This window comes from Myotis myotis, unplaced genomic scaffold (genome assembly GCF_014108235.1).
Source record: "Myotis myotis isolate mMyoMyo1 unplaced genomic scaffold, mMyoMyo1.p scaffold_m19_p_16, whole genome shotgun sequence".
Taxonomy (NCBI): Eukaryota; Metazoa; Chordata; class Mammalia; order Chiroptera; family Vespertilionidae; genus Myotis; species Myotis myotis.
Window position 1 is genome coordinate 29,080,401 of NW_023416320.1, and position 72,089 is coordinate 29,152,489.

Here is a 72,089-nt window from a genome sequence, read left to right on the forward strand (position 1 = left end):
TCCTGCCTCTCCTGTTTCCAATCTATTCTGTCACACACTCATCCAGTTTCACAAGGAGAAGATCCTTGTGACTCACAGGTCCTGTCTTTGGTCTCAGTTCCACAGACAGGGCTCTATTCACAAAAGAGCTCAGTAGCAGGCAGTCTCCGTGAAAACTAAGACTCAAAGGATGGCAGGAAGGCCCATGTGACCATTCGCCAGTTGTCCATGGGACCCAGGACAGCCAGGGGAGCTGAGGCTCAGACATGAGCATTTGTTTCTGCCCTGTCGTGGGTGTGCTCTTTGTCCTGGATGGGTGAGTCCATTTGAATAAAGAGGCTGGAGGCGGAAGGCAATGTGCTTGGAAAAAAGGGGAGAAATAAAGCCGATTGCTGGTGGATGGTGTAATTTGGTACTGCAGGTGCTATTGTTTTCCCCCTTTCAGTCAAGGTGTTCAAACTCAGTAAAGAGACACTAGGAGGAAAGCAAAGTGAAAACTAGAAACTGCTGAAGGAAGAGACCAGAATAAAGTGAGTTTCCAAAAAGCAGAGAATACTTACAGAAAGTGGTGTTAATAACACGTGAGGGAAACAGGGTTATGTGGAGAGCAGCCACAGCTTTTGGACAGGTTCAAGCCTCAGACAAATGAGAGGGCACAGTCCTCTCGTGGCAAAGGCACGTGCACGTCGTAGCTTGGAGTGCAAAGCCCTCCCAGCACAATTATAGCCAGAGGCTATGGTTGTAAGCTTGAACCTATGGTCTGAACCTGTGGTCCACGTGTCTGAGTGATGTGGGCTTGACAGAGTTCAGGTGCATGTAATTGAGTAGATTTAGGACATTGTAAACATCTTGACCACGCCCTTACTTTGCCTCGTGGAATCTGGCTATAAAATAAAGACATGGCTTTCAGGCCGTGGCACTGTCGCTAGCTCTCCATCAGAGAGGACAGCGTCCCACCCAGACCCAGCTTTCTTCTCATCTGTCTTTTCTCAATCCTTCACCCCCTCCTCTCAGGCTGACCGAACCTGGCTGAGCTGGCTGGACACAGGTTACAGAGAGATGTCAGGGAGAAAAAGACTGAGGAATGCCGAGCTTCAGTCTTCTTCAAAGACTTGAATAAAGCATTGGAAAACTCTAGAAAATAATTATCATTATTGACATGAAAAACTATTTCAAGTGATCTCCGGGAAGACAACATTTTCAAAGGAAATCAAATAAATAACCATAATAATCAGTTAACCTATTATGTCCTTAGATATGTTGGTGCTCTCTCCTAATGAGCATTCTTCTCATGTTCCATATTTTCTATCCCGGGAAAATGTGTGTCAGTATACTAACATCAAGGGGAAACCCTGAACAGTGCTTTCCTTTGTGCTAGCTGAAATGGCTCTCAGCCTGCTTTTTTTTCTCTTCTCTGATTTATCTCAGACAATGGGGGTTGTTTCACTGTAACATTGGGAAGCATTCATTATGGTTATCTTTTGGGATCACCTGACAGTAGACGAAACGTGATGAAATGTGGTTTGACAGAGCACCTGAGCATACACGGGGCCCCTAGCCACAGACGGCAGAGGCGACCACATGGTTAGCACGTAGTTTGTCCTGAGCACTCTGAAGAGGGGCGGTATTTGTGAATCATTTTCCAAAGTTACCAATGAATCTATTCCAGGATTCTCAGGAAAGAAGTATCCTGTTTCTTTTTTTAAAATCATCTCTTTATATCTCATCTGTGAAATGAAATCAATAATAGTATTCACCTCTTAAATTTGATGTGAACGGTATATATTTTTTTCAGGAAAAATGGGAACAGACATGAAGTAACAGGGGACCTCCTATTTGTGCCCCAACTGGGAATTGAACCCACAACCTAGATATGTGCCTTGACCAGGAATTGAACCCACAACCTTTTGGTGTGTGGAACGATGCTTAAGCTAACTTGTGGGGAGAGCTGCTACAGTGTTTTGGACAGGTTCAAGTCTTGGACTAATGAGAAGGCACAGTCCTCTCATGGCCACATGCAAGTCCCAGCTTGGAGGGCAGAGCCCTTCCAGCACAATTATAGCCAACAGCTATAGTTGTAAGCTTGAACTTATGGTCCAAACAGGTGGCCCCACGTGCCTGAGTGATGTGGGCTTGATAGAGTTCAGGTGCATGTAGTTGAGTAGGATTGAAACCCATGAGAATGTTGTAAACATCTTGACCACACCCTTACTTTGCCTTGTGGCATCTGGCTATAAAATAAAGACAGGGCTTGTGGGTGTCGGCGCTGTCTCTCCATCAGAGAAGCAGCGTCCCACCGAGACCGGGCTTTCATTCTCTTGTCTGTCTTTTCTAAGCCTTTCAGCCGCCCCCTCTCAGGTTCACCCTTGGCCTTGCCAGTGCAGCACACTAACTGAGCCACACAGCCAGGGCTTTACTACCTATATTTTTTAAGTGCTCTGTCTTCTATACTGGTCATGATCCTGCAAGGGGGGGGTCCTGTGATGCAAATAACACCCCAAGGGCATCTAGACCTCAGGCAAAAAATGAGAGAGGCTCAGCTACATATTATACCACTCTATACTCCATGTCTGTAATGGTATACTCACATTATAGGCAGCTCCAGCAGGGTGGGAAGCATGGGAGTGGATATATTAGTATCCAAGTCTCTCATAACCTTCTCTAAACAGTATAGAAACCACCAGCCACATGTGGCTGTTGAATACTCAAAATGCTGATCGTCCAAAGATGTGCTGTAAGAGTAAAATACATAATGGACTTCAAAAATAATATGAAAAAATATTCATTAACATTTTTATGTTGATTATATGTTTAAATGATAAAAAAAAACAAATATAAGGTGGAATGACTCCATAAAAGAAGCCATAGGCCTGAGTCTACAGTAGCTGAGCAAGACTGTTGAAGAAAGGACATTGTGGATATTACTCATTCATAGAGTCCGCAAGAACTGGAGCCGACTGGACAGCACAGAACACATGCATTTTGGATATATCTGGTTTAAATATGCTGTTAAAGTTCATTCTACTTATTTAAATGTTTTATATGTAGCTATTAGAAAACGTAAGCTATATGCTGTATGTACTAGTAATTGGGTGGCAAAGTTCTAGATCATCCTCACCATCAACTGAAAACCACTGAGTGACCCCAGTCAAAGTCACATGAAGCAGAAGAGCCACTCAGCTAAGGTATTCCTGAATTCTTTTTTAAAAATATATATTTTATTGATTTTTGACAGAGAGGAAGGGAGAGGGATAGAGAGTCAGAAACATCGATGAGAAGGAAACATCGATCAGCTGCCTCCTGCACACTCCCCACTGGGAATGTGCCCGCAAGCAAGGTTCCCTTGACCGGAATTGAACCTGGGACCCTTCAGTCCGCAGGCCAACACCCTATCCACTGAGCCAAACCGGTAGGGCTATTCCTGAATTCTTACCCCACAAAAGTAGTTTGTTGTATTAAGCACTATATTTTGGAGGAGTTTGTTATATAGCAATGGGTAACTGAAGAAGTTACACATAAATATATTAAATACTTGGTAGCAATTATGCTTAATCTTTTATAACCTATAAGAAAGAAATGTGGTTGGTCCAAGTATCATTTTCACAATTATGGTCAATACATTTTAACCTAATGCCTTCCTTTTCTCTAAATTAATTTTTGTAGCAATTATGGAGCCTCAGATTTATTGAGTGTTTTAAAAATTTATCCTTGCAAAAGACAGCTCACAACTACTTTTGTTACAATTGAAGAGCACACATAGGTAGAGAAATAAAGTGCAAAACATTAAAACCAATACTTTAATTAAATAGCATCAAATGAACAAAGTAGAAAATCTCCCTGCTTTCTTTATTAGTTTTATTACTTGCATTAATATTTGCAATAATTAGCTGAAATGTAAAAACAAAAATCTTTGTCCAGGATTCTTAAGTCAGAACGACTCAGATTTAAATATCAGTTAACTGTTTTCCAGCTAGTGAATACGAAATCATGTAGCTTCTATGAACCTAATGATAACATTAATTATCTGTGGGGATTATTGTGAAGATTAAATGAGCTAATCTACATAAAGCACTTATATCAGGGCCAGGGACAGTGACATTCCTAAAGTGGGATGTCTAATAATGATACACATAGAAATTATGTATAAGATATGAAAATACTACATAATTGTGATGGTACAATCATAATTCCAGTTATTATGAAGCTGTCATAAATTTGATGACCACTTATTTATCTCTGATTTAAACAAGGGAGGTATCATGCATGATTCCTATAGTGCTCCACAGATGTCTGGCAAGTAGATAGTCATCAGACCTCTGAGGCCACACGATGTAGAGCATCCCAAAGGACATGTAAAGATTAAATTACTTAACCATAGAGATTCCTCTCTCTCTCTCTCTTTCACTCTCTTTCACAACCCAGATGTTTGGCATCTCGCCAACATCATCCAAGACCTTCTGGACTGGGAACAAAATGAATGTAGAAAAAGAGGAAGCAGTTTTAGTGAAAGCACCATAGGGAACAAACCAATAAAAAAAGCAGGGAACTCAGCACAAGCCTGATTTATGTAACTGCATTTCCCTGGCTCTCAGCCTCCTTCTCCCACCCCCCAAATACACACACACATACACACACACACATACACATACATACACACACACACACACACACACTCCCATTAGTGCGCTCTCATGCTCTCTTACTTTCAAAGTCAAGCGTTTTATAAAACTCCCTTTTTATTTCACTCTCCTGGTTTGTCTTCAGAAAGGGAATTCTGAACAAGCATCAGAGGGCTCATGGATCTGGGATTATGAAGATTTTTCACCTCATCATTTCCCTGATGGCCCCTTTCTCTTCTTATTTGTCAAGAAAACATTAATCTAACTGCTATTTTAGGTTCTGTTTCCAGAGAAAGAAAGGAGAGGGAGAGAGAGAGAGAGAGAGAGGGAGAGGGGGAGGGAGAGGGAGAGGGAGAGGGAGAGGGAGAGGGAGAGGGAGAGAAGGAAGGAAGGAAGGAAGGAAGGAAGGCCTAAAAAACACAAACAGTACAGCCTTCACTTTTTTGACAGCTTGGGCAATCATAGTGGTTTTGTTTGTTTTGTTCTTTTGGGAGGTAGAGCCAAGTAGAAGTGCCCGTCCTCTTGGTGGGAACACAGGAGAAGAAGCTGAGAATGAGGGCTTTGGGACTTAAAAGGACAGGCAGGCCTGGTAGCCAAAAGTAGCTTTTGACTAGAAATAGAGGAATTCCTTCGAAGAAATCACTCCCTCATTGTATTTTCATGGCAATCCAAAAGTAAACCAAAGAATGTGCTGGAAAACCGCCCTTTGAAAAGAAAGAACAGATCATTCCAGTCAAATGTTTTTCTGAAGCAGATTGTTGAAGGCTGCAAGTCCACCCTCAGTGATACCCACCCCCTTCCCCGCCCCCAACCCTTCTGGGGATGAGGGGCACATTCATTCAGCAGGCCCAGTGGGTGCCTGCCCTAAGGCTGCATGTCCTAGAGTTAGGTGATGACAGCTGAGGTCAGCAGCATCTGTCCTAAAAGGGCTTCTAACTGGGGCAGCAGCGAGCACTCACACACAGGAAAGTTAAGCCATCAATGCAAGAGTTAATTCATGTTAGCGATGTCGCCAATTCATATATGCAAAGTGGGTACCAAAAGAATCACACGAACAAGCTCTCACAGTAGATACTATGGCCAAGGAGGATTTCATGGAAAAGGAGGAGCTTTTTCAAGCCAAGAAAAAAAATACTGAAAAAGTAAATTTTGTATGCATCTGTTCCGCTCAACAGAGCTGAAATCTGGGTTTTATAAAGTGTACTTTATGAAGGAGGGGACCAAATCTGAGGGCCACCGTTAGTTTTGCGTTGTATTTTTGCTTGCCCTTTAATATGTTAGCTGTGTCACCACAAAAGAACATAGTAAATTATCTTCAAATTTACTATTGTTCAATTATTTTTAAAATAAGGTATTTCTGGTTTGAGATGTACAGTGCCCAAGAGTTCTTGCAACAGCGTTTCAGAAGCAGCACTTTGCACTTTATGCAAAATTAATAAATCAATTAGTTATCTGCCCAACTGCGCTATGAGGAAATAATTGATTCTTAACAACAGGTTATTGAATCAATGAGCAACTCGAATGCATTTATGCTCCAGCAGCTCCTGTACTACACAACAGACAGGCAGCATTTTCTCTGGAAGGTATAATTTCTCTTTCAATGAGAAATGCTCTATTTTCATGTTCTGTGGGAATAAGTGGCACCAGTTAGGTATCTGCTACATGCCTGCAAGGTTGTTTTCTGAGATGCACTCTACAAACCATGCAAGGTAGTGGAAAAAAATGCCACAGCGACTTGAAGAGGAAGACTGGTCATTGTATAATATGAGTTTCACATATATGTTGTGGAGAGTGGCTACAGTGTTTGGACAGGTTCAAGCCTTAGACTAATGAGAGGGCACAGTCCTCTCATGGCCACGTGCAAGTCCCAGCTTGGAGGGCAGAGCCCTCCCAGCACAATTATAGTCAACAGCTATAGTTGTGAGCTTGAACCTGTGGTCCGAACACATGGCCCACGTGTCTGAATGATGTGGGCTTGATAGAGTTCAGGTGCATGTAATTGAGTGGGAGCAAAACCAGCGAGAATGTTGTAAACATCTTGATCACACCCTTACTTTGCCTCGTGGAATCTGGCTATAAAATAAAGACACGGCTTGTAGTCCGTGGCGCTGTCACTAGCTCTCCATTCGAGAGGGCAGCGTCCCACCGAGACCCAGCTTTCTTCTCTTGTCTGTCTTTTCTAATCCCTCACTGCCCCCACTCGGGATCACTGAACCTGGCTGAGGTGGCGCGGCACATAAGGCGCCCAATGTGGGGCTGAGTATGCCATGGCCGTGCCATCCCCCCACAATTTGTTTTACTGTATAAAAGTCAGAAAGGTCTGAAATGCACTTGCCTAACTGATAGTCTGAACATACTTAAACCTAATGTCATCATTTGGATGGTTGAGAGGGGTTAGCTGGAAATGCAGCTCTGGGAAGAAGATTCATATGAGCAAACCTTGTTGGGGCTCAGGGTCAAGGCTCTGACCTAAGGATTTGATCTCTCTACTCTAAGAAGCAGATTTATCCAGAGAGTAGCAATTACTTTGTAATAACCTGGTGCCAAGTAATATTCAAATCTAATGATCCCTCCCTCTCTGTACTGATCCAGGCCCACTAAGCACACATCAGGCTAGATTTTGCTGTCTGTCCCCTAGAGTCTATATATAGCTTGAGAAGATGCAGGGCAGAGAACTTGACTATCCAATCTCTTATGTAATGGACTTGACCATTTCATGTGACTCTGTCTGTGCCAACAAAAATCACTCAGCAAAACTAAAAGCAAGACCATGGAGCAAGGTGGGTTCCCCAGGCAGACAGCATCTTACATGGCTATTGGTGGGTAGGCAATGTCCTCTTGAATTCAAACAGGTCTACAATTACAAGCCAAATTAAAACTAAGTATTAAAACATTAACCAGCTAAGCATTTAAAAATCATTGATTTAGCACTACTGGAACAAACACAGCATAAAAGTTAAAAGCAAAACTGGTAGCTCTAGATTGCCTAAAAACTGTGCCTCAGTTTTTTTTTAATCTCTAAAATGGGTTATTGAAAGTGATGAGCTAATTGAGTTGTGGGGATTACATGATTTAATTTCTGTAAAACACCTAGTACCTGGTCCACAATAACCTTATGTAAATGTTTGCTATTATTGTCATTTTTTTTATTTAGTCAATTTTAGAAAAGAAAGTATCCAATAAATAAATAAATAAACAAACAGACAAACAAAAGGTTTAAAAATTTTTATGAGATATATGACTTAGAGACAGTGTTATTTTAAATTTCTGAAGAAATAGAATAAATAAAATAAAAAACTTGAAGAATTAAATTGCTGAAGTTTTCTACTCTCTTCAGGATTCTAAAATCAACTTCAAAAATAATTTACTAAGGAGATAATTGGGGGGAGGGGGGTGACATCTGTAATACTTTCAACCATAAAGATAAATTTGAAAAATAAGTAAATAAAATAATTTACCAAATTATGTGACAGGTGAAGTATCATCCACTTAATTATATGTTTGCGAAAATATCAGTTTCTTAAGTTAGTCCTTTAATTATATAATAATTTCAAATCTATTAGTTTCAAATACATTTAAGATTTAAGGCATTAAAAAAAGATTTAAGGAATTAGTGCCTTTTTATACCAATAAGATGTATTTATTGAGTAGGAAAATATCTCTTATCTCGAATCTCTTTTCTAATGTAGATTTAAAAACAAATTTTAAACCCTGAATTGCAAGTTGGGCTGCTTTGCTCTTCTTCCATTTGAATGGTATAGAAAGATCTGGTGCTGACAGTGAAATCAAAACAACCTAAAGAGAATGATACTAACTAGATTACTTCCTACTTTGAAAATACAATGAAGACATTTCATTTAGAGTTGAGTAGTTCATTAATAGAGTTTATGTGTACTAGAGAAAAAAACAGATGGAAGTGAAATGAAAGGAACTGAAGTTTGGGTACACAGTTGACTCTTGAACAACCTGGAGGTTAGAGGTGATGACCTGTGCAGTTGAAAACCACCTGCAATTTTTGACTCCCTAAAAACAACTCCTGATAATACTGTTAACCAAAAGGCTTACCAACAGCATCAACAGTCAATTAATACATATTTTGTGTTATATGTTTTCTATACTGTATCTTATAATAAAGTAAGCTAGGGGAAAGAAAAGAATATTAAGGGAATCATAAGTAAGAGAAAATACATTTATAGTGCTGTATTATATTTATTCATACTGTAAGTTTATGTTGTCTGTTTAAGGCTATATAGTTTGCAAGTTGTTCAAGTATTCTGTTGGGGAAAAAATCACCCACATATAAGTGGACCCAGGCAATTCAAACCCATTTTGTTCAAGAGTCAACTGTAGTTCTTTCTGATGAGTATCTAGTTGGTGGCTTAGTGGACCGATGCAGGGTTGGTAGAAGCTTTACAGCAGCAACAGCAAAAAATAATAAATGACTGACTGACTGAATGAATGCAAACACTCACAAAACTGGGTCAATCACATTTTAAGTGGAGAAAATCCCAAGGTATCCTAGAATGGAGACCTCAAATGCTGTGCACCATCCTCCCATCACACCTATTGTCTGTGTTTGTGCTTGTTGGATAATTAGGGTGTAGGTCTAGGCAACTGTAAAATCAATAGGTGGAAGAAAATCTATCTTATTTGAAACTGTTACCCATTCTTCATTTCTGCCGAACATATTTTATAGCAAAGAACTCTGGGTTCTTCCACAGAGTCAACATAAATAATGATACAGATCTTAAGTCTAAACAGAATCTTCATTCAGTACTGGAAGATTAGAGGAGTTTTTCAATTTAAGATTTTTTTGTTTGTGAACTTTTCATTAATTTAGGGCACAGGGCAATATAGTCAATAGCTGCTTTTATATTCCTATAAACTGTGGCAGTCAGCTCTGTAATATATTGTAAATACCCAAGCATCATTGAGTAGGTGGGGGAAAATGCTTTTTTACCAAACCCCATAAGTCATATTATGTCTCCTGGAAACCACACACAAAAAAAATCTAGCTACTAAAAGCTGTTTGTGGCAACGAGGCTTAGCAATCAGAGCAGCTCCACTGCATCTTCCCTGGAGGTGGGTGGACCTGTTCTTAGCTTCTATCTGGGGAGATCTCCTTGTGAGCGGGAATGAAGTTGTTCCCTTCACATGTCAATCTCTCTCTAACCCTCATTTCTCTGGTGCAGCCAGAATTGTCCTGGGACGGCTCTGACAAACCACTCATCTGCTGCTCATGGATTTCCCCACCACATAGACTCAGAAAGAGAGGCCACAGCGCAGCCCCAGGCACCCAGTCCTGAACACAGGTGAGTTAGCGAGCGCTCCCGGGAGAGTACTTGACAAGCTATTGAAACCAGGGAAGTGCTGCTGAGCTTCAGCACAGCTCCAGATAATCAGAAAAGACTGAGAAGACATGACACAAAATAGGCATAAGGCCATCTTCAAAGTTTTTACTTCTAAAAGGGGCTGTGCCTCTTTTCTTTAAACTCAATGTGCACAAAGCACTAGTATCAGAAGTGCTGTAGCTTTTAACCGCACATACACAGACACACATACACACACAGTATTTCTCACATCCAAACATACATCCTGTCCAAACACAAGACATTGAGCTAAAAGGTCTTTTTAGCAAATTGCAGGCTCTGGCTTTCTATGACTAAGTCTGGGGAGATCATATTGCCATCTCCTGAGGCAGCTTTTTGCCCTTGGCATGCCAGCATACAGGGTGATGTGGGCTGTGTGTGCAGAAGGCACTCCTTTGATGCCATGAATATAAATCTCCGTGCTCTGGCATTAATGTGGCTCCTCTGGCCTTGGTAGGACTCCGTGCCATATGGTGTGCTGCTCCCCTGGGCTCTGAGCATGGGGTTATGGTTATGAAAAGGGAAATGAAACAGGCATTGCAGGATGGCGACAAGGTTACGGAGGCATAGGGTTTTGAATGTGGTTCTGACAGGTGGTTGTCTAACTCTAAAGGACCCTGAAGGAAAGAAAGGATTTCCATATCCCCCTGACTCCCTAAAAGTCTTCCCCCAAGGGTCATTGAAAATATCTGTTTTTCTCACTCCTTCATGACTCACTTTTAAATTGACATTTTTTTTGCCAGTTCCCTTTTCTAGTGTTGCACTGTTCAACCTAGTAGCCTCGAGCTACATGTGGCTATTTCAATTTCAACTTAAATCAATTAATATCAAATAAAATTTAACTTCAGCTCAATCACAGTAACCATATTTCTAGTGTTTCATAACCATGTGTGGTTAGTAATACTGTATGGAGGAGGAGAAATTAGTACTGTTCTAGAAAATGAATCTCCATTCCCACAACTTCAATTGTAATTCACACCACAAAGTATCAAGGCCTAATGTCTTACAATGGCATTCTTGCTCTTCAATCTATAACCTCTGTCATTCTTCATTTCCACCCACACCCTCCTTCGAACCCTCCATTGACTAACTCAGTCCACATGCATTTTCCTCAAGTTCTGAATTGCTACTATTCAAAGCATTTCCTTTTCAACACACTGCAGTATCACCCAAAACCAAGTTCTTGGGCAACTGTTCAAAAAAATCTCAGCTACTGCTTCAAAGACTATGATACTGAGCCAGACAGCTCAAGAATTTAAGACGTGCTCTACGGCAAAAACGAGTGATCATACTCATTCAGTATTTAATAAAGGACCTACTATATTTACATTCTGCAGCATTAAATCACCAGAGGTCAATGTCCCTTTAATTTCTTTTGAGAAGTAATTATAGCTATTGGAAGACAGCCATTCCAGGAAGGAGCAAAAGTATATGCTAATAATAGCCAATGGTTATTGAACACATAATAGATGTTAGGCTTTGGGTGACCAATGAGTGTTTCAACAGGTTATCTCAATTAAATCCACACAGGAAGCAATCACGAAAATTGACTGTGCACTAAACTATAGAGAAAACCTTAATAAACAAAAAGGGGTAAATATCATATAGACTATGTTTTTTTATAATTTGGCAATAAAGTGATAAAAACCATTAATAATGACTAGCTAAATAACATATGTACCTGAAATGTAAAAATAAACAAAAATATATAATTAAAATAACTATTGAGTAGCCCCAGCCAGATGATTCAATTAGTTGGAGTTTTGTCCCATACATGGAAGGGTTGTGTTTTGATTCCAGGTCAGGGGCACATACCTGGATTTCGGGTTTGAACCATCCCAGGTCGGGGCACATGCAAGAGGCAACTAAGCAATGTTTCTTTCTCACATTGATGTGGTGGTGGTTTTTTTTCTCTCTCTCTCCTTTATTTTTCTCTCCCTTCCTTTCTAAAAGAATTTTTAAGAAAACATATCCTTGGGTGAGGATTAATAATAATAAACTATTGAGTAAATGAAATATGAAGGAAAATTATAAAAATATTAATCACTGCGTGGTCATGAAAATACTATATGCCTATTTGTGAAAAATAGTTTAAAGGTAGTTAGGAGGAAACATACCTTAAATTGGAATACAAGAAAGGATGGTTGGAAAGAAACAAGGTAGAAAAGACCAACTGAATAGCAAATTGGGAAAGAAGGGAAAGAATAAAAATGAGGGTAAATATTGAAATAGAGAACAAAAATACAAATAGAAATAATTAACAAAACACAAATTGTACTCTTTTAAGAGACTAATAATTTACATACACTTTTGTCTGGACATGATCAAGAAAAAAAGGAGAAGATATGCATAAGCAAAATAATCATGAAAAGAGGTATTTACCTAGGTTTGTTTAGTAATGTTAAAAGTATAAAGAAATATAAATGGACCAATAACCATTAAAGAACTTGAAATGTTGGTCAAAACTGTGTTCACCACACTCCCATTCCCTTTTCTACCTTCAAAATCACTGCCACCAGGAGCTGATTTTACAGCTGAGTTGCACCAAACTTTCCAGAAACAGATTATTTTATACTAGTTCCATAAAATTAAAAAAGAGAGAGCTTCCAAACTAATTTTATGATGCTACTGTAAGAACAGGAAGATATTATAAGACAATTTCACATAAATGCAAACATTTAAATAATATATTAAATTATATAATCTAATGGTTTATGGAAAAATGCATCATACCAATTCAAGAATGTTTTGACATTAAAAAATAAAAGCCTCTACAGGAGAAAAAAAATCCCAATAGATGTAAAAAATAAACAAACAAAAGAACCTTACAAAATGTAACATCTATTTCAGTTAAAAACTCTTAACTAAACTAGTAATATAACAAGTAAAATCTATACCAAACTTCATTTTTAGTAAATAAACTTTAGAAGCATTTCTTATAAGTTTCAATGTAGTACTAATGGCAAAAGAAAAACAGTTGTAAATAAGTGTTATAAGGATTGGAAGAGAATAATAGTTAAATAATTAAAGATTATCATGGATGCTGCATAGTATTTTTGTATAATTAGTAATAGTCCACTAGAAAACATAAATAAAAATTTTCAAAATAATATTGAATGTAAACTGTAATTGAAAACAAATTTTTAAAGAAAATAAAGTGCTACTCACAATATAACATATACTATGAAGAACAAGAATACTTTAACAATTTTCACAATCTGTATGAACAAAAGTATTCAAATTCTATTAAAGAATATAAAGAAAACCTAAACAAACAGAATATATGCTTGGTTTGTAGATATGATACCTGAAATTATAAGATTTGTCAATCTCCATAAATTATTCAATCCGGTTAAAGCAATTAGAATAAATATCTCAGCAGAGTTTTGGAGGGAACTTTTCTATTGATTGTAAAAATTATATTTAACAGTAAATTTCCACAAATAATTAAGATACATTTTCAATAGTGAGAGTAATAAAGTTGGTCTTCCACAAAAACATATAGAACCATGGGACAGAATAAGGATCACAGAAACAGATTTAGAAATATGGTATATGACAGATGTGTCATTGAAAATCATTAGGGAAAATATGGCTGATTAAGCAGTTGGTGTTGGCGACATTAGCTGATCTATAGAATTAAAATAAAGCAAGATTCCCATCACAAAAATCATCTCAAAACAAACTTCAAATTCATAAAATACGTAAATGTGACATTTCTAAAGCTAGACAGTAAAAGAATAGAAAAGAGGTATTTAAATTATTTTTGAATATATAAATTTTTATAACCTCTAATTAAAGAAATATTTTAAATGAGTGTTAAAAATATATTTATGAACCAGTACAATTATGTGACACTTTCTTAGTGTCAAATTTTTAAATAATACATTGAATTTCTTCCCTCAGAGCATCTACCATGTCACATCTTCAGCCATGCTGTCCCCGTGCTGGTCCAAAGGAACCACAGGGGAACAGAGGGTGAACCAGTGTTCCCCACCCTCCTCTCTGCCTTTGTGCAGTCCAAGTGCTGCCCACGGCTAGCACCCCACCAACTTGCTCTTGAGAAAATAATGGTGGAAATGTGTGGAGTGAGAGTTCTTGCTTTGATTCTTAGTGACTTGGGCATCTTATTATAAACACTAGAGGCCCAATGCGCGAGAGTAGGCCTTCCTTCCCCCAGCTGCCAGCACCGGCTTCCCTCCAGTGCCCAGGACCCAGGCTGCTTCCCTCTGGCCCTGGCTTTGTCTGGAAGAACGTCTGGAAGGACGTTTGGTCTAATTAGCATATTACCTTTTTATTATTATAGATACTAGAGGCCCAATGCACAAAATCCGTGTGAGAGTAGACTTTCCTTCCCCCAGCTGCCCACACCGGCTTCCCTCTGGCACCTGGGACCCGGCCTTCCCTCACAGGCCAGACTTTTGTCCGGAAGGTCGTCTGGAAGGACGTCTGGTCTAATTAGCATATTATGCTTTTATTATTATAGATTGGCCTTTGCATCTATCGCACTGGCACAGTTAGACATTTGAATAACAGGAAGAGTTGGTCAGAATGTGGGGAAAGGAAATAGTATGAATTACAAACTAGTAGGGAGTACAAACTTGTATAGCTCAGCTAACGAGAGATCTAAAAATAATTAAAGAAATTAAATATGAATGGAATATAGCAAATTCCATCCCCAGGTTCATCCTAGAGAGATCTCTGTTCAAATCCATCACGGTACATGTAGAAGAATGTTCATCATAGTATTGGTTATGGTCACAAGGTGTTGGAAGCAACATAGGAGTTCCTCAGGGGAGGAAAGGTAATCAGGGTTAGGTATATTCAGCAGCATACTTTGGAAGAGTCAGAAATCATGAACTCCTTTTCCTTAGATAACATGGCTAAATCAGAAGGACTTGACATGGGAAAAAAAGGAAATAAAGCAGGAGATCTACGACACGGTACAATGTATCTAATTTTTAAAACACGCACACACACAAATATCCTGACAGTTTTCAAAGACAGAGTTACATGCATTTACATAAACACAGGAAGGAGGAATTGGAGAGCTGCATGTTAAAAACATTAGGGTGGGGATGGCAAAGAGAAAAACAAAACATGATCAAACAAAAGAAGTGCTTACTGAAACATATGACAAAAATCTGCCATATAGTTAACTCAATTCTGTGCCCTGAGGTCCAAAAATAAATAAATAAAGTCAGATCAGAGGAATTGGGGTTCAAATGCAGAGAGGTATCTATCTTTAAGATGGAGCCAAGTTAAAAAATAGTCATGGGGACGTAAAGCACAGCATAGGGAATATAGTCAATAACACTGCCACGACTATGTATGGTGCCAGAGGGGTACTGGAAATATTGGGGGAGACACTGCGTAAAGTACATGCGTGTCTAACCACTATGCTGTACACCTGAAACTAACACAAAGTTATACTGAAAGTAAACTGCAATTGAAAAATAAAAATAAAGCATTTACTTCATTTTTCAAAACAAACAATGATGGAGCCAAGTCACCACCAAATAGCAGCTCGGGGCAGGGAGTCCCAGACTCTTGGGTTGAAGTCCCGCTCTGCAAGAGAGAGTTAGTTGCAGCTTCAGGCCTCCATGGCCTCATCTGAGAAAGACAGATGGTAATAGTACCTACACCACAGGACTGTCGTGAAGACCAAATGAGTTCATATATGTAAGAAGGGTCCTCGAGTAGAGTAAGTGTTTGATTAAAAAATGCATAGTAACTTTTATGGCCTTTCATAATAGAGCTGCTGGGAGTGCTTCCCAGTGTTTTAAAGCAGATATGCAAAGAGCTTACTGAAAACTGACTACGTTTCAGAGGAACAAAAGCACACATATTGAAACGATAATTTACATGATACCCTTCTGAACCTTCAGGATTAAGGGAGCTCATTTTAAGAAAGGAAATGACAATATGTTTCAGTGAGTCATCATGCTAAATGCTTTTGTTCTTTTTGTTTTTGACAGTCTCTAAAGATTAAAGCATGTCACAAATATGACCTAAATGAATCAGTAACTGAGGTGTTTATAATTTACTACATCTATTTCTGAAAGAGCAAGTCTGGTCCAACAACTTCTTATTAAATTCTAGATTTACTAACCATGGCCCTCAACCTCCAGTGTTTGATTTTTTATTTTAAGACCACTTGCTTCAGGTCTTTCTTTATAAGCTTGCCTAGCTGGTTATTCATTTATTTTTCACTGGGCAATTCACTGTCTTCTTACATTTTTAATAAATCTGAAAATATTGCATTGCCTCCCCTTGCCTGCTTCCTAACTAATAGACAAAGCTCAGAAGGGATTTAACTACTTCCCTCCAAAATGGTAACCGATATAAATCAACTTCCCAGTTCTTGACAATATTTGGCAGATTTGGAATGGCTAAGTTTGTTTCTCAGGGCGATAGCTAACACAGTGCTAATGGCATTACAAACTCGTGTCATGGTTTGATTGATTCATGAAAATCTCTGGACCACAAAGCAATGTGTTTTTATCTCCCATCTTTGTTATTACTAACACCATGTAGAAAATGGATTTAAGTTATTGTTCATCTTCTCTTTTATGCTATAATTTCACATCAAGTAATTTTTAATAGAGACAATAACCAGTTACTGTTTTGTCTATGAGCCAGGCACAGAGTGAAAGACTTTAAGTCACTGCTATTGGTTCATAAAACAATCATGCAAGGGAGAAGGTATTAGTATTACCCTACATGGAAATGAAGAACCCGCGTGGCAGAAAGGGTAAGCCAATCGCCCACGGCCATACAGCTTGAAAAGGTCCGTGACTCCAAAGCAACAGAGTAGCACCCATCACCATGCCTCCCTCTGCATGCTGGATAGGAACATGGGAGAGCCCCAAGGCTCCAGCCTGCTCATAGAGGGCAGCACCTTCTGAACCTAGGTCTCTATGGACACATCTTTTGGCTCTCAGAGCAGGAGGCAGTAAGATATTCTATTTGGCACCACATTTTTTTATTTTCTTTCTTTAAGTGCTCCTGTCTATTCAAGACCTCTGTATACTATGCCCAATCTTCTAGTGGGAGAAATTGTTTTGTCTTCTTTTGGCCCAATTTGAGCCCTGATATTACAGGCACAGTCTTGTCTGGGAAAGACTTGTGGATGCTGAGATGGAACCATCCACTCTTGTGTGTGCTTATATGGCAAGGATCTCTGGAGACAAGCCCATCGCACACATCTTTGGTTTTCTCTGCTCATCTCCTCTGTCTTCCTGGACTTTCTGACACGACTCCAGGCTTTATCTCTTCCTTTCATACATTATGTTGAACTTGGCCCTAAGCTTATCTTCTCCTAAGATCCTACTTGGCTTCCGTGGGTGTCCTCATCCTGTGACCAGCCATGCGTGGTGTTCATCATCTGAGTATAGTCCAGAAGCTTTCCCAGGGCATGGATGTGACATTATTTCTTCTGCCTTTGGTTTGGTTTGGTTTTGCTACTCATAGAGCAGTGGTTCTCAACCTTCCTAATGCCGCGACCCTTTAATACAGTTCCTCATGTTGTGGTGACCCCCAACCATAAAATTATTTTTGTTGCTACTTCATAACTGTAATTTTGCTACTGTTATGCATCGTAATGTAAATATCTGATATGCAGGATGTATTTTCATTATTACAAATTGAACATAATTAAAGCATAGTGATTAATCATAACAACAATATGTAATTATGTGTTTTCCGAGGTTCTTAGGCAACCCCTGTGAAAGGGTCATTCGACCCCCAAAGCGGTCACGACCCACAGGTTGAGAACCGCTGTCACAGAGGATCTTTTAATAAGAGAACCAAACAGGCAAACATGTTCTCTCTAGCTTTCAAAAAATAAGCATCAAAGTTTGTGAGATGCAAACAAACCTTTTTATTGAGAAATCAATAGCCATAAGTGCATAGATCAGATAAGAAGAAGGCATGAAAATCAAATATCTAAGTATATAAAGACATTGGCAAAAAAATAGTTCATTCAATCTAAGGAAAGAAATAATAAATGGTAGAAATTAATAAAATAGAAAAGTACAAACTATATACTATATCCAAAAGCTAACTGTATTTCTGCCAAAAGGCTAATAAAATTGATATGCCTTGTCAAGACTAAATTGTTACTCCCACCAAGAAAAAGAAAGAGAAAGAAGAGAAATAACTGGAATGAAAAAAAAAAAGAAGCATATTTAAAACATTTAAAATAATATGCCATGTAATTCCGTAAACCTTAAGTTAGTCTATGGTAAAAAAGAAAATCAAAACACTGGTTGGCTCTGGGGGATTGGAAGGGTGATCTACAGAGAAAGGGCATGAAGGGTCCGTCTGGGGGATGCCAATGATCTGTATCCCCAGATAGGTTTGGTTTGCAAAGTCAAAACAATCCAGAAGGCACACCAAAGATATGTGTAATTTAAAGTAAATTTAAAGTGCACAGATTAGTCATGTGTATTCTGAAGTAGGTTTTAGAAGTTGTACTGATGTTTGCAGCTTGGAAATTCATAGTAAAATAGAATAAACTAAAGGATAGAAAAACAGATTGGTGGGGAGGTAAATAATGAAGTATAGTAAATATAAATTGTGGAAGCTAGGTGGTGTATAAATGAATGTTACTGTAAAATTCTTTCAACTTTTGTGTTTGAAATGTTCATAACAAATACAAGAAAAAAGAGAATCTAGTGAACAACCATATTCCAACAATTTGAAATTTTAGATAAAAAGGATAAATGGCTAGCAAAACACACCTTACCACAACAAATATAAGAAGAAATGGAAAATCTCTATAAACTCCTATCCAAAAAATTTTGAGTTTATATTTAAAGATCTCCCTGCAAAAAAAATTACAACTTGATCAAGAGTCCAGAAATAGATTCATGCTCACAAGACCATTTGATTTCTTTCAAAGGGGCACTGTAGTACAGTTGTAAAAGGAAAATTTTTTTTTAAAAAATAGCTTTATGTAAATTAGATGCATACAGCACAAGAGAGTATGATAAATTCAACCTCACTCCAAACAAAAAACTCAGTTCCAGGGTGATTACAGATCTAGCTGTGAATGGTAAAACATAAAGTTTATAAAATAAACATGGGAAACTGTTTTGTAATCACACAGATTTCTTACACAGTACACTAAAACATTGGCCATAATTGAAAAAAAAAGTAACAAAGAGTTATGAGTAAATTAAAGCTAGAAACTTCTGTTCATGAAAATGTACTATTCAGAAAATTCAGCTCCCGTCCACAGAGAGGGTTGTGGCTGATGGCCACGGCCAACTCTCAGCACACAACTCCGGAAGAGTCATTCAATCCCTGGGCGTGTGGGGAGTGATTGATTGGTGCTGGTTTAAGACCAAGTCTATGATTATGTATTTACAGCTTGGGACTGTAAAGACCAAAGGATAGTCGATCATTTCCTCTCTTGAACACTATTAGTCATCAGGGAAATACAAACTTAAAACCATTCCCACCAAAATGAACAAAATTAGAGACAAATGTAACCAGTACTGGGAAGCCTATAGGATAACTAGAACTCTCACACTCAGCCAGTGGGACTGTAAGTTGGCACAGCAACCTGGAAAACTTGCTGACAGCTGCAGTTGACCCAACAATTCCACGCTTTCCCATATGCTGCGGTTGCCCGGTGCACGGCCTGGAGTGAGCTTCCAGACCAAAGTGCAGGGAAGGGACACCAGCAAGAGCCCTACAGTCTCCCTGAGGTGAGGAGACACCGCTGGGAGTACAACCCCAAATCTTGAAGTGATACTAGGAAAGGTTAATAAAGTTAAGGACATAAAATATGGAAAGCTTTTGGGGGTCAAAAACCTCTTAAGGATAGCTAAAGGACAAACAACACACAAAGGATGAGAAAATTCATGTGAAGCATAGAACACATGCATAGAGCTAACCCCTCCAGTGTCTGAAGAAAGAAAACTGGGCAGTAGCCATGAAGAGGTAATTCACAGAAAAGGAAAGAAAGATGGTCTTTCATAGATAAAAAGAGGCTCAACCTCACTCTTATGAAGAAAAAAGGCACATTAAAGCTACATTGTTAATTTTCACCTATTTGTCTAGCAAAATATCACATGTGAAGACAATGAAATTGAAGATGCTATGGAAAACAGGTGTCCCATATACCCCAGTGGGAATTTTTATCATATAAGTTCGGTGGAGGGCAAATTGACATTACCTATCAAATTACCTAAGCATATACGTTTGACCTTACAGTTTCTCTTCTCAGAATGCATTCCGGAGTTCTAGCAACACATGAAAATAGTGGCAGAACAAGATTATTTACTGAAGCATCATTTGTGAAAACAAAAGTTTAGAAACAACTCAAGTGTTCATCTACAGGTAAATGATTCGATACCTGACAATACAATTATAGGGTACAATATGGTACAAGTAAAAAGTGATAAGAATGAGGGGCCTTATTACACATTGGTATGGAAGGACCCACAGGGTATATTAAGCTAAAAACACAATTGCAGAATAATATATACAGAGTGCTGTCATTTATGTAAAAATGAAGGGGGTACAGGAATATTGAGAGTGACTTTCATGTGTGTGAAAATTAATAAAATGGAGGATAAAAGCAGGATGGATGGAAAACAGGGGTGGGAAGGAGTCACTTTACAACTCTCCTTTATGTGCTTTTTGATATTTGAACTATGGGGCTCCTTTATCTATATATTCACCTAAAATGGAAATCATTCTAAAGGGCATTATATGGAGGAGATGAAAATGTTTGTATTCAGAACATATAAAAGTCTATAATTACCAGGATGCACTCTTCCAATAGGACTGCCTGGAAATTAAACTAGATAATGATTTTGATCTCGTTCGCGTATTAGATGTCTGTGCAATCTAATGTGTGAGTGTGCAACAATGAGCACGAAGCAGAAGCTATTTCTTGTCATATGATAGTTGGCAAAAACCAAGATGCAGGAACACAGAACAAAGAGAACATTGTATACTGGTTTTCTAGGACACATGAAGTGTAGGTATAACAGGCCTGGGAGATGTTGCAGCCAGGTCACCGAGGACTTTAAATGTAAAATTTGGTGTGAATTGTGTGGTTCTTCATGAAACAATGAATATGTAGTTTGACACATTTCCAGGACAAATTTAAACTTGGATTCTTTATTCTGTCATTATTTTTACATAAATGCAAAGATTCCAGTCTTTTAATAAACACCATAGGATAGCACAAAATAGCTGCGTAGGTAACAAGTGCTTTCAATAAATTCTCTGTATTTTCAAGAGCACGGCTAAAGAGTAAAACTCTAGGAAGTATTACCTAAAATATTTTGAATGTATATTGGTGAGATGTCCAGGATGTGAACACACTTGAGGAATTGCTGTGAGCAATAGCCATGGTCCTACCTGGGCACTGTACTTCCTGGTGCTGAACAATAGTTGAGTAAATAAACATTTTAATATGCATTGATAGACAATAGAGCATTGTCTTTCTCTTTGCATTTCTGTAGAGAAGAGCTTTGAAATGTCTTCTTTTGCAGATGGAGGAATAAAGATGCTAAGGGAAGCTGCATCTATGACACTTGCTTACCATCACTTTAAGTGTTCAGCTGTTCATGTAATTTTGATAGATACAGCCAAGTACAAGAAATAGCAAATGCACAGCTAAACACTGTGAGATATGCCAGAGGAAAGGGCTTTGATTGTGGAGAAAAGAAAGGGGAAAGAGAGGGAGCATCGGAAAAGGATTGGTCATGCCAGCTGGGGCCAAGACCAGCCTGTGTTCCTCTGCCCATGGACCAGTGGTATCCTGGTGCCCACCCACCCCAGCCCCAGCCTTTGTACCAAGGAGGGAGGGAGGCAAGGATATGCCAAGTGCTAGTATCTCAAGGGGCTAAGCCCAGGAAAAACTCGCAGGTTTATTTATGTGTTTTCTCGAGTAAGCACCATCATGCAATATTTGTCAGCTATCGCTGGCCTTCTAAGTGCCTATCATCGTGCTAGGTTATAGCATGAGCCATCTTGTGGACTGAGGCCACATTTTCTAAATGCCATATACTCGCTCACTGTGCCATACCTCACACACACACACACACACACACACACACACACACACACACTCACACACTCTCACACACATTCTGGAATGACCACCTCTATCTAAACTGTTCTCCTTTCATTAAGCCTCTGCATTTTAATCATCAAACCTACATGCTGTGCCTAAAAATATGCATAAACACAGAACAAAGAAATTGATGAAAAATCATTTCAATTATAGAACATATGTAGTTACAAAATTTAACAAAAATTATTTTTTTCTATTTTAAATGTTTTTATTGATTTTTTTAGGGAGAAAGAGAGAGAGACAGACAGACAGAGAAAGAGAGAGAGAGAGAGAGAGAGAGAGAGAGAGAGAGAGAGAGAGAGAAGAGAAGAGAGAAACATTGATTGGTTACCTCCGTACGCGGGGACTGAATCCGTAACCTGGGCATGTGTCCTTACTGGGAACCGAACTAGCGACTTCCTAGTGCATAGGGCAATGCCCAACCGACTGAGCCACACCAGCCAGGGCTTTCCCCCCTATTTTTAAATTATGTAATGGATATAATAACTGCATTATTGATGAATTGGAAGTTCCTATGGAGTCGCAGACAGGCTGAGGCACTGTGTTACACTCTGAGCAGTATAACAGGTGTACTCTACAGCCACAGCCTTGCTGATGGAGTTTAGTTGTGTAATTCATGAAGCATGGACATCATACTGCCTAGTGTAGCCCTGCCTCTCAGATATGCCTTCCTTGTTCCAAACAGAAACCAGTAAAGATCTCTGTGGAGAGCGGCCACCGTATTTGGACAGGTTCAAGCCTCTGACTAATGAGAGGACACAGTCCTCTCATGGCCACGTGCAAGTCCCAGCTTGGAAGGCAAAGCCCTCCCAGCACAATTATAGCCAACAGCTATAGTTGTAAGCTTGAACCTATGGTCCAAACAAGTGGCCCCACGTGGCTTAATAGAGTTCAGGTGCATGTAGTTGAGTAGGATTGAAACCCACGGGAATGTTGTAAACCTCTTGACCACGCTCTTACTTTGCCTCGTGAAATCTGGCTATAAAATAAAGACATAGCTTGTAGTCCGTGGCACTGTCGCTAGCTCTCCAGTGGAGAGGACAGCGTCTCACCGAGACACAGCTTTCTTCTCTTGTCTGTCTTTTCTGAATCCCTCATGGCCCCCTCTCAGGCTCACTGAACCTGGCTGAGCTGGCGCGGCACATAAGGCGCCCTGGGGCTGAGTATGTCATAGCCGTGCTGGCTCGCCAAAGATCTCCTCTCTTGGGGGTTAGTCAAGGGGCTAAATGTTGTCTCTCAGGGAGAATCCAGCTTAGCAAGTTCTAATAGCTTGGTGGGAGAGGGAAAGGCTGAGTGTGTGGGAATGGTGTCAATTCACACTCTCTGAAAAGATGCAAAATTTCAGTGTCCTTGGATATTTTCATTTCACTACTTACACTACTTGAGTATTTGAACAGGTTGAGAGGCATTCTTATGGTGACAAGATTTGGTTGGGATTGGTAGTTTTATTAGATTTTATTATTAGATATGTAATTATCTCTTTGGTGATTATGCTAAGTGCCTTATTTATGCTATTTCATTTACTACTCTTTTTTTTCATTTACCATTCTGTCAACCCTGTGAGTTAGGTACTATCATTATTCTCATATTCTACAGATAGGAAAAGTGAAATATCTTTCCAAGTAAGTGGGAAAACTGGGATTTAAATCCAGGTAATTAAACACCACCAGAGTCCACTATATACACCACACAAAGGCTGTACTCACACACCTTGGAATTAACGAGTTATCCATTCTTGGGCAATAGGCTCACAGATCTGTAAAGATACGTCACACCATGCCAATTTCAAAGTCATAGCACTTCAGACTTCCCAGAGGCAAGGCAGGCAGCAGCGGCTGAACTGAGTTTTCTGTAAGAAATGTAGGCCTGGGAGCAGCAAAGCGATAAAAATCACAGCTCCACCAGAAAGCTTGCTTCCAGATACGGATCAAAGACTCCGGCGGATGGTGAAGCGCTGTCAAGTTCTGATGGTGGAGCTGAAACTTGAACAGATTCCCGACAAGGCTCATAACTGACTCCTAGGACTTCGGGCCTGGTGAGTGGCTGTTTGCCGTGGGCCATCAGTCACTGGAAGACTGCCGCCATGTCTGTCTGGTCTTTGGCTGTGACTCAGCAGAGGCCTCTGGCATCATCAGTTCCCTACTGGCTTTCGCGCCCAGAAATAGAACAGACATTTGTTCACCTATAATAGTTGTCTGAGGAGTTAATCCTCACAGAACTAGGTCAGCATCTTTTCTCCCTGTCTCGGGATTAACTCCACAGCAACTCAACTGGGAAAAGCCAAGACACTTCGTGGAACCAAATGCATAATTTCTTCCACACAGACTTCTTTGTTCATGAATACACTGGCCCGAGTATGTGCTTGGGGGAATTTTTTTTTTTTCCATTTAGGTTAATTCTTTCCAATAAAAGAACTCCTGTGGCCTTCAGATAGGTCGCTCTTCTCAGTGTTCACTTCTCAATTCAAAAACTTAGTGGTAAAAACACTAAGCGGGCAGCTGAGCGAGCCTGTGGCCTCCCGGAGTCCGCTGACCAGAGACGGCCATGGCACTGGCCTCGCCAGGCCACCAGCAAGAGGCCAGTGCCACCCTCTTGCCTCCAAAACCACATCAGCAACTCCTGCCTTCAGAGTCTCCGTGGATAGAGATCCTAGGCAGCGGTTCTCAACCTGTGGGTCGAGACCCCTTTGACGGTCAAACGACCCTTTCACAGGGGTCGCCTTAGACCATCCTGCATATCAGATATTTACATTACTATTCATAACAGTAGCAACATTACAGTTATGAAGTAGCAACGAAAATAATTTTATGGTTGGGTCACAACATGAGGAACTGTATTTAAAGGGCCAGAAGGTTGAGAACCACTGTTAGAGTCTCAACAGCAACACGTCCTGCAATCTTGACAGAAAACATGTCTTTCACTTATTTCAATCCTTTGTAGACTCACTTCTTTAGTTCTCTCTCTTCCATTTCTTCCCTCTCTACCAACAAAAAGTCATCATCCGTGCAAGAGAGTCCTCCATTTGCTGAAAGGATGAGCAGAGAGGTGGTGGGTGGGTAAGCAGGCAAAGGAAAAGAACGGTGAGAAGCACGGACGAATGTTCCACCACATGCACAACAAGAAAGGTGCAGGAAACAGAGATGGGAGGAATATAGGGACATTTTCTATACATCAGGGGGAAATCTCAGGTAGATTCTTTAGCCTTTCTACTCACTTTTAGATATTAACAGTTGTGGAGAGTGGCTACAGCGTTTGGACAGGTTCAAGCCTGGGACTAATGAGAGGGCACGATCCTTTCGTGGCAAAGCCACGTGCAAGTCCCAGCACAATTATAGCCAAAAGCTATAGTTGTAAGCTTGACCTTATGGTCCGGACCTGTGGTCCCACGTGGCTAAGTGATACAGGCTGCAGGAGGTGCAGCAAGTAAACAAAGCTTGCTCAGGTGCATGCAATTGAGTAGGTTCAAAACCCACAAAAATGTTGTAAACATCTTAACCACGCCCTTACTTTGCCTTGTGGAATCTGGATATAAAATACTCAGCTTATAGTCCGTGGCTAGCTCTCCATCACAGAGGACAGCCTTCCACCCAGACCACGCTTTCTTCTCTTGTCTGTCTTTTCTCAATCCTTCACCACGCCCTCTCAGGCTCACTGAATCTGGCTGTGCTTGCGCGGCACAAACAGTATTAGGTAGATCAGCTCTATCTAAAAAAGAATTACAACTCCAAACTATCCAACTTAAGGCTCTCCCTTCCCCTAGCTCAGGTCTGGAGTAGAGAAGAAAAAGTGTGTCAGCTTCATTATTTTTCATCTTGATTTTCCATCCTTCCCGTAATCTCTCTTCTGCCTCTGGCTCCTTCCAGATTGGAGTGGCAGGATAAAGAGGAGGTGAGAAAAAGGATTTGTTCTGGCGAATCAGCAGGTGTCTCCAGGCATGTTTGCAGTTTTAATTGCATGGCCCTGTTGTAAGTTCTTCAGACATCTCCGTGTGGACCTGCAAATGAACCATAGCTGATATGAACTCTACCCTCTTTCTGATGACTTATGCACCTTCTCTGAGTGTCTCTCTCTGCTGGAAAACCCCATCCTTTTTCTGCCTATGCCATCCTGCCTGTGTAGGGAGCCCTCCGGGTGATTCAAGCCTGCCTACATGCAAAGGGTCTCCTTGGCCCCAAAGGGGCCTCAGGCACCCTTGTCCTTTTATGATTCTCCCCACCTGCTGTGCCATCAGAATAATGCCAGAAGCTTCTCACTCACAGACTTCTTTAGGCAAAAGGCATGCCCCACTTCCTGTGTCTCTCAAACTTTTTGGACTCATAGGTGCTGTTCCTCCTCTCTTTCTGGCCCTTAGCAACAGCTCAGTCATTTTAGTAGCTCAGGACACATTGTTTAGAGTCAGAGGCCCAGATTCCCCTCTGAGCACTCTCACTATCGGAGAGCATTTCCTTCCACCATTGGGCTGAGGTCTGGGACAAAGAGCCATTCATCAACTCTTTTCAAGAAAATCTTCTCTCCTCATCTTCCAGTTAATTTCCTTGACTCCTTTTGTATACTCAAGATGGATAATGGCTTAAGATCCCAGATCACGGTGTGTTTATGTGAGGGTGGGCAGTGGTCATTATTATCATGTTCTGCCTAGAGTGGTCTGGCCCTTCTCTTTATAATATGGTCACTTAATATACGTTGCCCTCAATTTTTTGGTAAAGATAAAGTTTTACATAACATCCCGTTATGTATGCATTATAGGTCCAACTACATATGAGGTCAGATTGGCTGGGAATCTTGTCACATGGCTCTTTACATTGTCCCAGTTTATTGCTCATTGCACCATGTGCATTGTCTTGTGTAGCCATGATTATAGACTTTACACCACTTTACAGAAATGATTCATGTAAATTGTCTATAGTAATTTAGATATCTTACATTGAGTCATGTTTGCTTTATATAATGATACCCTTATTTTAACCAATTTTTCAGAATAATTAACAAATACCTAGTTCTAGTTGTATTAAAGAGGAGGGCTTCCTTCTACTAGATTTTTAATAAATGTTCACAGAAATACAAACATATTCCCTTAATCACTTTTGCAAAGTTACTTTATTTACCAACCCCCAGTCCATTCTTTTCCATATTTTTCATGAATAAATGTATTTCCATAAACTTGGTAGTTAGTAGACCGTAACCTTAATCATTGTGAGTGTCATCATTACACCCACAACAGCTACTGAATTGCCCTTTTCAAAGATGACTCATTGTGGCATAAATTCCCATCAAATAGAACAGAACCCCAGACAAATAGGAGTTTTGCTATTGATTGTTGTCTGAGGTGAGAGCAATGATGATGATTGTGATTGATGTTGATAATGAAATCACATTGAATCTAGCCATTTCCAATTTGTGTGGATCCAATTTTCTGAGCCTGTTTTTCAAATCTTTTCCTGAAGCTATTCTTTATAAATGGAATAAATATATTATCCTCTTTTATTCACTAACTTCTATCACCCTTTAAATTCTTTTGTCAAATCAGCTCTCAGAGTTAGGCAGCAGCCCAGACATTTAATTCTTCTCCTGTCTCCTCTCAAATGTCCAGAACTAATGACACATGGGTAAAGATTATATCGATTCCAGAAAGTTGGAATGAGCACTATCCACATGACAAAAATCTCAGGGACGAGGTGAAAAAAACGTAGAGGGGTGACAGACAAAAGCCCTTCTTGAGAGAGTACAATGTGTCTCAGACATCAACAGAAGGAGAGACATTGTCACTTATCCCAATACAACCAACAAGAGCTAAGGTGAAGGTGATATAAGGACTACTGGTATACCAAAGGCACAATTTGAATTCTCTCTTGTCTCTGAGAACTGGTAGCATAAAGTCCTAACACTGTATTCAACACACCCATTGAGGTTTCCTTGTATGGTGACCACACCAATTAGATAATCACCTGCTTATACATGGTAAGGGCCTATGAATTATTTCCATTTTAAGTAATTACACCTAAGAGAACAATAAATTTTGGAATAGTAGAAAGAGGGGTTTCTCTAACCATAATCTGCAAATTCTGTTTACCTATAGCTTGAGCTTCTTTGAGCTTCTCCTAGAAATGGAAGATAAAGCACCTGATTTCTGTCAGAAACCAGTTCAGAAGCTAGGTTGAGGGTTAATAATGAGCCAGTAAAATATTTTCTTTGCAAATATAAGTTTAAAAATACCACAAGGCCCATCTAGTTCAAAGACAGGAATGGACTTTGCACATTCATATTAACTACCTCCTTCTGTAATATTGATTTGTGTTTCCAACTAAATTTAAAAGGACCTTATATTTATGACATTAGAATAACCAGTTGTGACGAGGAGAAAATATGTGACCACAAGTGATTCATTATAGCTAAATCTGACATCATTGGGAACAGTAATATGTTTATGGTGGGCATTGTTGGTTGCCATGCCCACTTCTTTCTAGCTCCACAGACAGGCCCCGATTCCTGTGCTCTTTAATGATAAGGAACAAGGAAGTGTGGTCAGAGCACCAATAGCTTCTGTACACACGCACACAAACACATTCTCTTTGGGAAAGGAGATAAAAACCTCCAACGAGCAACTTCAATGAGCTTCCAATTGAAGTTTTTCTACCTAGAATCACCACAGCAACCTTCAAGTTGGTACATCTTGCCATAAACCTGTCAATTCCTCCAAATATGTATGTGAAAAAAACAATCACAAAAAAGTGAATAACATTTCCTTTTCCTGTATTCAGCTAGTTTTATCCATTTTTTGAGTTTTCAAATATTTTTTTTTTTTTATTTTATTGTACCAAGGTAAAATCACGTTCTGCTTCAAAATCCAAGAGGCATTTTTTAAAGATACAACTGAAAGGAAGAGAGAAGACAAGAGGCTCAGAGATAAATCACCCTTTCTTCTTTAAATACTATTAAAAAAAAAAAAAACATGGATGGGTATGCATACATACAAAATTGCTAGAATGGTGGAAGGAAGTCATAGGAGGCCAAGGCCATAAACACAGAGCAGAGTAGACTGGCTGCCAAGGTCACCTCTATGAAGGGCTGCAACAAGGTCCTCTCGAAGAAGCTAGGAGCTGCTTCTCTTTCCTCCATCCTGGGGCTGGGCCCATGTGAGGCATGTGACTGTGGGGACCACTTTCAGGGCCAAGCCAGGCTCAGTACAGAACCCACAGAGCAGAACTTCTTCTGAAACCTGGCTGGAGTTTCATGCCCTCCAGCTCACACTGGAGAACTTGGCTCTGAGTCCGATGAGGCCCTGCTGGGCAGGGGCAGGCCAAGGAGGAGCAGACTGATTGGACTGGTGATCACTGCCAAAAAACTAAACTTGGACAAGCCCCTAAGTCCATTAATGATAAGTGAAATGCAGAGGGCCAATGAACATGTTAAAAGACAGCACAAGTGAACATGTTAAAAGACAAGAATATGGATTCTTCAACAAGGAAATTGAGGGAGATGGGGAAGGAACTGGTATAGACCTACAAAGCCTATTAACCAAATGCACTGTGGGTCTTTAGATCTTAATTAGAACAAAGTAACTACAAAGGGACTTTTATGAGACAATTAAGAAAATTTGAACACTGACCTGACTTTAAAAGATAATTCAAAAATTAGTTTTTAGATGTGATAGTGTGGAGCGTGGCCACAGTGTTTGGACAGGTTCAAGCCTCTGACTAATGAAAGGGCACAGTCCTCTCATGGCCACATGCAAGTCCAAGCACAATTTTAGCCAACAGCTATAGTTGTAAGCTTGAACCTATGGTCCGAACAGGTGGCCCCACGTGCCTGAGTGATGTGGGCTTGATAGAGTTCAGGTGCATGTAGTTGAGTAGGATCGAAACCGATGAGAATGTTGTAAACATCTTGACCACGCCCTACTTTGCCTCGTGGAAACTGGCTATAAAATAAAGACTCGGCTTTCAAGCTATGGCACTGTCACTAGCTCTCCATCAGAGAGGAAAGAGTCCCACCCAGGTCCAGCTTTTATTCTCTTGTCTGTCTTTTCTCAATTCTTCACCGCCCCCTCTCAGGCTCACCAAACTTGGCTGAGCTGGCTCAGCACATAAGGCGCCCAATGTGAGGCTGGGTATGCCATGGCCATGCCAGCTTGGCACATGATAGTGATATTGTTATGTTTTTAATCCTATCTCTTAGCAATACATACAAAATATTTATAAGTGGACTTATATAATTTTTGCATTTGCTTTAAGTTAGTACTTGTATAGGTATAATAATGGTTTTCTGATGATGTTGAAAATCCCTTTTTCTTAGAGATACAAGCCTAACATTTATATAAGAAGTTATATGATCCTAGAATTTTCTTTAAAATAATATGGTTGGGAGATATAGGAAAAAAGTGTTGAGGAAAGGAACATAGACAAAAGAGAATAGCAATATATTTATCATTGATAAAGCTGTATATTGGATTGATTAGACTATTATATATATACATATATATATTAACTAACATATATATATATACACTCAAATCTTATAATAAAAAAGAATACAGATATACTAAATAGTGTAAAAAAGAATGAAGGGAAAGATCTCTAAAATTTAATTTCCTCTTAAGAATGCAAATTAACTGAAATTCTTTTTTAAATAAAAAGACTTGAAATTAAGAGAATATCCTAAATTTGGAGGCTGTTCTAAATTTACCTTCTCCCGCCTTTAAGATAACTAAATATATTTTTATCCTCTTAATCCAATATTATTTTTATGTACCTTCCTTTTGCTATATCAATCAATAATTTTAAAAACTTTGCACCCCATCACAGATTATTATCTCTCCAAATAGACACTCATACTTTGAACTAGAAGCACAAATTCTCCTTTGTTCATCTCCTGGTGCAGCATTCGACATATTTTAGGTAATAATAAATATTTGAAAAATGGATGACTGAAAAAAATTAATGAGTGCCTACATCTATTTAGAGAGAAAGAGGGGAAAATATTTAAAGAAGAAAATCAAATTTGATGTATATAAGAGAAATGAATAAACATTATATGAGGATCATAAATGTACCATAAAATATTTTTGGTTTCGTCAAGTCCTGAATATATATAAATATTCACTAATATATATAACGAGACACTAGAAATGACAGAGAACACTTGGGGATATGAATAAAGATCAGGTGAGATATTAATGAGACCTATTTATTTTACCATCCTGCATAATAGTAACTGGAAATGCCTCCATGTCTAAATGAGGACCCTAAGAGAGGAAATGAGGTAGTATTGAGGGTGACTTTAACGGTAAAGTCTTTTTGAAATTTCAGTTTTGTAGATCCAGTGCATTCTCAAGGCAAAGTAAACTTGCTCTGTAGCTGACCCAGAGATTAGAGCTGCGCCTCTGGCAGGGTGTTTCGTTCTGCCCAGTGAATGGAAAGCACTGCCCCGGAGGCAGTATAACTTAGTCTGTGCTCTCTCCAATGTGAACAGGAGTTAGCCAAGAGCCTATTCCCTGAAGCACAGTTTAGAACACTGTCCCACACATCCTAATCCATAAAGCTGCTGTCAAGCACTTGCCCAGGAAGTCGTCTCAGAGCCAGAGCAGTCTTGGGAAGTTTGCCTTTGGCGCCTCTACTTCCCAGCTCCTTAAGCGCCCCACTGTCATCCCTGCCCAGCCACTCCTTGCATCACCCGCCCCAACCTCTCAGACTATGTATCCTCGATCCCCATTCTCATCCCCATCCCCATCCCTATCCCCATCTCCATCCCTATCCCCATCCCCATCCCAAGTTACCATGTGTCAACCCACCTAACACGCATCTTTCATAACCATCTTTAAAATGCACCTTCTGTACTGTACATAGACTGCTGATTTCTGGAATAACACACTTTCCTTTTATCGTCTCTTCTTTTTCTTCTTCTTTACTTTGACACTTCAGCCTGGCTATCTAACTCACACTCGTGTTAATAGGATCCCAAGGTGCACACATTCAGCATCAGAAGGAAGTACTAGCTGAAGTGCTTTCAATGAGGCATCAGACCTTCGATCATGATTATCAGGTCCCCAAGGGAAAGTCCCTTAATCATGCCAGCCCATTATCTTTATGAAGAAGTTCTGGGCTTCGTTACCTTCAAACAAGCTCTGAAAAATGGGCTTTGGCTCCTAATGTCAGTAAATGTCAAATTGTTCCCTTTCTCCTAATCTTAGCTACATGAGGATGATTTCATTAGGAAACACACCTTGGGCTTTTCAGTGAAGATTCTTTTGCACTTAATTTCCACGGATAGCTGTGTTTCTTTATGATACCAAACCACATCTATAGCAAAAAATAGAGAGAAGAGATAACATATGTAAAACAATAAAAATCTGTTAGCCAATAAACTAGTACAAAATGATCTTAAGGCAAATTTTAATGAGGCTTTCTGATGTGTTTAAAGAAGGAAGAATAGAAAAAGGGAGAGAAGGTAGGAAGGGAGAAAAACATAGAGGGAGGGAGGGGGGCAGGCAGGGAGAAATTAATGACAAAGGGAAAAGGTTAATTTGTTAGACAAACATGTATATATATATATATATATACAGGCATATCTCTGAGATATTGGGGTTTGTTTGCAGACCACCGCCAATAGAGTGAGTATCGCAATAAAGAGAGTAACACAGTTTTTTGTTTTCCAGTGCACATAAGAGTCATGTTTACACTATACTATAGTCTATTAAGTGTGCAATAACATGGTGGCTAAAAAATCAATGTACATACCTTAATTTAAAATGCTTTATTGCTAAAAATGCTAACCACCATCCGCTGAGCCTTCAGCAAGCCGTCACCTTTTCTCAAGTGGAGAAGAGAAGAATTGAAAAGTTCAGGTCTTGCTCTGGGTTAGGGTTTGGCTGAAGGGGATGGTGTGGCTGATTTGCTCTTCTATCCAGACCTCTAACACTTTCTCCAGACCAGCAGCAGGGCTGTTTCAGGTTGTTATCGCTCGTGTGCTCACTGGAGTAGCACTTTTAATTTCCTATGAGGACCTTTCCTTTGCATTCACAGCTTAGCTGTTTGGCTCAAGAGCCGTGAGCCTGGCTTGGCGTCCAACATGCCTTCCTCACTAAGCTTAATCATTTCTAGCTTTTGATTTAAATTGAAAGACTTGGGGCTCTTCCTTTCACTGGAGCACTTAGAGGCCATTGTAGAGTTTTTAATTGGCCTAATTTCAATATTGTTGTGTCTCAGGGAATAGGGAGGCCCAGGAGAGGGGGAGAATTGGGAAACGGCCCATCAGTGGAACAGTCAGAACATACACATTTATTAAAATCACCATCCTATATGGGCATGGTTCGTGGTGACCCAAAACAATTACAACAGTAGCATCAAAGACGACTGATCACAGATCACCATAACAAATATAATAATAACAAAAAAGTTTGAAATATTGCATGACGTACTAAAATATGACACAAAGTGAGCAAATGATTGTGGAAAGACGGTGCCCATAGATTGCTTGACGTAGGGTTCCCACAAAACTTCAATTCAAAAAAAATGTAATATCTGCAGAGTACAATAAAACAAGCACAATCAAACAAGTTATCCTGTATTATTTATTACTTTAACAAACACAAAGGGACTTACTTTGTGTACTTTAAGAATATTAACTTGCCCTGACCGGTTTGGCTTAGTGGATAGAGTGTTGGCCTGCGGACTGAAGGGTACCAGATTCGGTTCCAGTCAGGGGCATGTGCCTTGGTTGCGGGCACATCCCCAGTGCGGGGAGTGCAGGAGGCAGCTGATCAATGTTTCTCTCTCATCGATGTTTCTGGCTCTCTATCCCTCTCCCTTCCTCTCTGTGGAAAATCAATTAAAATATATTTTTTTAAAAAAAGAATATTAGCTCATAGAATGCTGGTAAGAACTAGAATAGGTAGGAACTTCTATTATCCTAATTTTACAGGTGAATAAACTGAGCCACATAGCGAATAAAAGTTTGTGTACTTTGTTCAAGGTCACACAGCTATCAAATGGTAGAACATGTACTTAAACATAGGCAGTTCATAAAAAGCAAATCACTTTATCATATAACCAAAAATACTGAATAAATACATTATTGAAGCTTATTATCTTGAGAAAAAAACTATAAGCAACAAAGACAACATCCTTCTAATAAAAATTTTGCAATATTAAGCAGATGATTTGTTTTTGTCATAGTCTGACATTTTAAAAAAATCACCAATAAATTTACCAATGCCATTTTTCAGCTACTTTAACTCCTAATCACTGTTAACTGGTATCTATAGTAATCCTTAGATCTTTAAACTTTTATTTTAATTCATAAGAATAACATTCTGTTATAAGTAAAGAAATGGAAATTATTTTTATAAAAGAGAAAACAGAAAAAAAGAAAGAAAAAGTACTTTTGCATTTGTTTCAGTGTCCAATAACCACTTTAGAAACATTTCAAAAAGTTTTCATGTTTCAATTTTTGGTAATCTTTGATAAAACAATAATTTTGTTGCCACTTTATTGTGTAGTTCCTATGCCTTTATTCTAATGGTATTTTCACCCAATGAAATTAATTGGCTTGGATTACAAAATGCCAGCACTTACAACAACTGTGCTCAGCCTTTGAACATTTTAATCTCTAACTACTCTTTCCATTGGCTAACTAAAAAGTATAAGCTATAGACAATTCCACTCAAAACTACCAAAGATCAGAGCACTTCCAAGTGGCTCTAAGAATATTGACAAACTACACTAGATGAAGCAAAAATACTCCTAAATAATGTTAGATCACCTCAAAAATGTTGGCCAAGATAGCTTATGTGAGAAACATGATTTGAAAATCAATTTGGGCGTACTGCATAAGTGATGCTAACAAAGATTTCCTCAGACATTCTGCCGAGGATATCAAAGGTTTGTAATATCAACTATTGTAAGTTGACAGGAGATTCTGAAAGAATCCTCTGGCTAAAAGGTTGGCAGAGGTTATAGGAAGTACCAGCAAGTAACAAATTGGTCATAGAGGCCCTTGTGTACTATAATAATCCACATGTCTTGACAATAAGTGTATAAAAAATATTATTTAATGAAACGAGAGTCTACTGTTCACAGAGTAGACTTCACAGGGATAGTGACCTATTGTACTTTCTTTATAAGAGTTATGGTTATATCCACCTTGGCCTTGGATCAGCCTGGCCAACCAGAAGCGAAGCAGGGAAGGCATGTATATATTAATACAAAATCATTTCCTCCATATAAATATGTTCACATATTTAAGACATTTCATGCATTAATGCCCAGAACATTTAGTATCAATTTACAGACAAAATGAAATTTTATCCTAAAGCACTCTTTTTCATTTAATACTGATGGCAGCTGGTCTTTAAATGTGTCTGTCTTCAATGGTTATGAGCAATGCCTTTGACACCTAATTCACAGGGTCCCTTAGAAGGACAAATGAGCTGTGCTATAAAATACCTGCTGGTGGTGCTTCTGCCTAAATCACCACACGCCTTCATTAAATTGATCCCTTTATTTTTGAAGTTGATTCTCCCTTTGCCTAAGATGTGAGACTAGATTTGCTGTTCCTGGGTGCTCTGTACTTTACAATCTGTGTCGATAATGATGTCGCTGAGATGAGTCTGTCATTCCCCAGCTTCCTCACAATAATCAAAGAAAACCCAAGCCGCATCTACCAGACACTGGAGCAGCATCACCGACATCCCCTGGCAGGATGCTGCCTTCCAGAAGGTGAGGGGAGCTGGGGGCCAAATCAGAGTCACACAGACAGCTAAGAATCTTCCTCACAAAGCGGTGTCATAATGAAAACACTGGTTCTTTCCATAGCTCCCCATAAAATGTGAGCTGCATGAGGTAAACAGGTTGAGAAACATAATGAAAAGTATATACTATAGATCTATTTCCTATAAGCCTATTTGTTGATTAAAATAGAGAGATGAACTGTCAAGCTTTTCATTATTTTTCATATAGCCATGATATATTCTTATATGTTTATGTAGCAGAAATAAAATTGCAGTATCTCCTGGGTCAGGAGTTATTTCAAGTTTCTTTGGAAGAATATTCGCCATTAAGTAGCACATTCCTAAATCACCAAGATACCTTTCCTCTTCTCTAAAAACCTGATCTCACAAACATCTTGGTAACGCCATTTAGACCACTGCCACTAAGCAAAGCCCAGCCACAAATGTGACGTATTTGTACTGAGAAAATACATTTTGCAGAATTTTATAATGAAGCACTACGATATGACGAAATATTTTCAAGAAAAATGGTTTTTTATTTGTATTTATTATATTGTGTTAATGTATTCAACCGTTAGCTGCCTAAATAATCTGTTAGCGTTCATGAACACTAAGGAGATTTATTTCCTTCTTATGCTTCTTAGTCTTAAAAAAAACAACAACTCAACAAATCATTTATTTATTTTGAAATCACTACTAAATTTTTAAGATAGCTATTTAATTTCCAATAAATCTCTTGCTAAAAAACAAAATCCCGTCTACTGCTAAATAATTGAATAAACAAAAGCAAAGAGCATGCTGTAATTTGTATTGCTATTATAGTTAACAGAAAGCAAACATAGTATTCCATATATCACTTTCCAGCACAAACATTTTAGAATCGTGTTACATTTCTTGGGGCAAAGTGCTACTAGGAAATCAGCTCTTATACCTGCCTCTATGTCTATCTATAGGCACTGGGAAATTGACAGTGTTTCTCAGCACCTTTTTAAATATTTTTGTCCTTCTAACGTAAGAACAAAAGTCCTGATATATGTCAATAAAAATAATAACAACAATAGGTATCGCAGAAATAAACAGACCACTCAAAAATGTCTTTTTAAAGACATGAGTGTTTTGAATTTACATCAAGCAGATTGATTGATTAATTGGCAATGTTCATATCTTCTTAACAAGCTTGCTCTGAACATAGAATTCTTTTAGCAAAAAAAAAAATAAACAAACAACAACCAAAAAACACACAAAACAAAACAGGAATAGGCATTGACTCCCTCTCATTAATGAGAGCTCTGTAGTCTGAGAAAATGTCCTGCCGGGAGACAGGGGATGACACCTTGGCTGTAGACGACATAAAAAAAAGTGCAGCCAAAGATGGATGCTAAGAAATCCTCCCTGGGAGTTGGAGGCAGCTGTGGCGTTCTGTGGCCCAGAGGGTCTGGCTTCGCTCCTACTGCAGAACCAGAGAAACCAACTTTCTTTACATTTTGAAAAGAGATAGCACTCACACTGACACCAGGGACATTATTTGAACCCAACGTTTATTTTAAATAAATCTATATGGTTAAACAAAACGGTCTGCCTGAAGTTAGGAGGCTGAGATGTGGCCCTGGAGAGGGTGCAGAAGAGCACGTGGGGTCTTGACCCACAGTCTCCTTTGGATGAAGGGTTGCCCGTGAACACAGAGCCTCCAAGGTCCCCTCGGCCCTGTTATGCAATCCAGAATCCAGCCTGCAGAGCCAAAAGAGGCTGCGAGGAAATGAGGGCATAGTGGTTCTGCAGTTAACAGAAGAGAGCATTTCATTAAATTGTACCACAGAATGCAGATTTGGCTTAGCATTCAAAGGATTAGGTAACAAATAATTGGAAGCAAATGTGTGGGATTTTATATATTTTGTTCCTTAAAGCTTATTTTTACCATGGAAACATTTTCCTCACTTGATGTAAAATATATTAAATAAATCTGGAAATTGGAAAGATCCTACTTTACCATTCAACGGTGAACTCAGAAGTTTCCAGGAAATGGCTACAGAGTCTACAAATGTCCCTCCATTCCCAAGCTCCTGAGATGAAATGTCAACATGTCATGATTAGAAGGAAATAGTCACACTGAAGATGCTAAGAAACTCTGGCATCTTCATTCCATATAGCAAGTTTTGGAAAATGAGATATTTTCTACCAAATCAGCTCCAATTTATTTTCTGCCTTTTGTGGGATACTGCAAACCTAGCTAGCAAATTAGTTTTGTTACTATCGTGTAACACTATACCCTTTTACACCCAACCTCACACCAAGACTTTTTCCTGGTTTGCAGTGTTTTCAGTGTTTGCATGAGAAAAAGCCTTTACAAAGTGATTGGACATATAGGGCTACTCTACAAAGCATCTGAGTTAGAGGACATTTAGAAAGAAATGCTAGCTTTCACACTCACCGTCCACCCTAGCCCTGAGGGCAGGGACCCTCAGTAGGAAGATGCTGGGCATTTGCTGCTATGGTGGCATGTCCCAATCACTGGCTGGGGTTAAGGAGACCACATGTTCAAACAGCATTGCTCTGTAATAAGGACTAATTGGAACAATATGAAAACACAATGGGTCCTGAGGGTCTGTGGGAAGAGGTAGGGCTTATGAAAATTTTATAAGCAATACAAGAACTCTATGCCTATTAAAGTCCCACCCTTCCCCTAACTTCCTCTTCCCTTAACTTCCTCTTTCTTTAGTGAAATACCTCTTCATCTTGGCTCCCCAGGCTTGCCGTGTCTGCTCATGTTGGGTTGCAATCCTTTCTCTGTCTGGAATAAATCCTTTTTGGTGAAGAAACACCTAGTTGATATTCAGTTGACACTAGAACTTCTGTCTTGCACCCTCATTCACATTGAACCACTTTTCCTGATGGGAGTGTGCCATCCCCCAGGTCTCGGTGTTACAAACAAACAAACAGGAGGAGGATGGGAAATAGATCCCAGGGATGGGCAAGGAAAGTGTTTTGGAAACCAACGAAGGGGTCATGTATTAGAGGTGGAAAGAGCGGGTCATGGGCTGTATTGGCTGTTCAACCAGAAAAAATGGCTTGGAGGAGGCAGGCTTTGACAAACAGGGGTGTGAAAAGTGAAGGCAAGTTCTGGTGATGCTTATTCTGCCTTCTTATCACAGTTCCACTTCTAGGTGGTTTTTCTTATTTTCTTCCTGGAAAGGGCATTCAGTTTCTGACACATATTTAACACCCTCTCCTCTTCCATATCCGCTTCGGAAATCCTTCTGAAGCCATCAAATAGTCTTTTTTCTTTAAAGTGCCTCTTAGGAGGTTTTTTATGATAAAATGTTACTCTCTAAAACAGCTACAGGAAGCACCCCACATTCTCATGGACAGCACTCAGGATTACGGCTGTCCACTGGCACTGCCTTGATTATTTGTTAAGCCCTTGAGGCGAGAACATATCAGTATTTGACAGCACAGCTATGTTCTTGATATTATATAAAAATAACAATTGTAGTAGCTTTATCTTTTTTTATTATCTCTCCCCCCCCCCCCCAGCTTTATTGAGATATAATTGACACAAAGGCCTTCAGATTCTTACACCACAGAATTCTGTGCCTGAAATGGCTGAGGGATAAATAATTTAATCCCCAAAGGACAAATATTGATAATTTTATAGAGAAAGTTTAAATCAGTCTCTTAGTTTGAATTTTCTAAAACAGAGAAAAGAGCTAGGTTGCAGGTAGTGGATAAGAAACAATGGAACAGGAGAAGCCAGATAAAGAAAGAGATGAGTCCAGTAAAGTGTTCATGGTTAAGGCTACAGCTGTGAGATGCCTCCTAGTATTTACCAGGTAGGCTGGGCGGACAGGACATTTACCCACCAACTGCCTTCCCCCAGGGCCTGAGGCTGTCTCTGGGAGCATGAACTCATCTGCATTTCTCAGCTGTGTCTGTATATGGGTTGAAAAGAGCATCTGTTTCTTAATAACAAAACCAAACAAAATAAGAACACACAAAAAGGCCTGAAAAAGAAAAACAGATAGACAGAGGGCGATTGAGGTGGAATGCACTGTGTGTGTGCAGACTGTCCACCAGCTGCAGATAAAATCAGAAATGCTTTCCTTTACCCTCACAGGGCTCAGAACTGCATATGCTCAATGGTAAACTTTGTCACAGACTCTTCAACGTGGTGGTCAGCACAGTCTCTAGTGAATACACAATAAGCAGTGGAACAAGCTACAGTCCCCACTGCTGCAGCCAGTACCGAAGGCAACCAACCATGGGTTTATCATCTTCCCCTCTGTTACATAGCTGAGAACTCAGAATTGTGCAGTTTTAATTTGTTTTAACCCTGTCTGATTCCTTCTACATTGGTGCCAGTTGCTTTGGCAAAGGGCACTTTGCAACACGGTCCTAATTGGTTGAATGAAATAGTCATGGTTATATGGACAATTTTAAATATCTTAATCACATTTCTCAATGCACACCTTGATTTTGTTGTAAGGAGAGAAATCTTAAATTTTCATCAATTCTTTTGTGCATCTGTATATAGAGATGGTCTAATTTAAAGATATATGTATCACTCCTATCACACTATTATTTAGATAATTATTTACATTTAACTAATAATTTCCCACAAATAAATGTTAATGTTTTCTATACCAGGAATTTGAGCAACATAAGACCATATTTCTAAACTTAAAATAAGGAGAAATTTGGCACCTAATGAAAATCAAGAATACTAAAGATGCATAGATTATTTAATTTTACAGTATGTTTCCTGGGTACATGCAGAATTCTCCATTCTTGTTTGTGTGAGCTCTTTAATTCTATTGTATAAGTATTTCATAAAGTGAGAGAATGGAATAGTTAATAGGATTTTTAGAACTCAGAGTAGTGCAACCACTTTCTGGGCTTCATACCTAGTTTCATTCTTGAGTGTTTTTCATTATTCTATATTTCATTACTTAAAAATTTAGCAACCATCTGCAGCTGACTAATGTCACTATTTGTATTTAAATCACAGCATTGTTTTAGAGGGAATTCCTGTAGGACTGCCAATTCCAGCTCTCTGATGTGGGCTGTAAATACAGTTCTTCAGCTCTAAGTATGCCCTACCACTTTCTCTTTTAAGGATAAATATTCAAAAAATTGCATTGGAAGTGGCGGTAGGGATAATTAAAAGAAATAATAAGGCGATTTTGGCTAAATATATGGGAGTCGTAAAACAATTTAATTAGCTGTAGATAATTGAATAAGCCAGCAGATCAGAGGGAATAAGAAACAACTTGGTAGAGAAGCCATAATGAACTATCAGGAAAGATCTGGAGGTCACAAGGGACCACTAGCTTCCACATACCAATAGGGTTACATATTTTATTAAATTGCTGCATGAAATAGAAGAGTAAGAAAAATGAAATCTGGGGACTAAGAATCATAAAACATATTAAAACCTGTCAAAGATCTACACTAAAATAGTGTCTGTGTACAGATGGTAAGTTCTATCAAATCTCAGGCAATAGATAATTCTGTTTCTAGTTAATAATTCTGACTTTAGTTAATGTGCTCCAGAGTATAGAAATGATTTAAAGCTTCCAAATTTATTTAGTATATTGATATTAAAATCCGACAAAGATAGACCAAGAAAAAATTAGACCAACTGCCCTGGCTGGGTGGCTCAGTTGGTTGGAGCATCATCCCATACACCAAAGGGTTTTGGGTTTGATTCCTGGTCAGGGCACATACCCACATTATGGGTTTGACCCCCAGTCAGGGCATATTTGGGAGGTATGTCTCTCCCTCACTCTCTCTCTAAATATCAATAAAATCATATCCTCAGGTGGGGATTAATAAATATATGAACAACTTTTTTTTTATAATATGGGTGCAAAAATTCTAAATAAAGTATTGGTGGGTTAAGATATAAATATTTAAACTGATTCAATTTGGAAACAGCATTTTCAATTTGTACCCTTTCTTTGTTCTTTTAAAATGATGGATTATAAACATGTTTCAGCACGGACTGAAAGAAACCGAAGCAAACCCTTGCTCTTTTTACAGAAAGAGGAAGTCATTTTTAGGTTGCTCAAAACTCAGGCAGTAGGATTAATAGATCATAAATTCCTGCAGGCTGGCAGTGTCCAGAGAGAAATAAATTCAAGCTGTGTCTACAGAGACACGACCATTGACCTGATGTTTTCAGCTTGCAAATGTTCTGAAGTCCCAAGAGAGACATGGAAATAGCTGAGAGCCATTGGCTCAGAAAAGATGATGGTTAGTGGGGACCTGACTATACCTGTGTGACAATCAGTCTGTGGTGCTTCCTTAAACACTGGAACCTTGACAAATGCCTGGAGGATGTGTGGTGAGCCTTCAAGTAGTCACAAGCCTGGCAGGACGATGGCCCAGAGTCAGAATGAAAACATTTATAGATTATAAACAAAATGACACTGGAGTTTATGAACTTAGTTTAGATCTATGCATTAGTTTAAAAAAAGTCTAGCTATGATTAGAAGTGTAATATAGCCCACTAGTCTAATTTTTATTGTAAGACCAACATTTGGAAATAAATTAACATAGCTCTTCATATTAGTATTTTAAAGGGGGATACTATTATAATTACCCAGGAAATGTACAAAAAGACATTGATAAAAGTTACCTTTCATTTATTATTAAAAATAAAATATTTTTTCTACAAATGGCAGGATATCATTTTATGATGATCAAAAAACCCATCAGCTACAACCATATTTAATAAGGTAATACTAGGGACATACTCATTATGATGATAATAAGACATCTACCATCATTGATTTTTTTCTCTTTGCAAATTTTATGCAATATAAAGTAAGAAGAATAAACAAAAAGTATAAATATTGAAAAGTAAGAACCAAAATTGCTACTATTATTTTCAGGTGGTATACACTACTTAGAAAATTTATGAGATTAAACTGTAAAACTGTTAAAAATTAAAGAGAGTTAGAACAGTGGCCATATATAGATAATGAATTTGAAAAAGAAATTATTTTTAATGAGAATTACCACTTATATAGCACTAAAGTATATGGCAGGTGTGTCCTAAGATAGATTACCTTTACATCACCTCATTAGGATAAGGAAACCGAGATACAATAAAGTGAAGTGATTTTTTTTTTTTACCCAACTAGTAAGTGAAAGAGTCAGAAATTGAATCCATGGAAAACTCTGTCTCTGAGTATATTGGCTATTTTGTTGTTTTGTTACTTAGCATCCATTTGTCCTTTTTCTGATAACAGTATTCTTCATCTACCCAGGGCAGGTGAGGCTACAGGGCCCGATGATCAAAGTGCTTGCCCTGTCACCAAAGAGGGGCCAAACAGCTGCTCTCCCTGGAGTTTAACCTTGAGCAATGAATGATTAAAGACCTGGAAATGTGTGGTGCTCATTCAGAGCTTCCCTGGGAGGACTCCTTTATTGCCCTGTTTACCATTTTTCCCAATTGGGCTCTTTTAGCCTTCCCTCCAACTCTACTGGTGGCAAGAAGACTCAGAGGCTAACAGGGAAGGGAGACTAGATGCCCACACCATCCTCACAAATTCCTTCTTTGCTTTAGTAGCCAGAATTAGTTTCTGTTGCTAGCAGTCAATGAGGTCTAACTGCCTATACCCAGGTCACCACCAAGTTTTTTTTAAAAAAATGCGTAAGACTGATGAATATAAAACCCAAGATTATGATAAACAATGCGTCAAAAAGATAGACTAGACATAGAAAAGAAAGTCAGTGTTTACATCTTAGCAACTCTTATTTTAGCTCTTAATTTGCAGTTTCAGGAGTGTTTGTTTTATTATTATGCTTCATAATTTACATATACATCCCGAATTCTTTTGTGTGTCAAGGATTACATAAGGAAGAAGTAAAGAAAGAAAAAGAGTGGATCATTAAAACACTGATTTGGAAGCCTGTATGTGGGCTGGACAGCTCGACTTTAGGTGACTGGGGGTGACCATCCCATATTGGGTAACCCAGAGATGGCAGAATTTAGAGGTCTTTTCTTTGATGCTTTAGAGCTTTCTAGAGAATTCCTCTGAATACCTGCCAGAGGATGAGGGTAAACTCTTACTTATTTAGGTTCTATTAGAGAAAACTGGGGAGGTGGCTTATATGTAGACCCCAAATAATCCTGTTTTCTACTGAAGTTTCCTCTGCCATACTCTCTGTCATCTTAGGTTAATTTTTTTTATTTTTTGTCAACATTTTAATGGAATCTCTGGGAGAAAGAAAATAATTACATGTGGTTAATTTACCGTTTCAACTGGAAGTCTGTTACAGACTGATTTATCAACTTTAGATACTCCCTGCCTTTCCACAATGGAAGATGAGGATTTACTCTGTTTCACAATTCTCTTCTTAAGCATCCTATATAATAAAAAGCTAATATGCAAATCGACTGAACAGCGGAATGACCAATCACTATGACACACACTGACCATGAGGGGACAGACACTCAATGCAGGAGCTGCCCCCTGGTGGTCAGTGCACCACTCAGCCAGAAGCGGGGCTCAGGGCTGGCAAGCCCTAAGCCATCAGTCGGACATCCCCTGATGGCTCCCAGACTGTGAGAGGGTGCAGGCCAGGCTGAGGAACCCCCCACCCCTCCCCTGACTGCACAAATTTCATGCACTGGGCCTCTAGTGTTTCATAATGATGTTGTTGTCAATTATACTCTTCGCTAATTTTCTAAATTAAGCTATATCTTCTTTTTGCAATTATGATCTTGATGATCACTATATAAGCTATGTTAATCTCCCATTTACCTTTCCTGTGTTGTTTGTATATAGTATTATTTTTGTTTCTCATTAATTTATTTTCCTTCTTGATAAAAGAATAATGTGCCTTATCATATCCTCAAAATTTTCCATCATATCAGTTCCCTAATAGTTGATTGGAATCTTCTTTTTCCTTGCAGAGTTCTACATCTTCCCAACCCAACCTCTATTAACCTTTTTCTAAGCATTGGGTTTTGTAAAATTTCTTTGAATCTGAAAATCAATTTCCTTTTCAGGTTTTAGGAAATTGTTTCATATGATTTTCTTGATAATTTTCTCTCCTCCTCATTTCTATGTTCTCTTTCTCTAAAGCTGTTAGTTGTCTGATGTTACACCTCCCAGTTTGACATTATAGGTCTCTCCACTCACACTCTAATATGTTTCCTTGTCTTTTAAAATATTTGTTCTTCTACATTCCAGAAAATTTTGTCACTTTGTTTTTCAAGGCTTCTACTTAATTTTTTTTCTTTTTGCAATTATATTTTAATATTTGAAAGGTTTTTCAAATTATCTGTGTATTCTTTTCATCCTGTTCTCATTTTATAAGAAATAACGTTTTCACTTATCTGAATATTCTAATTAGAAATTTTTCAAAGTTCTCCCTGCTTTTAAAAACATGTTTCTTTTCCTGTTAGCTTTCTTTTTTAAAAAATTGAGATATAATTGGCATATAACATTGTGTAAGTTTAAGGTATAAAATGTGTTGGTTTGATACACATATATGACAATATGATTACTACAATAGCATTAAACACTTCTATCATGTTACCTTTATTTCCTGTGATGAGAACAATTAAGATCTAGTCTCTTAGCAGCTTTGAACTTCGTGATACAGTATGTTGATTATAATGACTATGCTGTGCATTCGATCTCCAGAATGTATTTACATACTAGCTTGAAGCTTTCAACCATAAACATCTCTCCAATTTAGATTTGTGTTTTATTAACAGGTTGGAATCTTCTACAATCATCATCCATGGTTCTCTATTGCCTCATGACATGGTGATCTTTGGAGTATGTTCGTATTTAAGAATAAAATTCAGGGTAGCTGGTATAGGTTTTCTTTGCTGTGTTCTGGGAAGGTCTGTCTCCTCACTAGGTGTTCATCTTTAATGTGAAATATTTCTAGATATGTAGGTATTAAGTTATAGGTATTAACTAATACCTGGTATCTCCATCCGGGCTTTTTTTTTTAAAGCACATGTGTTGGGGGTTTGGCCTATGATTAGGCCTGTAGTCTCTCAAATGTACGAACAAATTGTTTTACTCTGGAAATAATAAGCTTACATATTTATTTCCAGATTTATCCACTTTAGGTAATAGTCCTTCACCTTCCCTGAAAGAGAGGTGAGACTTTGGCTTTTTCATTCTTCATCTGTTGAAATTTGTAAACTTACTAAAAAAGTTCTCTCTCTATTCCTGCTTCCCAAACCTGCCTCTCTTGTTTTCTGCTTTCTCTTATCCCACTAACCCTCATGCTGTTCTCTCATCACTCAGAACCCCCAATGGAGTTCAAGTTTCTTTACTGTTTACTACCCCTTTCTTTACAGAAAAAGACACCTGTCTTTTTCTGGGTAAAATTGTCTTAAGGAACTAGTTGAATTTAAGTTAATATGACAAATCATTTGTTGTTAACTGCTTCCCCAGGAAATATTTGCATTTAACCAATTCAGATCCCTGGTTCAATAAGGGGTGCACCTATGTAAGTAAAGGTAGATTTGATTATTTTAGATTCCAAGCAAGGTTTTTAGGAGATGTACTCTGAGAAACCGGGAACTGAAAGTAAGAGGTACGACGAATTTGGGGTGTATTCAGGATGCTGAAAGTAAAAGCAAATAAAGTGGCATAAACAATAAGGAAAGTCTAGTTTCTTATTTTATGAGAAGTCCCATGCTGGGCTACTTCAGAGTGTTTCAACAGCTCAGCATCATCAAGAAGCCAGTTCTGTAATCTCTCTTCTTGCCAACCTCAGGCCAGCATCTGCATGATCACAAGGTGGCTACCCCTGTTTCAGGAATAGAAGCTGTGTTTTTTTTTCTCTCTGTGTCTCCTTTTGATTAAGAAACCCTCTGATGTCTCTCAGCTGACTTCCTCTCTTTTCTCATTAATCAGCATGGAGCCATGGATCTTCTCCAGAGCCAATCACTGGCAAAGGGAATAAAATCACTAGGATTGGCTTGAATTGGTCAGGATGACTCCTGGGCCATGTGTATGTGTTGGGTTGGGGGTTGAAATTTTTAACAAAATTGGAAGTCTATAGCAAGAAAGAAGGGAGAACAGGTTTGCGGGCAGAGTTCAGTCTTAACCACTGATCTGTCAGAACCTTTCCCTTCAGTAGCCAGACAGGGTTGCATTGTAAGCTGAGTTGGAGATATGGGGAAGACATTTAGAATATGAACAATATATCATTGGTCAGAGTGGGAGACTAACGCTCTTCATAAAATTATTCATCCGTTTCAAAAGGGAACCAAGGAGAATTTTTTTCCTGCAGCTATGAAAGGAATGTCAATCTTCCTCCTACCTTTCTTGTTTCACTGCCGGTGAATTCCCGTGCATCTTCTCATACCACAGACTGCAGGCTGCCTAAGATACAGCTCCTCTCCTGACATTTTACGAGTTCAGTATACCAGATGGCAACCATTTGAAGCGGCTTATTCAATGCAGGGTGGATGGTACTCACTAGCAGCCCAAGCAGCCTGGTACAGCTTGATAAGGGTTGCCAAGGAGACAGGTGGCTGGTTAATGATGGCTGATAACAGTCCTTTCAAAGGCTTCACACAGAGGGGAGGAAAAGTGAGGTTGAAACAAAAGAGGACTCAGATAAGTAGGTGCATTGAGAAGGTGTCTCTTCACCTTTGCAGAGCCCTCACCCACCTCAGTACGTAATGATATGTTGGTAATGTCACTCTCATATGACTGGATAGCTTACTGACAGGTGCACAGTGCTCCCTTGCCAAGCTAATTTATGTTCTGCTCATGTCGGCCAGTGCACAATGCAATAAAAATTATATGAGTTATGAAAAAGCGAAGTGACCTCTGGAGGGTCTCATTCAATTAGTTTCTCTTCAGAACACCATTCCGTGGAAAATGACATTGCCGGTGAAATGGATTCCTCTTCCAGCCCCACCCAGGAGCAAAGCCTGTGGGGAGAACAGCCTCCGATTCTCCCTGAGTTTGTTCTTTGTGATGTGAAAAAATTGATTTTTATATTCTCATTTCTTTTCATGGCTTGCAATTGGCAGTTTCTGAGTACAGCAGAAGCAATTTAATTACCTAATTTTAAATATGGACTAAGAAAAAAGACCTATGAGCTAGACAGTCTATTAATACTGAAGTGAAACAAAGAAGACAAACGAGAATCTTTGCATGCATACCATTTGGGGAATTTGTTTCCCTAATTCAGGTACTGAACTATTTACATAATAAGAAGCTTAACATTCACTTACATTTTTTCTAAATAGCTTTATTATTCTTTGAACTTGAAGAAATGAAATGGACAAGTAGATTTGTTTTCAACTTTTTTTAATGGGTAACATTTAACATCCTGGGAGTCTTAGATCTGGGACCATAAAATGCTTTTGGCCTTGCCATTGGCCACACAATAACTTGAGATTCTTTCTTTTTAAAAAATATACTTTCATTTATTTCAGAGAGGAAGGGAGAGGGAGAGATAGAAACATTAATGATGAGAGAGAATCATTGATCGAGCTCCACCATCTATCTTTACATACTGTCTTAGTTCATACTGATGTAAAAGAATTCTATAGACTGTGTGATTTAAACAACAAACATTTTTTCCCCTCACATTCTGGAGGCTGGACCTCTGAGTTCAGGGTGCCAACATGCTAGGTTCATGACGAGAGCCACCCTCCTGGTTTACAGAATCTAACCTGTGGTATCTCCATCTTGGTGAGAAGGAGCTCCGGCCTTCGCATTCCCTGACAAGGGCGCCGGTCTCATCAAGCGGGGCTTTGCCTGCATGAACTCATTCAAACTCAATCACTTCCCAAAGGCTTCTCCTCCAAATACTATCACATTGGGGATTAGGCTAACATATAAATTTTGGGGGGACACAAACATTCAGTCCATAGGACATACCATGACATCTGTACTTTGTGATTGTTATTTCAATAAGGCTCTCAGTTGACTGACTTAATGTCTAAGTAATTTTGTTTTAATACATGCAAGTAATTATCATAACTTTTCATTACAGTCATATCTGTCCTCAGCATACTTAAATAATAATTTAGCAGTTCTTTGAAAGGTCTAGGTCACAACATTATTCCTTCAGAATTCTGGAGATAATACAGTTTCTATTATTTCTGAAAATTGGTAATCTGGCCAGAATTATTTTTATTTCTCTGTAGATAGTCTGCTTTTTATTTTGAATTAGAATTTATCTTTATGCTGGTAATTGACCATTTTAGCTGGAGAGTATGTAAGTATGGTTCATTTTTCGTTAGTAGTTCCTGGACCAAAAAATGTACTGTTATCTAAACACACCTTTTTTTTTTTTCTTATTTTCTTGGAGGTCTTTTTAAATTATGCCCAATTATAACTTCTATTAGCATCATTCTGAATTCTTCCTGCTGAATATCTATAATTTTTTAAGATTATTTTTTAGAAGAATTTTAGGTTCACAACAAAATTGAGAGGAAAGGTATAGAGATTTCCCATATAATCCCTGCCCCAATGCCTGGATAGTCTCCCATTATCAATAAATGGTGTTGGAACAACTGGACAGCCTCATGCAAAAACAAAAACAAAAAAATGGATTCGCACACAGTCCTTACACTCTACCCAGGCATTGGGGCAGGCAGTATATTATTTTATTGAAAAGATTATCTTTACTCCATCCATTGTATTGCCTTTGGTCTTTTGTCAAACATCAGCTGACTATATCTATATGAGTCTAGTTATGGGCTCTCTGTTCTATTTTTTTATTGAATTTATTGGGGTGACATTGGTCAACATGATCATATAGGTTTCAGGTGTGGGTTTCTATGTTACAAGATCTGTATAGTTCACCATGTGCCCACCACCTGGGCTTTCTATTCTAATACATAATTTTTAAGTTAAACTTATTTTCACAGCCTTTTATAACTTTTAATTTCCTCTTTTCCGCCATCCCCTGAAAGTTTTCATATTTTCCCTCCATATCACAATTTAATATTTGTATCTTTTTATTTCTTCTTCTCTATCTAGTTTTAATACAGGTTTTGATTCTGTCATTGTATTCATTTTTGCAGACCTTGTGTATCGCACTCAATTCTGTTTTAATTTGTTATGAATTTTATCACGCTCTGTTTTATTTTCATCTCACTCTTAGTTCTCTTTGCCAGTTTTCATTTCCACTACTTTAAGCTAAGGCTCCTGGTGTACCTTGGAGATTCACTGTAATCTTTGTGACCTGCCAAGTCTCAGGGGAAGATAGAAGCCACGGGCTGAAGCCAGTCAGTGAAATCATCCTCAGGCCCAGCAGCTGTTTCCAGGAAGGGCACCTGACCTGACCGGCCAATGAAGATATAAGAGAAAGTGCCCAGTGAGAGGTTCTGCTCTGTTTCCATGAATATGGACCCTGAGAGGTGTGACTAGAGCTTTACAGCCATCCTTCTACCAAAAAAAAAAAAAAGACCTTTTCTAAGGGTAGAACCCACAGGACGGAAAATGGTTCTCCTCTTAAAATATGGATATCAAGAAATCATTTTGTGAGAAAGCTATCTGGGGCCTTCTGTGCAGCAGCATTTAAAGCCAGGATATTCCTGGGCATTTCACTTATAGGAGTTAGTTCAGGCTTTTTTTACCACCACCAGTTTGGATTGGCTTTCTGTCCACTGCAACCGAGAGAATCATAATTAGTAGAATCCATTCTCTTATTGCCTTTTGGACTAGTATTTAAGAGGTCCTTTTTTAAAGTCCTATTGATAGATACTTCCTTAGGAGATAATCTAAATATTCTTATGGTTCCCACAATAAAACATGTTAGGAGGCTCGCTGTTCCACTAGGCCTTTAGGATAATGTCTTCTGTTCCTGGGTTTAAGGAAAGGAGAAGGATCTTATTTTTCTTTTGGGAGAGATTTGGCCAGTGTATGAATTTGCCTTGGCCCCACCATAGAGGTTAGTTAGTGCGATTTCCAGCTGAATTCCAGTGCTCAGCAGCATTCACCCAGTGCTGATCTGAAAAAGGGCCTACACTCTTTCCATGCAGACCAGTTGCTTTGCACAGTCTTGGAGTTGCTGCTGCTTTCTAGCTAGAACTTTTATTAATGTCCATGCCATCTGATTAGAATTAGGTATTAGGTAGCTATGGCGGGGGGGGGGGGGGGGGGGGCGGCGGCTGAGTTGGGGGGAGGGGAGAGTTGTCAAGAATGACCCTACATACACACTCTCACACACGCTCACAATACATCTGTGTGAACTGGAAGGACAATAGAAGTGGCTTCCTTGTAATTTAGCTGTTCTGTCACAATGTACCAAACAAATGTGAGGCTTTCTGTTTTGTTGTATTTTTATATGTAAAAAATAAAATGCCTTGAGGATATATTATAGAATATTATAGACTCTAGTGATGTTGAGAAACCTGATGCATTCTCAGTAACACCCCAGTCATCTCTGAGGAAAACCCTCTCTGCTTTCAAAGTTCCTCCCACTGCTCCCCTCCTCTCATTCCCTACCCATCATGCTCTCCACCTGTAGAGGCCACAAGATGAGTAAAGATCAAGATGTTCTCATTGTCTCCCACCTCTAAATACAATGGCCTAATTTCCTTCTTCTCCATTACTTCTGATGGACAATGGCTTTGATATTCAACCTAAAGGTTACTGAAAACTTCTTTAAAGAATATAGGTTTTACCTAGGTTTGCCTGTACACTGATGAAATACATGAAACAAAGATCATTGTCCTGAATATATTCCTTCTACTGCCAAAGGCCTCACTTCACAGTTGTCAAGTGGAAGGGACCACCGCCCACATTTCCCCCTAGCTAATCTCCATTGCAGGTCTGAGTGGGGAGATGGAGAATACTCTTCTGCCCCCACTCAGTAGCTGATGTGTTCCTTGCTTGTTGGTTTTTTTTTCCCCACTTGTTTGCTGTTGTTACTGTATGTACTCCAGGGCCTCTGAGACAGGAACAGTCAAGGAAGTGGGAGGGAGAGAAACCATATTTCTAGTTATTTTGAGAAAAGCAATGCCCTTTTTTTCATGAGGCTGAGTGTATACTACAGCCTGCTTTATTTTTTTAATTATAATTGTTTAATTATACACCTCCGTTTGCCTTATTGTTGAATAGCCTTGCCTTAATTCTGGTAACATTTGTCTGCCTTTCTTAATTTTCAATAGAACTCTGTTTCTATTTTATGCTACTTTCTACGGATTTTACAGAGAACTTGGAAGAGGGCAGCCAGAAGTCACTTGAAAGTGTGTGTCTGATTTATATATTAAAAAACTAAAGATAATCTGGAAATTCTTCTATAAAATAGAGAAAGGCAAATATTGGAAACTGTTCTCCCGGGCAAAGAACATCAACTGTACAGCAGTATGGGAAATGACATTCAGTAATTGAATGTCTATGAGATAACCATGCAGGCTTTCACCTCCGGAATAGAACCTCGGCATAGATCAAGGAACAGTTTTCCCATCTCCTCCCATGTTTCTTGGGTTGGATTACTCACATCATGAGCACTTCACCCAGGTCACCTCCACTTGCAGCTGAGCTGAGAGGTATCTGCAGCTACAACGCAGGCTTGTCTCATTCTGGTCAGTCCCAGGTTCATTAGAGAGAAGTTTCACTGCCTGCCCTGTGAGACGGGCATTATTACGTTTCCCAACTCCCAAGGTTCATAACCTTGAAAGTTTTTAAAGATTCGTTGAAGGAAAAAGAGGTCAGAGTCTTGGAACATAATAGCAGTGTTAAAACCATTTGGGGGATCATATCATATCTACAGAAATAGTCTAATATTATAAGGTATAATAATAGATGAACTTATTTACAGAAATTCACTAAATAATATTGTAAGGTTGTACTTATAAATGAAGCTGTAGAAGTAGGGTAAACTTCCAACAGCTCCTTGAGAGCTGAAGGTCAATGAAAATGAACATTACTATAGCCTCATATGTCTGCCTGGCATTTTATTACATTTAGAAACTCCAACTGCTCTTGCTTTATGTTTTGGCATCTGAAAGTAGTCTAGTTTTATGGATAGTACTCAAATTTTAATGGTGATTATGAGTAATGAAAAGCATTAATGTTTAAAAGTTTAGAAGTTATGCCAGGACCAACATTAGGGTGTTCTATTAGCACAATTGAGGTCGATTTCATGTTCATAACTTAATGGAAACTCATTACTCTAATTTCCTTTCCTCTAAAGCCACTGAAAATGTGATGCCTTCTGACATACCAAACAACTCCACACTACAGCACCTTCCTGTTCAGTAACCTATGTGCTATTTTGGTGTGTGTGTGTGTGTGTGTGTGTGTGTGTGTGTGTGTGTAGTTACCATTAGGTTTATGTAAAAGAAAGTTTCATATAGTCAGTAATACTTTTTCTTTTTAATTTATCTGATCTCCATCCTCCTTTGAAAATCCAGACCTTCAACTCTTCTATGTTTTTGTTGTTGCAAATTATCCCTGCTTATGCTGTTTATTGCTGATCTTAGTTTTGTGATGTTTTGTGTGTGAGTTTTCAGTTAGAATAACCCCCTTGAGTGTTCCCTGCAATGGAGGTCTTCTGCTGATAAATTCCCTCAGCTTCTGTATATCTGGAAAAGTCTGTATGTCTCCTTCATATCTAAAGGATAACTTTACTGGATATATAATTCTTGGCTGGTAATTTCTCTCTTTCGGTGGATTGAATATATGATTCTACTCTCATCTAGCTCATAGAATTTCTGCTGGAAAGTTGAATAGTTCTTGGTAGTTATACACATAATTTATATCCCCAAGCCTGGATCATTTTTAGAACCCTTCCTATATTTATGCCCGTCTCACTCCCCGAAGGAAAAAATAGAAAATTATTCGAGATGGTTTTGAATGAATAGATATTTTGTTGGTTATTTTTAAAATCTTAATGAACAATTTTAGTGATAACTGTGATCTTATGGAAAAGTACATTTTGTATTTATTAATCTTATTTTCTTAGATTTGAGGAATCACCAGCAACTGGAAGCAAAATATGTGATTTCAACATAATACATTATTTATTGCTGAATGGTGTACATTTTATTAAATAAAAATTAAGACCTATTATGTTATGCAAATTTAAGATATTAAATGTATGTCAAATTTGGATATTTTATTTACACATTGTTTGAAATGACCACCATAAAACCAGGACATACAAATAACTGAATTGCCTAAAATTTACAAATAACTTTTTAGTTTATTTTTCTTGAGATTCTTCACTGTTTAAGAGACATCAGAGACAATATGACAAGCATTTAAAAATCAACTCATATGGCCCCAGCCGGTTTGGCTCAGTGGATAGAGCACTGGCTTGTGGACCAAAGGGTCCCGGGTTCGATTCCACTCAAGGGCACGTACCTGGGTTGCAGGCTTCTTCCTGGTCCAGGCCCTGGTTAGGGATCATACCAACACAACCAATCGATGTGTTTCTCTCTCTCTTTCCCTCTCTCTTCCACTCTCTCTCTCTCTCTAAAAATTAACGGGGAAGTATCCTCAGGTGAGGATTAAAAATAATAATAATCAAATCACATAAAGATAAATTGGAGACACAACTAAGTTTTTACATAGCATCTATGATGTTCTAAGAACAGTTTTAGGCATGAAAGATATAATAAAGACACCAAATCCATGTTTTTATGAAGTTTGATTTTAGAGATTAAATACTCTATGAAAGTTAGTTTTTAAAAAGTTATAGAAGTTAGTTTTCTCAATTATACATTTTTAAAATATTGATGTGATTTTGAAAACAGGGTTTTTTCAAGACATTTTTCTTTTTTTGCATTTTTAACACCACATTCCTCTTTTTTTAAATTTTCATTGCCTCTGTGCTGGACTGAAAAACTTGGTAGTTTACAAATATCATACATAACCAGAGACAATAATTTCATTGTGCCTATAGTTTTTTAAAAGTCATATCTTTTGATGCAACACAATCTTGAGTTTTAACAAATATCAGGTAACTTAGGCTATGTGCAAGAAATCAAAAGAAAACCTTGGTCCAGACTCACAGGTCTCCCAGCTCCATTAGCTCATGCACATAATCTGGGCATGCTCATGAAGCAGAGCTCCAAGACAGGGTCCTGCCTCCAAACTGTGCATCCCCTTCAATCTAACGTGAGTCAACCGAGCCTCTGGCCAAGGTCTGAGAGCTCAGAAATGAAATCAGTTGCAGTGGTCTGAAGGCTTGTTCAATAGAGCTCTCTCACAACCCTCTCCTCTGTGAAAGTTGGAGAAGAGCACATCTTCTCAACATCTCACTAATCTGCACCTCTCATTCCCCCTCACTTTATAGGTGTTGTGAGTAAAGATGAGTGATTCCATGTGGTTCCTCATTGAGGGGACTGGGGAGCATGGTAACATCACAAAGCCAAGCAGGAAGTCTAGGCCAAGTTGCAGCTAGAAAGGGAAGGAGAAGAACTTAGTCTGGACAAGTGCAGGTGGATGTGTCTGGGGAGCATCAGCTGGAAGTATCTGCTAGCAGATGGGCACGCCTAAAGAGAGAGCTCATGGGCTTATAAAGTTCTCAGCATCAACACCATGGTGAAGTCTACGACTATAAGTGAGAAGTCAAGGGGCCCAGGAGAGAACCATGCATGCTGTGAATCACTCCTTAAGGAAAAGCAGCCATTCAAGAAGTCAGAGAAGGAGCAATCTGAGGAAAAGGGGCTCAGAACAATGCGTTAAGGAAAAGCAGGTTGCATATAAAATGCTGCAAAAGGAGGAAGATACGAGCTAAAATGTGACATTTGGGCTTGGTGTTAGGAAGACCCCGGTGATGCTTTGCAGCGTGGCTCGGTGAAGAGGGAGAGAGGAGGGCTGAGGGCAGAAGGCTACTGAGGGAGTGGGGTGGAGACGGAAAGGCTGGTGCTTAGAGGACACTTTCTTTGAGCTTAGCTATGAGGGAGGAGAGAGATAGGCAGGCACAGAATGGAGGACGCAGTTTTTATGGCATGAGAAATCTGTTGTGTTGAGTCTGCGAAGAAAGAGCCAGGGGAGAGGAGGCATTGTAAATGAAGAAAAGAAGTAATGATTGATGAGGGAAGAACATAGTAAGGGGAAGGGGTGGGATTTCGAGCACTAGAGAAGAAATTGCCTTTGCAAATGAGACAGGAGGGAAAGACAGCTGCAGAGACAGGTAATTCAAAGCGTGAGCATCAGAAATTGGAAACATTTCCAATTCATCTCTTCTTTCTATGGATGACTTCAGATTCATTCAAGTGACACCAATTTCTGCAAAATAAGTGTGCTTCAAGCCATCGGCAAACTGAAAGAAAATTAGTTTCCCTTGTACTTTTACTGTCCACTTTGAGTTATATAAATCCACTTTTAAACAATCTCTAATGTTTTATATTTCTCTTTAAGTTTAAAAATAAAAGGTTCACAGTTTGGCAAGTAGGGGTATTATTAAGCTGCCTTGGTGGAGATAATTTTTATTTATGCATTTATTTATGTATTTAGCTAGCTAGTCTGTTAGTGATAATAAGAAGTAATTGAATTTTTAAAGCTTTTTCTGAAAGTAGATTAGCATATATTACCCTGAAACGAAAGCTATTTTATTTGGCAGGCATTTACAAACATTTAGATTATCAACTTTGGCTTCCTATAAGTATACTCAAAATTGGCAGCTAGCTAATCCTGAAAGCACACTTTTAAAAAATCTAAATACAAGATTTTTGTTAATGTATTTTTTAAATGAATAAATATAAAGCCATTTAACTTTTGTTTTAAATGTTTAAACTAATCTCATGATTTTGTGTTGTAGTATATGGATTAACTATACTTTGGTGGGTAAACCAATCACTAAAATGACAACTTCACATTCTAAAACTTTAGTTGGAAAAAAAAAATCACGTTTGCTCCCTTTACAGGTGCCTGGGCTGCTCTGTTCTGCTGAGGGCTGGCTGCTGTCCAAGGAATGCTCTGTGAGTCCACTCATAGGCATCCATGGCTGCAAGCAACGCTTCTGGTGCCCAGTGGTCACACTCTTCACTCTCCCTGCAGTCAATCATGCAGTGTACAAGCTGTGCACTGTTATGCTTAGAAGACAATTGTGAAATCACTAAATTTCAGCAGGCATATTATTATTAGAATTTTCTAAGTTCTTACCCTGCATTTAAACTAAATTTTGAGAAAGCAGAATATACGTTCTATGCTAACACATCCCTCCAGGATTCTCTTCATTATGGTTTAATTCAATAGTGTGTTTTCTGCCTACACCGAGTAGATGCAAATGTCCAACCAAATGTTTCTGTATTTTTTCTAGATAAAAACTAGGTTTATGGATCCTTCACAATAGAATCTCTTCAAATAGACCTATTGAAAATTTTTAAGTATTTTGTTCTAGTAAAATAATTGGCAGATATATTCTATATAATAAAAGGGTAATATGCAAATTGTCCCCTCGACCGAGACTTTGATCAGAGTTTGACCAGGAGGCGGGGCCAGCCCACCAGCAGCCCACATCCCCTTCCCCCAGCCATGCACTAGTTCGTGCACCGGGCCTCTAGTGTGTGTGTGTGTGTGTATATATATATATAATATATATTTTTTTTTCTAGTGTGTGTATATATATATATATATTTTCTATATTACATATAATATAGAACATATATATGCTTTCTAAAGTAAAAAATAAAAATCAATTTACCTAGTGTGTTTTGTTTTGTTTTTGCCTTATTTGCCAAAAAATCATAGAACTGATTTTAGTGTCCAGGTATATACCTGCACTTTAATAAATAAACCTTCAAAAATTTTGTGTTTCAAATCTTAAAATACTTGAATATCTTTTTGTTTTGTTTTTTAAAAAATAGGTGACCAGCCCTCTCAGGTAAGGGCATAATTGCCTAATTCCTTGCAGGGTCAATTCATAACTCCACACCCTTTCACCCATAACCATTACTCCAGCTAAACCTCCACACTAATGCATTCTAGATCTCTGCCCAACCTCAGAACCCATCCCATTAAATAACACCCTAAACAATTTAGACCTTGGCATGAAATTATGTCCAACCCTTGCTTGTCTCTCATTAGAGATAAACCAGAAGTAGATCAAATAAAGGGCTACCTCTGTTGGTTTTGCTCCAGTGGTTAAGAAGACCCCTGAGTGGCCATAGCTCTTCATAGCTTGACATGTCTGTACTCTGGAGCCCTGTATATTTGACTGTAAAAGTAGCATTTCAGGTCCACATGAATCTGTAAACTTTTTCCAGCCACTGGTAGAGTTCACAGTTAATGTATTCAGGTTCCAGCCACAGTGATGGTTAAAGTAGACAAGTGAAAGACCAGTAGAGGAACAAGCTAAACATCTAGCTCTGTTCTGATTGCTCTCATGTCTGCAAGCTGCTGCCATGTGATGCTGTGGTCAAGAAAGAAGCAAGCAAGCTCAAGGCCACGGCCACCTGCTGCTTTACCGAAACTAAGCAGTAGGAAAAGCTGTTTTGGAGCCAGAATGGTGAAAGGGGGGTGGTGGTGTCTGATGGATAGCCAGCTTTTAACCTGAAGCATGAGAAGAGGCCGTGATCACACACTCTCTGGATGACCCACCCCTCAAGGGAGGTAACAGTTCATCTCAGCAGAGTGAAACAGAATCCTTGTCCCTTCAGATTTGAAATTGCTATTTTCAAGACCTTTCTATCTCTCCACATAAATAAACCAAGTCTGCAGAAGTTCAAGAGCACCCTAGTTAAACAAGACAGAATTTGAGCTTCTTAGAACTTTCTGGAATATAATTTCCATTCCAGTGAAGATGTTATACAAACCAGAGTGATGGTGACAAAACAGACAAATATCAAGAGTCGTGAGTTGTTACTTGTTCAAGAGGCTACTTCAAGCATATGGTTTGCAGGTCTCCTAGACTTTCTTTTGTCAACTTCAGGACATCTCTTAGCACCAAGATTTTATGTGAAGTAATTTGGAATATAATGAGATAATAGGTATGAAAGAACAGCTTGTACAACATCAGCTCTGAAGTGACTGTGCAGCTGTGCTCATGAGCCGCTGCTGCCAGGAGTCTAACACTCTTACACAGAAAGAGCCATGGATCTGTCCATGAGGACATTGGTTTTCAGCCCATGCTCCAAGCAGCAAGAGGCTCTTCCCACCAAAGTGGCTTTAAAAAGTCCGCATAGCTCACAGAGAGCAAGCTGAGTATATAAAGACAATTTTGTGTGCCAACTAAGAGGAAATTCTGTTTGGTGCCAGGAACAGCAAGCATAAGAACTTTGAAAGAGATTTTCATTAACTATTAGGAGAGCCATCATTTTGCAGAGCCTGTTGAAGGGAAACATAGAAATTTCATTGTAAAAACTCAGTTCTTAATGCTGCACTTCAAGTACATATATAATCAAAGAACAAGAGTTCTCTGCAATTAGTAGGGCCATGAAACTAGAAAGTCATCTCAGTAGATAAAGCATGTGATAAGGAATATTAGATAGAGAAGAGGAACTTAGAAACTAGAAGATGAAAGAGTGAGAAGAATGAGGAAGAGGAGGATACTCAAACCAAATTGTAAGGCCAGCTCAACAAGTCTAGAAATCCTTAGGAAAGAAAAACTGGTAACTAATATAAGGCCACATTGAACATTCTTTGTAGTGACTGTATAGACTTCTTCAAATCCTAGAGAGAAAAGAAGAGGGAGGGGCCGGTTTCCACTCTTGCATCCCAGGAGAGCTTAGTGGAAGTAGCTAGATCCCAGCCGAGGTCAGACTGGTGGGGAGCTTACCTTGTGGTGGCAAGGTGTTGATGACAAATCAGAATGATTGCCTTGGGAAACCAAGATCATGGTGGAACTTAAGGCCCAAAGGCCAAGGTAAGGATGAACATGAGAAAGAATATACTCAGGTCACCAGCAAGGCATAGTGGAATCAGGATGAAATCATGTATTATCAAGAGGCCCATTGGAATAGTTCAATATGAAGACCATTTAATCGAGTATATGCTGGAGCTCCCGATTTTATGAAGTCTGGAGTGTGCTGTGGGGCAGACAGGCCACTGTGTGGACCTATGATGTTTAGTCAGCATAGCTTGAGGGAACAATTGTCTCCTTTACCTATAGTTGCACAGCAAAGCATAGATTATATGCATTGCTTGCCAATACTTCCTTGTGGTCATGGCATGGGGGTGGGGGAGGAATAATTTTTCTCTACCCATCTTTGGATCTTCATCTGAGACCCTGCAAATTAGAGGAACAAAAATCAGGTTAATGAGAGGACAATAAACAGAAATTTATTACCATGCATAGTGCACACACCTGGGAGCAGTCAGGGATGAATAACTCAAAGGGGTGGTTAGAACTTGGGCTTATAAAGCATATTAACAAAAGAAAAATACATTTTCAGAGAAGTAACAAGACAAAAGAAAAGGATTTTGAGCTTCTATAGGTTGAAAACAATGGGCAGGCAAATAGAGGGGAATTATTGGTAGATAAGGACTAGTTTAAGCAAAAATTGTTGTGGAAGTTTCTTTGGTCCTATTGCTAGGCTGGTAAGGGTCTAAAGTTTTCCCCAGTGATTAACTTCTGTCCTTCATGGTAGAAAGGGAAAGGGGACAGCTTTGCAGAGTTATGTCCCTGCTTTTCAGCAAACAGAGAGACAGAGAGCTATTATTGTATTTGCTTTTTCTCAATTGCTTTCAGCTCAAAAATAACCCTTATGTCAAAGTGGCATATTTTGGGGTGGCATGTTTTGCTATCTTTTTATGCCTGAAGAGGATGAAGAGATTTGGCAAAGCATGAGCAGCCTGCTCTGTATGGAAGGCAGAATAGTTCCTCCTACATTAAGTAGGTCATTGCACACACTGGACTCTCGGAGCATTTTCATACCATTACATTTTAATAGTGAAAGACGCTGAAATGACGACCTCACCTGCCCTCACTGTGAATTTGAATTCCGTCATGGCAAGATTTTCTCTTTTCCAAGCCCCATATTTTTGGCCCACATCCTCCCTGCTCCTTCCCCAGTGGATGGACAGCCAAGCATCCGTGTCTGTGTTAGCACAAAAATACAGAGAGAGTGTGCTACAACAGAGGAGCAATAGGAGACAGAAAAGTCACTGTTCTTAGCTGCTCAGCTCTGAAGAAGGTAAATGGATCACAATAGACGCAGCCTCTCTTCACCACCCAGGAGAGAGTGACAGGGACAGAAACAATCTGGAGGCAATAGTGGAGAAGGAGAAGGAGACTTGGTAGTTGGGATGCCAAGACAGTCATGCAAAATGACTTGATGGAGTAAAAAGACCAATTGAGAGCCAGTTGGCACTGTGCTGTCACAGAGCACTGACAATGCTCAACAATGCTGGTGATAAAATACTTATCTACAAAACAGCTCTTTTATTCTAAATTCTAAATCATTGGTACACTTTCTACTGAGTTTAAAAAATTGTGATAAATGAATACTATGCAGCTGTAAAAAGGAAGGAACTCCTACCATTTGCAACAGCATGGATGGAGCTGGAGAGCATTATGCTAAGTGAAATAAGTCAGTCAGAGAAAGATAAATATCACACGCTCTCACTCATTTGAGGATTATAATGAACAACGTAAACCGATGAACAACAACAGATGTAGAGACAGAGAAGCATCGATCAGATGCTCAAAACTCAAAGGGAAAGCAGGGGAGGGTGGGGGTGAGGGGGAGAGATCAACCAAAGGACTTATATGCATGCATATAAGCATAAGCGATGCATGTGGATAACAGGGAATGAGGGTGAGGGCAGGATTGGGGGGATGAGGGGACATTGCGGGGATAAGGAAACATTTGTAATATCTTATTCAATAAAGGGAAAAAATAAATAAATAAATAAATAAATAAATAAATAAATAAATAAATAAATAAATAAAAATTGTGATAAAATATACATAGCATAAAATTTACCCCCTTAGCCATTTTTAAGTATACAGTTCGGCTGGGCATTACGTACATTCAGATTGTTGTGCAACCATCACCACCATCTCCAGAATGCTCTTCATCTTGCAAACTGAAACTCTGTACCCATTAAACACTAACTCTCCTTTCCCGTCTCTCTTCATCCAATGGCAACCACCTTTCTACTTTCTGGTTCTCTGAGTGTGACTATTCTAAGTAGCCTTAAAGGTGGAATTATACAATATTCGTTCTTTTGTGACTGGCTTATTTCACTTAGCATAATGCCCTAAAGATTCATCTATGTTGTAGCATGTATTAGGATTCCCTTCCTTTTATAAGGCTGAATATGGTGACTGCATTTTAGTTATTCATTCATTTGTCAGTGGACATTTGGGTTGCTTTAACTTTTAACTATTAGGAATAATGCTGCTATAAACATAGATGTACAATTATCTCTTCAAATTTCTGCTATTAATTCTTTGGGGTATATAATGAGAAGTAGAATTGCTGGATAACATGGTACTTTCATTTTCAATTTTTGGGGTAACTATCGTAGTATTTTCCATAGAATCCATACAATTTTTCATTCTCTTTCATCATTGGTGTTTCTACCTCTCTCTCTCCCTCTCCCTTTCTCTCTGAAATCATACAAATATATATTTTTCAAAAAAGAAAGTACGTATAACATTTTTATGGTTACCTAAACTGGGTCATTTGTAAACATTTCATTATATTTTATTTAAAATGTTATTTTTATCGGCATAATTAAGGAGATTCAATAAAATAAAATATTTATTGTCGATATTTCTTTTATGGCCCTTATAATTATTTGTGCTATTTCAAGATTATTACTGAAAATACTTTTGTCACATAGAGATGTGAGAAGGAACCCCCACACTAGCTGTGTCTCTACCTTCCCTGTCCATCGCCCTGTCCTTGTCAGAGCAGCAGTGGAGGCTGTGATGTGGCCTGTGTAGAGGCGTCCTTGTCACAGAAGAGTATCCTGGGTCACAAGTGTCCAAAGATCCCCCAGTGAATGAACTTGGGCATGATTAAAATCATTCTTTTAGCAGAATAATGTTTTCAGTGAGTTCAAATACAACAAGGGCCTGAGGCAGAAGAAAGAGCCTTAGGAAGCAGCTTTAACACACATGCCCTCTATGTCACAGTGGCCTTCCCTAAGTGGCGCACATGGAATTGCCTTTATGAGGAGGGTTTCTCACATGACCCATGGGTTAAGCTGCACAAGGTGTGCCCAGTTCTGAACTGCCACTCTGGAAAGATCAGCAGGACCTGGCGCAAACGCTGCCTCTCAGACCAACCAGAAAGGAAGAGGAGGCTTCCGGGGCAGCCGCCGACTGTTTGGAAGGAGACCCGAGTCTGGCTGTACCTTCCTGGTGGAGGCTGTGGCCGTTGTTAAATGTTGAGCTCAGGTTGCCAGAGTCAACGTTCCTCATCCTTTCCGTTGGCTTTGGGGGTGAAAACTTAATGTTTCCTTAAACCCAGAGCTGCCAGAGGCCCCCATCCAAACTGGTCACTACCCTTTCTGGCCCACAGAAACCTTTCCTGCAAGCGTCTGAATTGCCCTTTCCTTTTGGAACAAAATGTACTTTCTGCCTCTGGTTTCTCTCCGAACTCCTAAGGTGGGTGGGTAAAATCCATGCATCACTTCATTAAGACTGGATACCTTCTGATTATATCAGGTTCTCTGGAACCCACTCCATTGTTTAATTTTAAAATATGTTTTGTTTGTTTTTTGAGAGACAGAGAGAGAAAGCAAGAGGGAGGGAGAGAGAGAGAAATACTGATCAGCTGCCTCCTGTAAACCCCCTCCCCCACCCCTCAACTGGGGATCCAGCCCCCAACCTGGGCATGTGCTCTGACTGGGAATTGAACCAGCAAACTTTTGGCTCATGGGGTGATGCTCAACCGATTGAGCCACACCAGCCAGGGCTCCATTGTTTAATTTTAGACTGAAATGCGCCATGCAACAGAAAAGTGCAGAAATGCCAAGTGAATAACCTGAAGAATTCTCATAAAGGGAATCTACCCAGGTAACGAACACCAGATCAAGAAAGAGAACATGACTACCATCCTACCAGATCCCTCAGGCCTCTTCTAGTCACCACTCCCCAGCAAAGGTAGCCACTATCTTGAGTTCCACAGCACAGAGAACATGATAGCGACCTCCCAGAGTATTATGAAGACGGAGACTATGTGCTAAATGCCTCAGGCAGTGGTGGCATATAGTATGCTCTCCATAGGAACAGTCATTGTAGTGGGAGAGAGAGCCAAGTGTTGTCATGGAAAGAAAAAAGACTGGGATCCAGCAAACTCAGGCTCGAATCCTTGTTCCGCCCACGGGGAGACAAATGATTAAAATTCTGTCTCTGCGCTTCCATAGCTGTAAAACGATATAATCGTATTCCCTAACTTAGAGGAGTACTAACAAAATTAAATGAAAATCAACGCATTTCCTAGTGAATCGTATGCTCAGGGAAAGCTAATCCTGCATTTGTACAGCACACATATTTAGATGCCAGTCACCACATCCTGCCCGAGGCTTATCATTATTGAGAGCACAGACAGCTTGGCTAATTTCACTGCTACCTACAGCGACAGCAAGAAAGGGAGAAGGAACACTTGGCCTCTGAATCAGATTTCTGTTTTCTCTTCTTTATACATCAGTACTGCTTTGCAGGGGAAGCGGGGAAACATCACTTAAAACTGTAGAGTTTAGTCTCCTGAGGAACCAAAAGAAATATCTTTAAATATTTAAACATTTAAATATTTCTTAATTTTTTGAACTTTTAGCAAAGAACATGTATTACCTTTATTATATGAAAAACAAAGAAGTTAAAATAATATCTATTTTTTTCTAAAATTGAAAGCATATAAATGAAACACTATACAGTAAACCCTTGATTTTGTGGACCTCGATGTAATGGACTTCAGATTTAAGGAACAAAATTTCCTATTCTTGTGTCCTATGGGAAAATTAACACCCTGATAATTTTTAAATGCTTTTAACCAAGATTTGCTTACACTTAAATTATCAGGTTATTTTATGTTATTAATTCGCTGTTTTTTTTAACAAATTTGAGTGAATAAGCCATATATTGGAAAAAACACTGTAGTAATTTTGCTGACATAAATAAATATTACATATCTAGAACTATAGTCTACATACTTAAATCCAAGAATCATCACTCCTAAACAATATTCAGGGAATTATTAGCATGTGATCACACCGCGTGGTGAGCGGTCATTGGTTCTTCTGTCATGTGGTGTGACCTTCTGCAGCTGTTTTAACTAGCACAGGCCGCTGTCCCCTCCTGCAACAAGCCACGCCCTTGCCATGTGCATCTGTTTACTTACGGTGATTTACTGAATACTAGACCTTTTCAGTCTAAACTTAAAATTACAGTAATACATATAGAAAGCTTTCTGTGAAATTAAGCTTCTCTGTGAAATTAAACTTTTCATGCATACTTAACTTTATAGAAGTAAAAACAAGTAAATTAACTAATTTGTCCATTTTTTAACATATTCAGAAAACATACTTTATTATATAATAGACTTGGCTTTTAATGAACACTCTGTCGCCCGAATTAATCCAATCTATTGATATTTTACTGTATTTTTTCATCACCCTGTCTACAATGTCAATGTTTAGGTTTCCATCAAGCCAGTGAGTAACCTAACTCTGCAGTCTCCTGACTGGGCCTATGTAAGTTTGAAGATCTTCATCGCAGAAAGCAGGTGCTATTTTAAAGGAACATGGTCCACACGAGAGTAAGGGGAGCCTAAAATTACCATGAAGTCCTTTGGGGAGACAATGGCAAGGCCATTTGGAAATATTCTGTCATTTCTGGTAGCAAAACAACTTTAAGTCGTGATAGCCTTGTAAAATAGTTTATGAGGCTTGTGCTGTAGGTGCTCCCTAGAAAGTACTTGACTTCTACATGTAAATTAATGAAGTAATAAATGGGAAATACAGCCTCCCCACTGTCTGTGACTCTGAATGCCCCTGGTAGTGAGAGAGTGTGCCAGCCAGTCATCACAACCAGCAAGAGAGGGCACGTCAATCGGACCGAATAGTTCATTTTCATGCTATGAAATGCTGTTCAATGCCATGGCCACATTTAATGGCCCAAAGTACAAAAGGAAACAAGCCATCCCCTTAAAAACTATGAAGCACTGAAGAATGAAGCTGGGACCAGACTGTGTGGAATGTGCTTTGAACACACTTCTGGGCTCTCAAACAAGCCAGGCTTGGTTCATGGAGTTCTAGCCAGCTTCCAAGCACAATTTTCTGCAGAATTATTTCAGAAATTGTGCTGAAGTAGTGTCCTATTTTTTTTAAGAGAAGCATTGAATAAAAATATCCCAAGCATTTTGTTCTAAAGCACAGCAAATACTAGTATTTTTCTCTTAAAAATAGCCATTGCTTCCTTAGGTGGGTAATAATTCAGCAATTAAAATGGGCTTGAGTTGACTGATTTTTTTTTTTCCTGAAGAGAGTGTACATGATATTAAAAGCATGTAATACTAACATCTATTGGCTTCATAGCTGCCACATACACAATCACAAGACCTCACCATGACCCTCTCCCTACTGAAATAGGCTCCATTCATTTCTTCAAGAGCTCGGACAGGTTCCTTCCAAGGGCCCACACGCCAACCAGGTGGCATTATCTTTCTTATTGTCTTCTCTTTCTTCCGACACCACTTGTCCTTGTCTGCATAAAGCCACTCGGAAAAGCCTTTTCGACATCATGGCACATAATGAAAATGTCACTGTCCATGCCAAGAAGGCAGTTTCTGGAAGTCCCTAAAATGTGCAGGCCTTTTGTTCACAGGGCCAGTTGCGAAGCTAGGGGAAGTGGTTTTGCTTGTCTTGTAACACTACCCTTGACACTCACAGAGTGCCCCTGAATAGTTCTGTGAGGGCCTAGCCTTCACTTCTTGCCCAGAATACTACCGTGTTTCTCATGAAAGTTGCTTTCCAACATCCACAGTCATGGTTTCTCAAACAAAATCTGCAGAATAGTGGCCAAAATGTCCCCTTCGTATTCTATCACTCTCAACTAAGCCCTCTCCCTCCCTTACCAATTACACATGTTCCCGCATGTATATCTACAGATTCAAGTGGATACTGGGTTGGGGAAAGAGGAGGTTGGGGGAGACATGGGAGGAGGAGGAGGATGTTTATATAGATCGTATCTCTGTCTCAGCTCAGCCAGGCTAAAAGTCCCAGGTTGAATATTAAGGAATATTGGCTGTACCCACACTCAAAGATGAAAGAGCCCATTGTTAGAATCATTCATCACACATGACATTTGCCCTCTAGCTGAAACAATACATTGCAGAGTTCAGAGCTGTTGACCAGAAATTAGGAAATTTGGATTCCTGTCCTAGCTCTGTCCCTTGCCAGCCTGTGCCCATGGGCACGCATGAGGCAAAAACGCTTTGTCTTATCGGAGCTCTACCCACACAGCCTAACAACAGTTCAGTTAATATTTTTAGCTCAAATTTCTTTGAGCTATCTTAGCCCCCATCCCTAAAGTTGAAATGATAACAGCTACCTTATCTGCCAATGGGGCTGTAAAACTAAAGATATATGTGGACCTGCTCCTTTCCCTTCTGAGGCAAAACACAGTCCTGGTGAATCTGATGAACAGGATCCCGTTACTGTGTCTCCTCACCCAGGAAGAGAACCAGGGCCCAGCTTTTCAAATCCTTCCTGGGGAGTACTCCACTACTCCTTCAGAGGCTGTTTCATGATCAGAATATATGAGCACCTCCTCCTCAAAGCAACCTGCTTTTATTCAAGCACTAGCATTCAAGAAGTTTTAATGTGTTTGTTTTTTTCTCAAAGATCTTCTACTATTTTTCACTATGGAACGGCTAGTGCCACAACATTAAACAGACCACGGGTGCCTGATAATGCAACCGCAGGACAATGGACGCTGCACCCACCTGGACTATAAAGAGCAGAGCTGGCCAACCCTCACTGGACATGTAGCAAGAGCAAGAAACAGACTTTTGTTACGTTCAGCCACTGGAAATTTAGGGATAATTTGCAATCTCTTTGTAACCCAGGTGATCCTAAGCAATTCAGGCTAATGATAAAAATCTACTTTTGTTGGGTCTTAAAATCATTTTTAACTATTGCATGATTTAAGAGCATATTAAGAAACAGTGGCCACATTCTAGAGTCTTGACCCCACCAGACTCCAGCCACACCCTGATAACTAACTTGTTGTGTAGCCTTGGTCAACTCATTATGTTGCATAGGCCTTGCTCTCTTCTTTTAATAAATGAGGGGAAGGGACTAGATTAGCCTTAAAGGGCTTTTAGGACCAGCATTCCATAAATGAACTTCTGGTTGCTTGTGGAACCTACCTACTACCTATAACTTTCTTTTTCTGGGACTATGCTTTCTTAAAAAACTATTTTTTTCAAATACTATTAGGTTACTTATAAATCCTGTATTTGTATGGGAATAGTTCTACCATATGTAGCAAGGTGTGTGTGTGTGTGTGTGTGTGTTTTAACTATGCAATAAACACTTCCACAATTTAAGTAGTTAATGCACAAAAATTTTAACCCTACAGAATCTATAATTAAATGTATTCTTGGTGAGTGAACTAACAAAGCGGTAATTATAGTCAGAAGAATAAAGTGCTCTAAAAAGATAGAGAATTGAAAAATAATAAAATTAAGTTATCATCAAAGCAAATTGAACCAAGGCTGTTGGGTAATTTCCCATATGATTGGGAAGGAATCTTTTTCAATCCACGAGGTCCAGTTCTGGCTTTTGATTCTTTTGCAATGGAGCTTTCAGAGGGCTTTAGAGCAATTGTGTGACAAGAAGAGATCATGCACAATTGTGTCTGCAAGGAATATGGGGGAGCCTGGCTTTTTGTTTTGATATGAATTCAGTTTTCAGTCTCTGGCTTTGGAGCTGAAGTACTGGCACTGACTCCGGTTTTTCCTCTAACATTTGCCTTGGCTGTAGGGCTAAGCTACAACTGCATCAATTAACATCTCAGGCTTTGCCCAGTCCATTTCCTGCTTGTCGCCTAACATTTTCCTTGAATCATTTTTAAATTCTCTTTTCTGAACAAACCTGTACTTATCCCATGACTGGGCACTGACATAATCAAGTCATGTTTGTTCATTCATTTTTACTGCTTAGACCTGTGTTTGGAAAATGAATGCCTGTCCCACTTTTTTTTTAAATCTTCACCAATAGCCTCTGGTGTGCAGGTGTCATTAGAGGTTAAAAGTAGGCCATGAAAAAAAAAAAAGCAGATGTAAAGAAGAAAAAAGCAGGATGTCTTTGGCTTCAAGAATCTATTTTTCAGTATCCTCTTTCTCTGGCCTTTTAAGCAAGCTTTTCCTCTCTGGCTTCTCTCTAAATGCTTCCAGTTCCCCAGTCAAATAAGAGTATTGTATTCTTTTTCCCATTCCAGTATTTATTGCTTCAAGATTCTTCAAATGAATTATTTTTCTAACCTCAGAAGTACATCTTATGGCAAATAAACACTTTAAAAGATGTTCAACATCATTAGCATTCAGGGAAATGCCAATTAAAGCACGAGGAGAAATTACTGCACACTCGTCAGTATGGCTGAAATGAAGAATCCTGACAACACCCAACACTGGCACAGATGCAGAGAAACTGAATCACTCACATGTTTTCGGTGGGAATATAAAACAGTACAGCCACTCTGGAAAACAGTCTGACAGTTTCTAATAAAACTAAACACGTAATTACTATGGGACCCAGTAATTTCACTTGTGGGCATCTATCCCAGAGAAATGAATACTTAGGTTCACACAGAAACCTATACACAAATGTTCTCAGCAGCTTTATCATGATAGCCCAAAACTAGAAACAAGCCCCACCAGCGTGGCTCAGTGGTTGAGTATCAACCTATGAACCAGGAGGTCACGGTTCGATTCCCAGTCAGGGAACATGCCCAGTTGTGGGTTCGATCCCCAGTGGGGGAAGGAGGGAGTTGCTGGAGGTAGCCAATCAATGGCTTTCTCTCATCATTGATGTTTCTATCTTTCTCTCTCTCTTTCTCCCTCTCTGAAATCAATAAAAATATATTTTAAAGAAAAGTAAAACTAGAAACAAGCCAGAGGTCCTTCTTAAAGTGAGTAGTCGAACAATTTGTGATACAAATAGTAGGGAAAACCATTGACTCTTCATTTTGTCTTTCTTATTAAGACCTTTAATCTATCTGGACTTATCCTTTTTAAAGTCAGAAAGAGATTTATTTTATTTACCCTAGTGACTATTCCCAGTACCACCTACTGAAAAATTCACCACTTCCCCAGTGTTTTGAGGGTCCACTTTTGTCATATATCAAATTCCCCATAGATACATTTCTAAGCTATCCATCATGTTCCCTGGATCGTTATTATATTTTTGCACCTTCCCTTGAGGATTTTATTATCACAGCTTTATAGTGTATATTGCTGGTTTATTGGTGTGTTTCACCTCTTTGCTCTTCTTGTCCATTGCTATGTGAGCTGTTCATGCATATTTAACATCCCATACACATTCCAGGACATATCTGTTAAGTTCTGTAACAAATCTTGCTAGAAGTCTTATTGAAATTGCATTGAATTTGTATATTAACTTTGAAAAATTACATAAATACTGCTGAGTTGTCTTATCCATGAACAAAGTAAAATTTAATATAATTAAATGTTTGTATCCTTTAATAATGTTTTAAATATGTCCTGTAAAGTACTTATTCATCACTTGTTAGCTAAAGTCTTAAAGACATTATATTATTAGTTGATTTTGTAAATAATATCTTATTTTCTGTTATATTACTTAAGTAGTTTTTACAGTTTGGAAAAATACTGTTGATTTGATACATTTGTCTTGAGTATAATAGCTTATTGAATTTTTACTAGTTTCATTATTTGTTTGTTAATTCCATCACTCTTTAGTGTAGATAATCATATAATCTGCTAATGGTGGCATTTGATCAAATTGATCACATTATGACATTTCCAACTCTTACACATCTGGTGTGGTTTTCCTGTCACACAGCATTAACAGCCCCTCAAGCACGTTTATCAGTCAAAGGAACATAAAACATCATTGTCATACCCTAAGCTTAATAAAGCTGTCTCTCTAGCTTCTCCACAGTCTGATGCTGCTTTGTCTGGGGGTACAGCCCTCTACCAGGCAGGAACCCGCTGGCCCTCAAATCCACTCCTTGCTCTTTTCCTGCTAAGTGAGCCATTTATTACCAATGAAAGAACCTCTATGGTTGCATATCCTTGTGCCCATATTAGATTGTTCCCCACTAGGTCTAGTCAAAAACACTGGCAGGAGATAGAACACAAGCAAAAGAGGAGCCAGGCATTTCTTCACTTTTCTCATGACTTCAAGAGATTGCTTCTCTCCTTTGGCTCCTACCCAACAGTCCTGCTGTGATTCCCACTCTGCCAGGTGGTCTCAGCTCTTGGGCTCTGGTAACACCATGTCCTCTCTGTGACCGCTAGTGTTGGGATACCAGTGCCATCTTTCCCTTGTGACCCCTAGTGTTGGGGTACCAGTGCCATCTTTCCCCTGTGACCCCTAGTGTTGGGGTACCAGTGCCATCTTTCCCCTGTGATCCCTAGTGTTGGGGTACCAGTGCCATCTTTCCCCTGTGACCCCTAGTGTTGGGGTACCAGTGCCATCTTTCCCCTGTGATCCCTAGTGTTGGGGTACCAGTGCCATCTTTCCCCTGTGATCCCTAGTGTTGGGGTACCAGTGCCATCTTTCCCCTGTGACCCCTAGTGTTGGGGTACCAGTGCCATCTTTCCCCTGTGACCCCTAGTGTTGGGGTAACAATGTCATCTCCTCGATGTGACTCCAAGTGTTGAGGTACTAGTGACTTTCTACTGCAGATCTCTTCACGGTCTGTGCTTGGCATTCCACCTATTATTTCTGTATCAAATTCCCTGCATTAAATTTTCTTTTCTGTAAATACTCAAGTTCCTTTTCTGTTTTTCTGGTTAGACCCTCAGGAAGCTGGTTAAAAGTTAGAGTATTTATAGGGCTGATAAATTTTCAATGGCTACTTTTCTGAGTGTTTTAACAATAATAAACAGGTATCAGTTTATCAAATATTTCTTCTGCATTATTGAAATAATCATATGTGTTTTCTCCTTTAATCTACCAGTGTAGACATTATTCTGATAATTTTTTTGCTATTGAATCATCAAACCATTGGTTACTTACTATTTCAGTTAAAATGATTGGAATCCGTCTGCTACCACTGATGACCTAGGTTACGTCATACTGCTTGGACAAGGCTGCCATGAACAGCCCAGCAGACTTGCGTTATCATCCTCTGCAGTCAAATCCAGCCTGCAAAGGCTTCTCCAAATATCCTTAACCTTCACTGTTCCCCACCCTAGCCCCACCAGTGAACAGAAGTCTATTGAGAAGCAA

The 72,089-nt window shown here is 39.1% G+C and overlaps 1 long non-coding RNA gene across 4 annotated transcripts; it reads right to left on the reverse strand.

The window, feature by feature from the left end:
• Positions 1-31,918: 31,918 nt before the first annotated feature.
• LOC118670724 lies at positions 31,919-42,156 on the reverse strand. 4 transcript variants are annotated; one of them, XR_004972463.1, is made up of 5 exons: positions 42,062-42,156; positions 38,515-38,590; positions 38,219-38,352; positions 33,481-33,583; positions 31,919-32,362 (listed from the first exon to the last, which is right to left on the reverse strand). It is a non-coding gene; the product is annotated as an uncharacterized LOC118670724 (long non-coding RNA). The 4 variants fall into 4 exon arrangements; XR_004972461.1 differs by having other exon boundaries at positions 38,219-38,392; XR_004972462.1 differs by lacking the exon at positions 38,515-38,590 and adding an exon at positions 37,778-37,850 and having other exon boundaries at positions 38,219-38,392; positions 42,062-42,150.
• Between the last annotated feature and the right edge of the window lie 29,933 nt (positions 42,157-72,089).